Below are 72,089 nucleotides of genomic sequence, written 5' to 3' on the forward strand. Positions count from 1 at the left end.
AATTCAACTGTCTTTGAAAAGGGAAGGTGTAGAAACCAGTTATGATTAGAAGTGCTTAAAATTATGTCACATTGTGATACAGTAATAAGCACTGTGGAAGGTGTTAATTTAATCAAGCTTAACACCACATTTTCAGACAGCCCATCTTTGAGAGATGAACTTCCAGACCAAGCTTGCATCGATCCAATGAAAACAACTAATCCTGCCTTGAAGCAGCTCATTCTATTGCTGAATTCTCTTACTTTTGTAGGAAATTCTAATAATTTGGCTTCCCTGAAATTTTAGAGATTGGCCTAGTATATTGTGCAAACTTAAACAATTGTAATTTGTGTAATAAATCGTGCTTAAGGAAGCCATTATTTAACACTGTCACAGCTATTCATTCTTAATGATAAAGTAAGGCACTTTCTATAGAATCTTTTTTTTTATTTTAGGAACTCAAAGCAACTTTCCATAGATTCTTCAACAACTTTCAAAACGTTGTATGATCACTCCATCGAAAACAAGAGGAAAACAGATGGGGAATGTAAATTTTTTGTTGTTGTTTTCTTAAAAAAAACCCCTTCCTTTTCTCTCAGGTCTGACTATGGTAGTCATATCAAAAAGACCATTTAGCACACAGAATCCACAATTAATTTGCAACAAATGGAACAACTTATTCTTTCATAAGCAGCCACGCTAAAACTAACTGCTAATTTCATGAAGATACAATGTAATAAAGCTCTAATTTTGTGGTGCTGTGCTCAGAAAACCTGAAAAAAAAATGAATTGAGAAAGAAAAGACAGAATCCAAATATTTACTTTTATTTTTAATCAAACAATTCCTTAATGAAAAACCACTTTTATTTTTAAAATGCTATTTTCCTAATTTACTATCCCCTACACCAGGGCTTTTCAACTGGTGGTATGCATACCACTGGTGGTACATCGGCACCTGGCAGGTGGTATGCTTACGATGAGTTGAAAAGCACTGTAAAAAAAAAGTGTAAAAAAAAGTGTAAAAGTGTAGCGTGGGGATGAACTGAAGTGGTGGCAATGCAACACAGGCCTGTGGGAGAGTCAGCTGGAGCCACGGTGTTGCTGGGGCTCTGCTGAGCCCTAGGATCTGTGCCAGGCTCCAGTTGGTAGCTGGAGTGCAGTTTGGGGAAAGGAGTCAGTTGCAGCTACACTGAAGACAAAAGAAGGAAGAGGGGATTGACATGCCCACAGGGTGTGTACATTTGGCCTGGGGCTGCCCTGGAGACAGCAAGGGGCCGGCCCACCCCAGTTCACAAAGGAAAACCCCAAATCCAGCGGGCCACATGGCAGCCCAGCCACCATGTCTCTCCGTTTCCTTTTCCTCACCCCCTGAGCACAGATACAGTCGCTGCTCCTTGCCATAGCTGGAGCAGGACTTGCAAGTACCTCTGTCGGCTTCATCGTGCAAAGTGGCACTCACCTGGCACTCCAACCCGCCACCATGCTGGCAGCCCCAACTAAAGGCCGAGCACTCCAGCCTTGCCCAGCCAGGACCTGCTGACCCCCCCATCCTCCTGCACCCACCGCAGTCCCACCTGCTAGGTGACTGGTGGTACTCAAATATTGCCATATCCTAAAAGTGGTACAATCTCTGAAAAGGATGAAAAGCCCTGCCCTATACTTCTAAAAACTGATGTAGTTTCCTTAATTTCAACCAAACAAAACAAAAACATAGTACAAGCCATCACAAGAGTACTTGTCCTCCTAGAACTAATATCTCATTCTTCATTTATTCTTGCTCTGTTGTCTATCCTTTAGCCAGTTAACTATCCATGAAATGACTTGTCAAACAATTTTTAAGTCCAAATATTTGATGTCAGCTGTTATCATCTCTGTCTATTCTATTTTGATTCTCCTTCAAGCAAAAGGGATGGGAGAAAATCTCTGCCCAGTGTTAAGCATGTTAGTACTATCTCTGAGCTCTGGTTTTATATTACAGAGTCAGAAGCATTTGTGGAAGGCTTATCCAATCTAGCCATAAAGATAAATAAATATCCTTAGATCCACCAAATGTTGACAATTTTTTCCCCTTCAACACACTGTGGTTCTAATATGTGAAATTCCCATTCTCCATTACCATGAACTGTTTGCTTGATCCTTTTTTTTTTTTAAAAAAAATAGAATATAAAATAAATGTGTAAATTTATAAATTATAAAACCCAATGGATAGTGTGCGCAGGAATATATTCATCCACATCATTGTTCAGTAGTGCTAAATCAGGGTTCTCATTTTTTATGTATATATTAAAAAAAGGTAAAGGTTCCCCCGCACATGTGTGCTAGTCGTTTCCGACTCTAGGGGCCGGTGCTCATCTCCGTTTCAAAGCCGAAGAGCCAGCGCTTGTCCGAGGACGTCTCTGTGGTCATGTGGCCGGCATGACTAGACGCCAGAGGCGCACGGAGCGCTGTTACCTTCCCACCGTAGTGATCCCTATTTTTCTACTTACATTTTGACGTGCTTTAGAACTGCTAGGTTGGCAGAAGCTGGGACGAGTAACAGGCGCTCACTCTGTTACGCGGCACTCGGGATTCGACCCGCCAAACTGCCGACCTTCTGATCGACAAGCTCAGCGTCCTAACCCACTGAGCCACCGTGTCCCTATGTGTATATTAGGCACGGGTTTATATTTGAGGTTTGAGCAGCATACTTCTAGCTGTACTCCAAAGCATTAAGAGGACTACCCTTTATCTGTTTAATAATGTCACTCTTTGGTCACATTCAACATTACAATTTGGTAGCAGCATTTCTGGAGATTCTAGGAGGGGCACAGGAATTTTTCCAGTCCTGGGATCAAAAATATTCAAGCATCTTAGATACTGTCAAAGTAGGGAAATGATTTAAACTCTTTTGGTAGCTTAGGGGAAAAAAAAGCTCTTCAGAAAGGAGAAATAGCTTTAGGGTTCATAACAGTATTTTTATTGTTTTTGGCAGTTAAAGAAAGCTCTTCTGACACTGAAGAAGATTTTTCAGTCATGGTTTTCAGTCATGGAAACCAGTGCCTCAGGAACCAGCAATGAGAGTAAGTAAAGTCCTTTGCTATCAGTTGCATAGAGAGAGCATCTTCCTCCTCAAACTTGTGAAAACTATGAACTTGAGACTTTGGAACCAATAAAACACTGAGGAAAGAGACAGCAGTGGGTTCCATTGTAATATATGAGGAAAATAACTCTTTCCCCAGGTAGCTGCCGCTATTAAAGGACTCAGGGGAGGTTTCTCACAATAAAGAGCTTTTGTGCAAAAGATGTAATTACTCTAGTCAGCATAGTTTTGCTTTCCTGTTAAGTTTTCCCAGGTTTGGGCGTTTGACTATACTTTAAAATAGTTATTACCTTTTCATTCAAGAGAACTCTACAATGTGCATCTTTGCACATCATTGATTTGATAGAAACAAAATATCAGGCATAAAGGTGAAAAGCAAATGGAGCCTAGGAGACAAAACAGTCGTTCAAATACGGATTGGTGTAAGAATTCCCACCAGTGTCCCTCTTTGTATTAGGGCAACAACCTCTCCTGCGATTTGGAGACTGCGGCATTCGCACAGCCAATTCATCTGGAAGGCCAGTAACTTGTGGAAAAAGCATACTAGAAAAAACTTCTATTTCCGTTATCTTCTAATACAGGGCTTTTCAACCTTTTCACAGATTGTACCACTTTTAGGACATAACAATATTCGAGAACCACCAGTGCTCAGCAAGGTGTCAAAAACTTGATGACTGGAAAAAAAAGGGGGGGGGTCGGATTTTGGGTTTTACTGTTTAGATTCATTTGTTGTTATAGAAATGGCTAGCTTATACTATTATGCAGGGCTTTTTTTCTCATAGAACGCTCAGAACGGAGTTCCGGCACCTTTTTTGGATGGAACCTTGTAGGGTAGGCAAGGCGGGTTGTATGACATGTGTGAGTTCCGGCACCTTTTTCTTTTACAAAAAAAGCACTGCTATTATGGGAACGTAAAAAGTTGAGGTTCAATGTTAATGTTTCATTCTACTGCGATAAAGGAAGTCGGAAGCCAATACCTTTTCCTTTTCCTTCTCCCCCTCACTTTTTTCCCCTTCTTCCTTCCCACTGTCTCTTTCTATTTGCTTTTGTATTTTTGTATTTTATTCCATAATCTAATAAAATGTTACAAACCGTAAAAAAAAAAAGGAAAAACGTACCGGTTTTAATTTTTTTGGTGGTGGTTCCTTTGCTCTCAAGGCCACGCAGAGGACCCCCGGCAGTGCAGGCTGCCCAGAGCCCTGGGCAGTGGAGGGCAAGCGCCCAGCCCAGTCCAGCCTTTCCCAAGGGGACCCCCAGCTACGCTTACCTTCGCCTCAAGGCTGCTGCTTGGCTCACTCTCCTTGGCCAGGTTGCTCATGGTGTGTGTGTGGGATGGCAAAATGAGTGGGTCAGAGGGAGGCCCACTCCCTCTCCATGTGAGGAGACCTGGCTTTGTAACCAAAGTATCCTCAGCGATAGGATGGGAGACCACCAGGAGAGTTGGGAAGAGGGGACAAGGAGATTGCAAAAGGGCAGCAGGGCTGGTCTTGGCCAAGTGCTAAGGTAGGACTTCTCTCAGACCCTCCCTCCCTCATTATAATCTTCCTTCCTTTCCTTCCTTCCTTCCTTCCTTCCTTCCTTCCTTCCTTCCTTCCCTTTTTTTAAAAAAACAAACTGCCAGAGGCTCCAAGCAGAGGTGGCAGCAGGCAGGCAGTGGTGGGCAGAGGCTTCACAATTTGACCCCTTCACCCTGTCGTTGCCTCTGCATGGTTCTAAGCTCACTTCAGACCTGCGCATATGTTTGTGTGTGTGTGTTTGTGTGTGCACAGGCGGGGGGGGTCTCACCCCTTGCAGCTCCGCACCCTCAACAGAGACCTTCTGTGATGGCAGGTTACACAATAATGAAAGCTGGTTTCTTTTGGAGTATTTGCTTCTTTTTCTTAAGGTGCTGCCATCTTGTCCCTCAGCTGCACCTCTCAGCTCCTGCCCCCAACCCCGTGGAAGGCTGCAAGAAGCTCCCATCGCAGCCTCTCTTCTCTCTCCTGTTCTTTTCCTCCCCAATGCACAGCGTGGGGCTGCAAGAGGCGAGACTCCACCATGCCGCACGCACACCCACACACACTGGGAGAGGTGAACTGAGAGCCACGCAGAGGCCCTTCAGGCACAGAGACAACCACGGGGGCAGAGGAGTGAAAACGGGAAGCTTCCTCCCCGGAGCCTCAGGCGGCTTTAAAAAATAAACCTGCAAAGCACTCAAAATGTGGCCCCCAGGGATGCCAGGCCCCACGCACTCACCGCTACCTTCTATGCGTGTGCCCAAGGGGCAGGGCGGGGACGGGGCTGAGGCAATGAGGTGGCCCATCACTGGTTCCAGGGCTGCCCTGTGGATCTAAGGCTGAGCGCGTTCTGGCTACAAGGTTGTCAATCAGCACCCGGTCGGCCTGGGCCGGCTTCTTTTCTTTCTGAGTGGTCAGAAGTGAGTGGCACTCGCTACCTCCTGTGCATGCGCCCACCAAAACCTCTTTTTATATCCTTTCCTCTCCCCCCCCCTTTTCCGTGCACCTCCAGCTAAGCGCTGCTTTCGGAAGCGCCAATCAGCTTGCAGCTCCAGCTGTGTCTCCCTTGGGCTTCTGTGATGCTGCTGCCTCTTCAACTCATTCCTCTCTCCCCCCCCCCCCGCTACCACTTCTCTAGGACAGTCGCGTACCACCGGTTGAAAAGCCCTGTTCTAATACATCTTATGATCCTTCAGACTCGGGAACATCTACCTCATTAAAAAAAATGTGCAATTTGAAATAAGATTTTGCTGATGCCTGTTCCAATTCCTAGGTTTACTGTAGCACTGATTCAGGGTAATAATTTTATATCATAGGCAAGAAAGAATGAGAAAAACATGGGAGGGGGAAACCCTCAAACTTGGTGGAACTGTGCCACCTCAATAAGTCAGTTCCAGCTGAAAAACTCTTTTTGATGATGACTTATTAACTAGGAAATCTTGTTTCTTTTCCTCTGGCTTGCTCTTAGGCAAACAGTTTATCGACTTACTGAGAGTGCACAGCAACTCTTATTAACTCAAAAAAAAACAACAACTTAAAAGCACCAGTACTTCTTGGCCTATACCACTTTATGAAGGAATAAAATATTAACAGCATTACATGATAGTAGTTTCTGATTACGTTCAGGTACATTGTTAAGTAAAATGAGTTCGGGCAGAATAAACCTGGTGCTCCTTTTGTTTGCTAAGGCCAGATTTAACAGTGCAGAATGACAAAAATGAATAAAAATATAGCCATGATGTTGTTGTACACTGAAGGCTCAGATTTAACTTTCAGGCTTTAAGTAAAGTCTTTTATTGAACAAATGCTAATTAACTTTACATTCCATCGCTTTTGAAGCTGTGCAGGTCAGATTAAACATATAAAATGCCTTTTGCAGAATTTTTAAATAGGATTGAATGGAGAGAGAGAGGTTATGCTATTTAAGAGCAGAAAAAAGGAAGAATGACTTGGGTTTGTTTTTTCCCCACTCACCTGCACAGTCGTATATTTTGCCAGCATTCGAAGTTGGAAAATTATGAAAGGAAAAATAACATTTGAGTTAAGGGTGTGGCAGAGGCAAGAAAATGTTCATGTCAATATCTTTTCCCAAATCTTGTCTTAACGGCTACAAAGCAACAGCCACAACAAATAGAGCAAAATAGTCTCTGTAGAGTTCTAACAGGAGAGCGCTGCACTTTGTGAAGTCCAAAAGCAGTATTCAAAGACACATGTGGCCATTATATTATGGACTATGTCTCCCTCTTTCATTTTTCAGACATTCAAGACAACGCTTGACACAATTCCCGCGGTATCTCTGATAGGACAGAATAGCGCTCACTCAAAACATGGTTTCAACTATATGATGTATCTTCCTGCTACAACTGATCTGCATCTAAGGAGAGGCTGCAATGCTAAACAACAAGCTAATGAATAGGAGTGAAGATGTGTGACTTCTTCAAATACAAAGCAGGCCTCAAAATTTGTCTGACAAGGTACACTTACTTTTATGAGTTGCACTTCCAGTTCTGAAGCAAGTATTAATGTGTCTTTAGCTACTTTGGAAGGAAGGATCACCTTACAAATTAGAAGTGTTTTAGCATGAGAATGGAAGAAGTATCCCATTTCATTGTGAACAGGTTATCTTGCTGTTGATCAACCAAAATAGTGATAGGTTGAGCTGAAGAAAGGAGTCTCCTTGCTAAACTGAGAAGTTGGGAAATAATTTGGCATCTAATAAGAGTCAAATTCTCCAACTGTGATGGATGGCTTCTCCCAGGAATGTTCCTTTATATATGGCTTTTCCATCAACCAAAGTTAGCAAAGCAGAAAAAGAAAAGGAAAAGAAAAGAAAGAAAAAGAAAATGAGAAGGTCCTTTTGGAAGGTCAGGTAAGGTCTGGAAGGCTTCAGCACCTTTTCCCTAGGTGCTTTTTCATAATCAATATGAGAGAAGCCAACTTTTTTGCATTGGTAAATGGGAATTGGCAGTTCTACAGTATGTTTGTAAGGGACGTGGTGGCTCAGTGGGTTAGGACGCTGAGCTTGTCGATCAGAAGGTCGGCAGTTTGGCGGGTTGAATCCTGAGTGCCGCGTAACAATCCTGAGTGCCGCGCCTGTTACTCATCCCAGCTTCTGCCAACCTAGCAGTTCGAAAGCACATAAAAATGCAAGTAGAAAAATAGGGACCACTACGGTGGGAAGGTAACAGCGTTCCGTGCGCCTTTGGCGTCTAGTCATGCCAGCCACATGACCATGGAGACGTCCTCGGACAAGCGCTGGCTCTTCGGCTTTGAAACGGAGATGAGCACCGGCCCCTAGAGTTGAAAACGACTAGAACGCATGTGCGGGGGAACCTTTACCTTTTACCTTTACCTTTTTTACAGTATGTTTTAAGCATAAAGAAATGAATGAAAGCCACTTTTCTTTTCCAATCAAGCCCTAACTTTGCAAATATTCTGCATTTCCCTATACATAATGATATGAGCAAGTGAAAGGGGTTACCACTTGATAGGTTTATTCAGTATCTTCATACAGGACTGGAAATAACACTGAGTATTCTGTGGGTTGGATTCAGTTACTTAGGGAAAACACACTGCAATTCAAGGGTTATGAGGTTGGTTGGAGTCTCCTTGATTTCAGCATGTAAATCTGAATCCAATTTACAAAATACTTTTGCTACATTAAGTTCTTTATAGTGTTAGCATATGAACATATCAAAGGCTAGATTGCCTGCTGGCTCATATTTTGTGTGTGTAGAAAAGGCAGAATTTCAATTCCTACAAAAACTGGATTGAAGAATTAATTTATAGGGTATACCTATTTTTAAGGCTAATGCTCCCACATATCATTTTGGGTACTACTTTCCTATAAACCTATATTCCAGTTATGAAATTCAGCAGGACCCCACTATGGCATGAATAGAAGCAGAGTTTTGGAGCTTTTCAAAGACTTTTCATGGTTTACAAATATTGAAGCTTCAACATAAGAACCTACCGAAAAGTTTATATCAACGTTATTGATATCATTATGCATTTTTAAAAATCTGAACAAAAAGGAATAGCTTATTAGGTTGGATTGTTGCATAATTTATGGCTTTGTAAACCTCACTCCAAAATTGTCCAATATTAATTTTGAAAACTACAATACCTGGTTTCAAAATAGTCACAATAATAATTACCTATACATATTTGAGTTTCAATTCACACAAACCTTTGTTTCTTTTGTTAGCATATACAGTTTGTAAGACTTGTGTGAAAAAGATACAGTATGAACTATGGCAAGTAACAAATCTCATGAATATGGCAGCATTTGCTCCAAATACCACAATCAAAACAGGGCCACCTACTAGCCCTATGTGGGAGTCCCTGATTTTCATAACACCACCATCCATATTACACATCAAAGACCAAGTGAAAACTGTATCCATCTATGTGCTAATCGATAGGCAGGACTACTAGAATAGCATTGTACCTCGCACCTAAATGCTGACACTTACGAACAATGCATTTTTCTCTGTCAATCTAAAAATGCTCTACAACTTAGGGAAATTTGAACTAAAAGTACATTTATTGTAAATAGACATGAAAAGCCTGAGGTAAATGAGTAATTGTTAGGAACCACCCACATTTGATATAAAGATATGGGTACATACTGGTCACCTGACTTGAAGAAAATACAATCTCGAGGTATGCCACATATTTCTTTCAAGACAAATAAAGTGATTTGGTCAAATGGTCCTACATTTCTTGCTATTTGGTAATTCCATGCTGAAAATTGTAACCAAGCAACATAGGTTGTTTACATTAGTTGAAGTAAAAACTAGTACCTGAAACCAAGGAGTCTGCTGGTCAAGGAACATGAAACAAAAACAACAATATATTCTTCAGATTAAGCTGCCTATTGTTCCCAGCCTCTTAATCACTATGGGAGAAGGCTGACACTTTGGAGCTGCAGCTGAGGGAACCAGTTGTATCATCCTCCCACCAGCTGAGTCAAGGAAACCACCCTGGCTCCTGAGACCACTCAAACAGCTGTTCTAAACATCAGCGATGTAGTCACAAGCCCTTTTTCCCCTTCCTTTCAAAGGCTGCTAAAAAGAAAGGCCGCTGGGGGTGGGGGGGAATCGTTGATTCTCCACAGCAGCAGTTTAATTGGAGAGAAGTCAAGTTGTTTCTTTCAACTGCTCTGCTTGCATAGGGGCACCGTCACCCTCAGTGATGAATCAGGCTGCTGAATCGGAGAAGCTGGCCTGTGCTGCTCCTGGGAAGACAGGAAATCAAGTACAGCTGAGAGCTTCTGAGACCTGGCAACAAGACATGCACAGCTTGTTCGGGGCATTTCCTACAACTGGGGAGCCTTGCTTTGAGCAATCATTGAGATATCTGGCCTTTTTGACAAGCTCTGCAAGGCAGCTTTGGCGGTCAGAGGGTGGACCATGTTCAGCACTGCAAATCTCTCTGGCATATTTGTGTATGAATGAGTGGCAGGTATCTGATGGCTGATTGTCTTAGGTAGGCTTCTATCCACAGTGGCTCTAAAGAGAAGAGATTCAACAAATTAGTAATTTTATCGGACCAAATAAAGAGGAACAGATGGTCTTCTAGTCTTCTAAGTATCTCCAGTGCTTTAACTGGGTTGCTACCGAAGGCTATTTCTAAGCCCTCGTCTCCATTAAGTCATGGCAGAACATTGTCACATTGAATACTTTCCTGCCACACTATTAAAAAATTGCCGGTTGGTGGTGGGAGAGATGCATGGTTGCAATAACGTTATATCATAGATTATTTAAAATGTTATGGGGAAAGGAAAAAAGTGACACAGGTAGTTTGTTGCGGGGGGGGGAAATCATTGTGACGTGGGGGAAATAGCTGTTGAATATGAGGCATCACATTCATATCTTTCTCCCGTGCTTAGGCATAGCTTAAATTATATTTTAACTACCAGAAAGAATAGATAACTCCCTAAAATCCCAGGGATTAAAATGTCAGCAGGTTCATCTTCTATAGTGAAGACACTTGCCAGAATATCTACAATGGGAGCCTGTGAATAGGGACCAACTCAGTCTACTCAAAGACAGGCAGTGGCCATGGGAAGGTTGCACCCTGGAGCTAAATGGATAAGGATAGGAAAAAATGACCACTTCTCTGCTCCATCTCCGTCTCTCACAGCTGCAGAAGGAAGAACAGGTAACTTCTGTCTCCTTCCTGGGTGGGAGACTAAGGGACACCAGGTAGCAACAGCAACACTTCCAGCAAGAGAAAAACAACTTAGCTTGCAACTTAATATAAAAAATGTGTGTGTGTGTGTGTGTGTGTTAATGATTAAGGTTTTTGGACTGAGGCTGAGATGTCCCAGCTCCAAGTCAAACCTTAGCTAAGGATTCTTATTTGGCGACTTCAGGCTGGTTATCTTTTAGCCAAACTTTATAAAGGTAGTTCTTGGCTTGTGACCATAATTAAGGCTGTAATTTCAGTTGTAAATTGCGTCTGTTACTGAATGGGTCATGTAGCCACACCCAATTTTACAATCTTTTTTTCCGCAGTGGTCATAAATGAATGCCGCAGAATGCCATCGTTTTTCGCTGGAAATTGGGAGTAAACACTAGTTTTGCAAATTATAGTCACATGACTGCAGGGCATTGCAGATGGCCATAAATGCAGGCCAGTTGCAGAGATGGTGGTCATGTGATGGGGGGGACAGGCTAGACTTTTAAATGTAGGTTATAAATAGACTTTTTCAGGGCCCATCGTAACTTTGAAGGGTTGCTAAGTAACCTGCCATACATTGGATAATGGATAACATTGCCCCAAATTAAAACTGTGTCAATACATTTTTGGCCACTGTGATAGCATTTGGCTAGTGGTTTAAGCAAGGGATGCGGTGGCTCAGTGGGTTAGGACACTGAGCTTGTCGATCAGAAGGTCGGCAGTTTGGCGAGTTGAATCCCGAGTGCTGCATAACAGAGTGAGCGCCTGTTACTCGTCCCAGCTTCTGCCAACCTAGCAGTTTGAAAGCATGTAAAAATGCAAGTAGAAAAATAGGGACCACTACAGTGGGAAGGTAACAGCGTTCCGTGAGCCTTTGGCGTCTAGTCATGCCGGCCATATGACCACGGAGTTGTCCTCGGACAAGCGCTGGCTCTTCGGCTTTGAAACGGAGATGAGCACGGGCCCCTAGAGTCAGAAACGACTAGCACGCATGTGCGGGGGAACCTTTACCTTTACCTTTTAGTGGTTTAAGCAGGCTCAGGTATACCTAACCTGGCCCATATATAACTATGAATCAGCTTTGGGGATAAGATCCAAACCTATTTGTTGGTCCAAATGCTGCTGGTACTGAAAAGGGCCTCCTAATCTGTTTGCTGCCACAAACTGTTTCCCTCTGTGTGAAGAGTTTTGCATTAGGTGATGCATCTGGTTTTCTGTGAAGATTCAGAGCAGCAGTCCTCTCAGCCATATGCTGCACTTCCTCCCTGTTCACAACTAACGGAGGCTGCAGCTTTAACACAGCTTTTTTTGAGTGAGGTATCTTCAGGTGTCTGGTTCTCACAAGCCCAGCTGTCATGCCCATGGAGGCAGGTGAAGGACACTTTGGAGGAGAAGGTTGGAGAGAGCGCTTTGCAATGCTTGGTAATGCATTTGCAAGGCTAGGTGATGAATCTGAAATGTGAGGGGAAAGCACACCATCAATTTAGCAGCAAAAACATTTCACCCAAAAAGGCTTTCAAAAGATTGCTGGGTTCTGTAAGAGAAACTTACCAGGATGGAAAGAATGGCCTGAATTCCCAACTTTAATAATTCCAAAGCTCTAAAGGAATGATTAATTTTATACGCAGCTCTCAATTTCAGTGCAATACAGTATATGTCTTCTCTGAATATTTTAGATAGCTTAATAACAGGGAATATCTATACATTTGCAGGTCTGTAAATAGCATTTTTTTTAAGAATCTGTACTGAATAGCTGCTTCTGCCACATTTTTAGTGGGTACTAAGCAGAACTTGAGAACCAATTTGATGTAGTGGTTAAGGTATCAGGTCAGAAACTGGGAGACCAAGAGTTCTAGTCCCACCTTAAGCACAAAAGCCGCCTGGGTAACTCTGGGCTAATCACTTTCTCGTGACCGTAGGGAGAAAGCAATGGGAAGTCACTTCTGGAAAACTGCAGGGACTTGTCCAGGCAGTCTGAGAATCACACACAGTTGAAAGAAACACAATAGCACAGCTTAAAAATCTTTTGCTTAGGCTAGAATTTGAGTAATACATTTCTATGTAATTTCACTATGATTAAAGGAGTTATGTGCCAAGTCTGTTCAGATTCTCAACGTATCTCTCAGCAACTATCTTAAACACTTTGTGCACCGTGCTAAACCATTTAACAACTGCAGACCATGAACTACACTACTGTGGCTGGGTTTACACAGCAAAGAGTTGGGTCGTCTCTGTGGCTTGCCTGTTAAATCTTTTTGGTAACATCTGAAAAGGTCTAAATTATTTGCATCCCAAAATGCTGATCAATACCTGTAGTGAGACAGGAGAACTGCAGAAGTTGCTGCTGCTATTGTTTCTAACACACTATAAATTCCATACCTTTTTTTCTTCCTCACTCCCTCACAGTGAGCTAAGAATACCTTCTCCTTTTCCTCAGCATTTGCTTGCCTTAATGATACCACACTCTAATCTTTAAATATCACATATACAAATGGCATTCCAGTTTACCCTATTAGTTGTATAATACCTGATGACAACTGAGAAAGATGGGGACAAGAAGAAGCTTCTGACGAGATCATTTGTGTGATGTCCTGAAAGGCTCCTTTGAAATCTTCATCACAGCTGTCACTCAGGCTGCAGCCTTTTTCTTCCTCTTCCCCTTCTTCATCACTGTGTGTTATTTTCAGCAGCTGGGGAGATTTCGCCCCTTGGAGGGCTTGCAAGTGTCTGCCAGAGATTTACTTTTTAATTAGATGCCATCCTGCCCAAATTTTTTATAAAATACTGTACATAAAAATATATATATTAATATCCAACTTACATTATGTGTCATATACCTTTAAACTGAAATAATACCAAAAGGAAAAAAAATCCAGAGTAATGCTTTCATTATGAACTTTGCCCCATGCTATGCTCTAAAAAAATCACCCCAAATTAGATTTTACAGCATTTACAGGAAAATAATCACATTCAGTCTTTAGCAAATCTTTCTTGAAAAAAAAATGCCACAAAAAAACTTCAGGACTTATCTCTGACAGTGTTGTTTTTGTCTTTCTTCTAATCTGACACCAGTGCAGACCCCTCACCCACCCATCTTATTCTTCTCAAGAAAACTAGTCCTAAAATCCTAATTATGTTTTTTTTCTTAATTTTGTAACCACTGATGTTGGCACAGTAATTCCTCATAGTGAGCATGACTGAGGGCTGTAACATTAAACAAACCATGATATGCAGATTTGTTATTGCCATGAATTTGCTCTTCCAAATAATAAACTGTTGATTGTATTATACCACCAATACAGAAAAGACAATAGCTTAAAAGCGGAAAATCAGATACGATAGCAAAAGCATGAACTGAAGTGGGTGTCTTTATTTTTTAATAGACAACTATCTATGTAGAAATTCTTAACAATTTTTATTTGATTTCTCTTCCTTTGTAAACTATAAACGCTGAATGAAAATAAGAGGAAAAATGAATGACAGGTCCTGAGCATGGCCACAAAATGGCTGACATGCTTATGACAATGAAAACGAGAAAGCACAACTTTTTTCCCCCCAAACAGATAACCTAGAATAGCTATTAAAGGATAGACTTTTCATGGAGTTTCATAGTAATAATCCCCTATCAAAACATTCCTAATCTTTGTCTTTCCATAGGCTTCATGGTGTGACACAATGCAACTGTTCATCATCAAGGGGAGATTACATTCACTTGCTGATTTATCTTGGGAAACTCTAAAAATTTCTGCTTAATAATGGACTAAATTTTGGCTCTTACTGGTAATGATGTTCTTGCAAGACTTTCAGCTCGGCAAAGATGTCTTTCTCATTTACACTGCCAGTTTCTTCAAAATCATAATTATGTTCTGCCAGATGACACAGTGGCTGGAACAGATTTGTTACTGTAGACTACGATATTAGAGAAATTATATAAAATATATCTGCATCCACTGAAAATAATTAATTTTGCCAAGGATTATTTTTTAAAAATTTATCTCATAGTCTCCCCATCATGGCCAATGTTTATTGTACCAACACAGACCTGCTGTTGTGCCACAGTGACTGGAGGTAAGAGGGCGATCCTGACATACTATTGCAAAGCAAAAGTGCAGGATCAGGCAATATTTCAACCCAGCTCCGTTTGTTGTTTGTCTCCTGGTGAAGGCTTAGAAGCATTTTTCTCTATATATCAGATGTGTTCCTTCCCTTGAAATGTCCCTAACAGCTTTCCCACTTTGCTTTCACAAGTATGAGTCTCCATGGTGAGTGAGAAGGTTTGCCAGAAACCCATTCATGATCAAAAGGAAAAGGCTGATAATTTAATTAGCCAACACACCCTAAGAAGAAGCAGAAAACTTTATGAGGGCTTTTTAGCTCTAGAAGCAGACTGAGAAGCATGTACTAAACCTTTAAGTTTATTCTGAGCTCACTTAAATGTATACAATTCTGTAGCTCCAACAGCAGTGCTGGGATTCAGCCAGTTCATACCAGTTCGGCAGAACCGGCAGCTAATTTTTTGTTGCCCAGGCCCAGAATGGACTTCCGGAAGTGGCATCCACACAGAGAACCGGTTGTTGACATATTTGAATCCCACCACTGTCCAACAGGCTTACTCTTCTTACATGACAACCCGCTTCTAACCTTCCCTCCCTTCAAGAATGTACTTATAAAGAAACTTACACCTAATTTCTGTCTTCGTGCATGAAGAGCTTTGATGGGGTTCCCACATATAACTCTGCTGAAACCTGTCAAAAACAAATTTTAAAAAGTGTCCTAATTTATAATTTCATATGCTTAAAAAACTCTTTTTGTTACAAAAACTTCATATACAAGCTTATAGGCAATTATGTTTTCTCCGTATTTAGAAAGAGATATTCAGAAAAAAAATAAACCAGCTTTCTATTTTGGTCAGTTGTTACTCTAAACCACAGAAAAAACGCATTTGTGAGCTGAGGTAGGATTAGTAGGAATGGGCAAAATGCTCAAAAATATCTTCAGTCATTCAGCTTAAGATAGCACAATAGTCAAACTGACTTTGGAAAAAAAAAGTGTCAGAAATTTCATTATCTGTGCAGCAAAAGGTTTGAGAACAGCCAACCACAATGCAGAGATTACGTGACCGAACATAATCTCTAATGTTAACATAAAACTTAATCACTCTCTTTAACACGTGTTCACTTCCCAATTTCAGTTACAGAAAAATTTCTGCAAAAGCAAGCCTATCTAAATCTTTGTGTACATATATTTACCATAAGCACATAAATACACAGATCATCCCAGCATTTTTATCAATTCCATTCTTGCTTGCTTCCACGTGTTCTGTCAAGGAGAGGCTGAAGGATAGGAAATGGGCAAGAAAAGCATCCGGTGTTTCATTACCATGGGTCAGGTCACTTGAATCATCATCAGGCAATATCTCATCATAGATGGTGGATTCCAGGAGAGTGCTACAGCCAGAAAGCAAATGAGCACTGGGAGATCTCTGGAGAGGCTGAGGTCTGGAACCTAGCAAAAAATGAGTTGCAGCAGGCCGTAGAGCAGAGCCCAGCCTTCTCGTTAGGAGTCCTAACTGAGAATCTAAACCGAAGAAGGGCAAGGGTTGGGAGAAGAACGACAACATGATACTGTAACATGAATATGCTATAAGTGTCCACTTGAGAGAAGCACAGAAAACAAATGATATGTCCCTAAATTAAAGTAATATTCCCACTAGAAGGTTGTAGCAAAATATTTCTGTACTGTTGCCAAGAAAACTACCACATGGATTCATCCATAACTACACTAAACGTTAGGTTCAATGCAAAAGAAACTTTGTTAAGCTAACATCAGGAACACCGTTAATCACAATTCTTTGTGCAAACGTATTAACTCGTGTCAGCGATTATTCAGGTCAGCATGCAATAGAGTGCAATCGTTCATAAAGAGCACTGCAATATAAGGATTTTAAAAAAACAAAAAAAAAACATGCATACATATACATGTATGTGGTACCTGAAATACTAAATAAGGAACTCATCCCTGAATTGCATTACCCTGCTTTCATCCTGTGTCCTTGAGCTGAGAAATTATGGCAGCCTAAGTCACACTGCCCTGCCCCCTCCCCCCACTCCCCAGTTTCCCTTAATATGCAGGATGGGGACTGTGCTGTACTATCTGTATTGCTTCTGCACAGGGCAATAACTTGCCATTTTCTCTGCCTGAAATTTGAATGTCACTTACTACAGGAAAAGCTGCCACCAATCACCTGCGGGGATACATGCTGGGATGGTGGTGTAAAATCTGGCCTTTACATCCATTCAACTGTTTTCCTACTGTTCTCCCCAAAGAACTGTTAACTTATCAACCTAAAAACCAGCAGATGGCAGCAAAGAGTCCTCTCTTAACAGCAAGGTAGTGGTTGCGTCCATTTGTGCAGTATAGATGTGTTTTTGGAGCCAGAGTTCAAAGTGGGGGTTTTGTGAGTCTGTGGGAGAGGTGTTCAGCTTTCAGAATATTGTCATAATTTCTCCAGAATGACTGACCTCTCAACCAATTGATTAACTATTTGATGACAGCAAAGTCAAGAGCATTATGTCTATCTTGGCTGCAATCTAGTGGTAATTTTGAGTTGTGCAGCCAAGATGCAGTTGCTGCTAAATACTGCTCAAGAACCAGAGTTTGAGAAATCACTTTATTGATTCTGGTATCAAATTTAGGTATACATATTCAGAAGGATAAAAGGGGAAAAAAATGACTGCCTATGTTGAACCCTATCTGTACCAGGTTTCACTCTCTGGAGGACTGAACTTTTTAAAGGAACATTCCACAAACAAGAGGAGCCAGGCCTTCCCTAAGAAGAGCAATTGCTGTACTGGCAAAATAATTCAATTACATTTCCCATTTATTGCCTTAAGCAGGGTACAGGATAGTGAATTTCAGGTCTCCCGACACTCTAAAGATCCGGGGGTGATTAACCTGGCAATGGGGTCAGAAGCCAGGGTTCTGCTCTTCCTTACAGCCAAAACAGCACAGCAGAACAGGTGCCAAAGCCACAGACTGGATGAAAGAGGGCAGTCCTACACCTGTTGGGATAATGGTAGTCAAGCATATAGCTCCCCCCTACCCATGTCCCCTTACACCATCTCTTCCATGTTCCACGGGATGTTTCAGATTTTTTTCCAGGGAAAATGCTATTTTCATGCCAGAACATCTTGCACCAGCTTCAGCCTCCCTAAGCAGTAGGCAGATTGCCTACTACGGGATGGAAACTCCATTATGAGGACATATCTTCAACAAATTGTAAGGTATGGAATATCTTCATGCCATGATATGTAGGCTCTGTGGATAGCAGAAGGTGGATATATACATGGTATTGCATGAGGGAAATGCCTCTATTGCCATATCTGTATTGATTTTTTTAAAACCAAAATAAAGATACTTTCGTAGCCTTGCTGACTCCCTAGAGTTACTCAAGCCAGAAGGGCAAAAAAGAAAAAAGCATGTATTTTAAGAGCAGTGGGACACAAAACAACCTACACAACATAAGCACGGGCGTTTCAAGGGCTTCAAGTAATAAAATCGTTCAAGTGGCACTCTAAGCGTCGTGACTGGATTTTTGTCTTGTATCTTGCCTTACTGTTTTAATTCCCTTCTTTACCTATATAGCAATTACTATTTCCTCTGGCCAGATCGGGTAATATTTGGGGATGGAGTACTGGGAAACAGTAAAATAAAGCCGGAATGTAAGCAGAGCACAATGCTTACTAAAGGACTAGTCCAATCAGCTCTGCTGTAGCCGAGATGATCGGGAGTGCTGTCAGAGCTCTGCAACTGGGTTGCTACTGGTGCTGCTGCTGGCAAGTAAGCATTCAGAACCGATGCTCTACAAAGAGCATTGGCATGGGCCAAGCATCCTACATTAAAAGGTTGAAACAGCCTATTTCAAAGGGTCCCTTGCTCACCTGCCCCCTTATTTCTTTATGCATTCAGACAATACTTCCATTAAGTCTGCCATTAAAGCAGCTAGGCACATACAGACAGATGGAGGTCGTTGGTGAAAGTCATCAAAGCGGATGCCCAGACTCTTCTGGAACATGAGCTTGCTTAACTTTCCAACAAGTGTGCTTTGTGGTTGCTTGGTTGTCTGCAGAGCATTGGTTGTGTTTTGTTAGTGGGCTGTTAGTACATTTATTTAAATAGTTGCATTGCTGGCAAAAATGCAGTTGCAGGTGGCATGGTGTCTTTGGACTTACTGTTTTAATATTAATCAATGCCATTCATGCAGTCATATAGCACTAGGACCTTTTTGCACTCACCAGGAACCACAATCCACCAGTAATACTTGGAAGCATTTAAAGAAACCCTATAGATGAAAATTGGAAATGAAATTATGCTTGGTGCCAATGAGACTAGGGAGGTGGGAGATGCTAATTAACCACTAACGGACAAATGCTGAGGACAGATTCGCTTTTTGTCTTATACATTATGCATGATCTAACATGGTAAGAATAAAAAGTTATTTGTTCTATTAGAGTTGCCTCTCATTTATACGCTTATATGTTTGCCTGCAAATCAGGGTGGAGTCGGGGTAATGCAAAGGATTACAGGGTTAGTTGAAAGAAAATATGTTTGCCAACATATCTCCTAGTACCAAATATTCCACAAATTGGTTGGCCAGTAGCATTATGTGTGGATTGCTACCCCACCCACTTTTGTGGTTTTTTTCAGTGAAAACCAAAGCATCCCAGAACATTTTGAATTCCATCCCAAAGGAATACTCAAGCTGATCCAGTTTTGCTTTGCCAGAATGAAACTAATTCAAAACATTCTGTAAAGCTTGCCAGGTGGGATTATTTTTCTTAGTTCAAAAGAAAAGAATTTGTCTCTATCACAGTTAATCCTACTTAAGAGCTACAGAACTTCTTTTTAAAAAAGAACATTTTCCTCAAAAAGAATAGCACAAAATCAGGATTCATTGTAAGCAATTTAATTAAAAGAGTTACAACAGTCCTCATTAGAAGACTACTGCTCTAAGCTATTCCATCATAGGTCAAAAGCCACCTCAAGATGGTCTTAAGCAAAAAGAAAGGATGGTGGCAACAGACCCACGTCTTCTAAAACAAGCTTGAACTGAACAGTTAAGAAATGAAAAGCAGTTTGAGAAATGCTGAAATCTTGGCCTGTCTGTTGCTCCCAATCTTCAGCCTCAAATTAGCAAAATGTGTACAAATGCATTTGGGGATATTGAAGAAGAAGAAAAATAGCATGTTGAAAAAGAATCCAGTATCTTCCCATCAGTTCCACGCCTCCACTTGAAAGGACAGTAGAGATTTCAATCCTGGTGAACAATTATTTGGTTAATGATTATATATTAGGACAGATTTTTATTCTCTGTGTTTGTTATTAGGCAGTCACCAAGAATGTTATGGTTATTTCCAAGCATTAATCCATATGAGAGGCAGACAGTGGAATTAACTAACTATAACCCTTGAAATAATTTGCATTCTGTCCTAAATGCAACTATAAAATATAAAATGGTTTATCCAGTGAGATGCCCAAGAAAATGAAGAGTGGGTTATTAGACTTAATCAGCCTATGAAGAAGCCAATTAAAGATGCTAAGATCCAAGGAGTAGCCGAATTTAAAAGATATGCTACCCATCAGACTCCGGCTGATTTGCGGGAAAATCAAACATAAGCAGCCAGGATGGCAGAACCAGTAGGAAATCATCAGGAGATTTGAAAGGAAGAAGAATCTCATACTGAAGAATCTTCAATCTCAAAAGAGCAGATTGAAATCAGATTTGGGAATGTGTGAGATCTCATTACAGCACACCAGATCAGTTCCTGAGGAGACTGGTGGCTAAGACAACTCTCAAGCAAAAGAGGCATATGGGGCGTATGGTCATATAAGTCATTTTCATTTAGTGACTGCCTCGCTTAGTGACCATTCAGAGTTATGACAGTGATGAAAAAATAACTTTGTGACCAATCCTTGCATGTATGACCTTCACAGGTCAGTAAAGCAAAGGAAAGCTGAAGGAAGATCATAAGCATGGTCATGGTTTCACTCAGTGACCACTCCACTTAATGATCTACCTGTGGTCCCAACTCTGGCCACTAAATGAGGACTAACTTTACTAATCATTCTATGAAAAAACAGAACTGCTCCACTCCAGTCCTACAGGAATATTCCTACTATGAATTTGGGGGAAAATAGTTTGTAGAAATTATAGAAATGTCAATGATTTCTTTTTCTTTTTAAAGGGTTCTAGAACAATTTTGTAGGTGGAAGACTATTATATATATTCAGAGATAAGACAAGAAATTTGGTGGCAAAATTTTAAAAAATCAGGTTTGGCTTATCCATGCATAGGCTTATCCACCAGTATGTATAGTAAGACTTTTTAAAAGTTCCCATGTACGGAATCTTTATGGATAAGCCCCTCAGATAGACCAACCCTTCAATTTTTAGTCAAAATACTATGAAAAATCAGGGTCAGCCTATTTGCAGTGGCATATTTTTCATGGTATTTTGCTTTAAAATTGAAACGTTGGCTTATATGCAGATGGACCTATAAGTGAGAATATATGGTATATTTGAATGTTTACCTGTGTTTTATTTCACATATAATTAGAAAGCATTATTTTTAATTGTCTATGGTCATCCTTACTTCTGTGTCCAATATTATGCCACACAGGACTCAATTTATGCAAATTTACTGCATTTATAGCACATCTTTTCTCTGAGAGCTCAAAGTAGCTTATATGCACATATCTCCTAGCATAATATATACATTTATTTTATAAGATGTGATAGGCTGAGAAACAAAAACCTGCCGAAAAGGGCCCTATGGCAACATATACCTAGTCTGGTCCAAGTCCAATACTACTTTGGCATTTTTTCCGGAAAAATGTAAAATTAATGGGATTTTCCCACCTGTGATTCTTATAAAATAACAGAATGGCCTGGAGGTATCCATATTCCAGGATATCCATAGAGTCTACATGTTGGTGTTCTGATTTTTGTTTTTGCAGAGTTTATATTTTAGTACTTAAAAGCACAGTTTTATTGCTACCCAAAGTTTAGCTTTACCCAAGATAATTTCTTTACACAATCAAATGATACTTAATTTTATTGTATGCTACGCAGAGTCCCTTTATGTGAGGGACAGCCTAATAAGTGTGACAAATAAATACATATATCCTATTCTTGCTAATTATAATCAGTTTGTGTATGTATGCACAGATATTCCTTCCTCTTATTGGTCATCAAAAAAAGTCTTACAAAATAATTTAGCAGACCTGAACCTGAAGCCTCCTCAATTAAACTTCCTTCTTTGATTGATTCCTTGACAATAAACCAGTCTTTATTCATTTTGCATGGAAAAGGAATAGCAGTTTGATTTGCTGGTATTTCATCCAAAAATTTTAAATGAGGGATAAGTTTTTTCACTTCAACTCTGTAATTGTAATTTGGGTCCTAGAAAAAAAGTCCCAGAGAAAAGAATGCCTTCAGTTATTTTGATCACATTTATAGGAAACTATCTGAGAAACAGGTAAAATTGGAAAATAAATATAAATGTAACAATAGCTAAACTTCTTATAAGATTAGCACTTTTTGCAATCATAATAAATAAAACCTAAGCACTATTTAGTTTCAGATACACTAAACATGCATCCCATGTAAATATATTAAATTTCAACTGACTTATTTAATCAACAGTATTTGTTGTTGTTGTGAGCTGCGAAGTTGTGTCCGACCCATCGCGACCCCATGGACAACGTTCCTCCAGGCCTTCCTGTCCTCTACCATCTTCTGGAGTCCATTTAAGCTCACGCCTACTGCTTCAGGGACTCCATCCAGCCACCTCATTCTTTGTCGTCCCCTTCTTCTCTTGCCCTCAATCTTTCCCAGAATTAGGCTCTTCTCCAGTGAGTCCTTCCTTCTCATTACATGGCCAAGGTATTTGAGCTTCAACTTCACGATCTGGCCTTCTAAAGTGCAGTCGGGGTTGATCTCCTCTAGGACTGACCGGTTTGATCACCTTGCAGTCCAAGGGACTCACAGGAGTCTTCTCCAGCATCATAGTTCAAAGGCCTCAATTCTTTGGCATTCAGCCTTTCTTATGGTCCAACTTTCACTGCCATACATTGCAGCTGGGAAGACCATAGCCTTGACTATACGCACTTTTGTTGACAGGGTGATGTCTCTGCTTTTTAGTGTGCTGTCTAGATTTGCCATGGCTTTCCTTCCCAGGAGCAAGCGTCTTTTAATTTCTTGGCTACAGTCCCCATCTGCAGTGATCTTGGCGCCCAGGAAAATAAAATCTGTCACTACTTCCATTTCTTCCCCATCTATTTGCCAGGAATTGAGAGGGCCGGATGCCACGATCTTGGTTTTCTTAATGTTAAGTTTCAAGCCAACTTTTGCACTCTCCTTCTTCACCCGCAACAAGAGGCTCTTTAGTTCCTCTTCACTTTCTGCCATTAGAGTGGCAGAACAGTATTTAGATAACCATTAAACAAATTGCTTTTGGGATCTACTGTCAACTTTTTAATATCTACTTTTCTTCTCTCCCAGATTTTTCTACCGCCTCTTTTTTACCATCTCCATCACATGATATATTACTGTTAAATTTGTTTTATGTTCCAATTAGCACATTTAGATAAGATAGTGTCTGCTACCAGAGGTTTATGTCATTTATCATTCAGACTGGTCTGGGTTTCTGCCTCCCAATTGTCTGGTAATGACCACAAGAAAAACCTGTATCTTTTAAAAAGCCAAATTAGCTGCTACAGGGGCCTGATTAATGTTGAGACTCTGCAGATCACCTTTACTCACAACCACAGTTTACTGACAAACAAACAAAATAGCCATGCAATTGCCCCTTCAGTGACTATTATCATTATCCAGTATTTGGCCCTAATGTTAGATAAAACAAATCTAATGACCTGTAGTGGATTGTCTATACTAATTACTCTAATACTAAACCATTCCAAGGATGACCATGAATTCAAAGATGATTAAGCTTTAATTAAAGGAAATTGCAGTCATCTTTTTTGTCTGTCTTCCTTTTGCTAGCCCTCACAATCCTTGTCCCTGATCTAAAAAAGTACACCAATCCTTGATCTAAAGCAGGGGTCTCCAAACATGGCCGCTTTAAGACTTGTGGATTTGAGTTCCCAGAATTCCCCAGCCAGCATGGGGACTAACTGTACAAAAATATGAAATGTGTGAAGGTGACAATGGGGAAAGAGTAACAGATGTCCTGAAGGGGCTGAAGCTATAGAAACAAGCTCTCTTTGTGATAATCACATTTAGCTACTTGAGCAAACTATACTGTATTTCTGTTTCAGGTAGAAGGACATAAAATAAAATATTTCAAATTAAAAGAGAGATCTTGATTAAAACACTGGAATATAGATGACAGACTCCCTTTCTTTGGAAGTGTCCAAATAGAAGCTGGGTAGACACCTATCATAAAAGTGGTGGAGCAGATTTCCTCAATTAGCAAGCTACTTTGACTAGAGACCTTTGAGGTTCCTTCAATTTCACAATTCCTACAAAAGCCTTCTGTAATCAAATATTTTCAGATGGTTTCAACTAAAACTTTTTCTGATTTCAAGCCAGTGATCAGAAATGTTTTAGTGAGTCATGCATTGAGTGGAGGTTAGATTAGATGACATCTAAGGTACCTTTTAACTCTATGATCTTATGTGGAAATTGTAATTCCAAACACTTGGAGAATGCCAGGTCAGGAAAAAGTTTTTTAAGATAAGAAAAACAGTACTAACAATAAAAATGGATAAAAGCCCAACTCAAAATCCAGTAAATAATTACAATTACTAATTTTTCTAAAATACAAAGCTCATAAAGCTAGATACTAAATTGGCTGAAAAGAGCCACAATGCTTTCATAAAGGAAGATATTTCATTATAATTGTCGAGACACAATTTTTATCTATTAGCAATTTCTTCAAAAGTCATAAACACACAAACATACACATATATGAACACAACACACACACACGAAAATACTGAGCCTTGTATTATTGATTTGAATAGACAGTAGACTCACATGGAAGATCCTAATATAGCTTAGACTCAGGCAATTTAGAGGTGTTCAGGTAATAACATGCAATTAACTGGGGCCATTATTCAAGTGAAATAACATTACAATTACATGCTTTATACAAATATGCTGAAGTTTACCGTGTTTATTATTGTTTTTACTACTGTTCTGTTTTTTACAGGGAGTTTAATGTAATGAGTAAAAAAAATCACCCTAATTCTGAGTTTCTAAATAGTCATCAAAAACCACTCCAAAAGAGCATCTATTTTAATAAATCTAACTGGATATTAAAGAAAAAGTAATCTTATCTACCTCACATTTGTAATGTGCCACTTGCTTATTCATCTGCAATGAATAGCAGTTCTCCCTGGGAAAGAATGAGAAGAGCCAGGCACATCTAGCAAACACACTGAAATTGATGAAAAAGAATTCTGGCGGCAACTGCCATTTGATTGATACAGAAAAAAATGAGTTGCCAAGTGATTTAGGAAGAGTGCATTGAATGCAAGATATAACCTTAACCCGGTTTCAAATTAGAACCCTCGATCAAAACTCTATATCATCTTTTTATTATACTTCAGTTTGTTCTGCTTGATTGCATGACGTATTGTGCATACAAAAATACATTCTGCTTTGCTTCAGACATGGCAGTCTCCCCATGGCATTGCAAACTCTTGAGAATTACAGAACTCATTTGCAAGGCCACAAAGGAACTTCAATAGTAGAAATGAAGAAAATTGTTTTTAAAAAGGGTGATTTTTAGTACACATCTCTCTTTGCTGTTTCAAAATATAATCATATCAAACGACCACAAGCTGTACTGATTTCACTACAGTTTCTCCTAGCAGCTATGCTGTTACTACACAGTGTTCTGAGTTCAGAATGCTGAGTAAAGTGCTAGATATCTCCCAAGATTAATGATTTGAAGTATAAGTCTTCTTTTCTATATTAGAGTTATAGTATGCCACTTACCTACTCATCTGGGTTGAGAAACAGTTCCTCTAAGGCAAAATTCACAAAGATAACTCTGCTACATTAAACCACAGCCTTAATTCATGATAGCATTGAGATAAATCAGCAAGATACACACCTCTGAAGATTGTGGGCTTGGCTTCAAGCAAATAAGATTTCCCTCTATTGTAAGATTGGTCAGCTTAGTACACAGCCTCAAGTATTGAATCTGACTAAGATCTTCAATGTTGTTTCCTTCTAAATCTAGAATTTCGAGGTTCTCCAGCAGGCTAACCTGACTTAAGTCACCAATATTGTTGTAGGCTATGTAGAGCTCCTAAAGAAAATTGAAGGACTCTTTCAATATTAAGGTGAAATGTAATATATTAAATAAAAAAAATAAGGAACAATTAAGACATAATAGTAAAAGGAAGTCTCACAGACTTTCTTATAGATAAGCAGCATGCACTTCATTTGTTTGTTGTCATAGGCTTTTACTCTTAGCATACAGTATATGGCTAATAAACATAAAATCTGCAATATGCCATGGTTTCTTAATATTGTGCAATAGGAAGTAGGAAAAATAGGAACTATGGCCTGTGCCTACTATTGCAAAATTTAGAAGATTTAAAAAAATAAAGCATGGTTTAAGATTTTTGGCTTATTAAGAAAATGAGACTATTTCTGGTTTGCTAATAATAAACCTGAAACCATGAGTAAAGCTGCCTGTTTTAAAAATACATCTTCTATAAAGAGAGATCGAGTTGAAGCCATTTTTGATACACAGAATAAGCCACAGGGCTTTTTTTTTACACTTTCAGTTTACTATGACTTGGCTACTGAATTAACAAATTCTAGGTTCTGGTATGGCTCACAGAATTGCCAAGAGTTGGACACAACTGAATGGATCTTCCTCCTCCTCCTCCTCCTCCTCCTCCTCCTCCTCCTCTTAGATTTATAGACCGCCCCACAGTGCTTTACGGCATTCTCTGGGTGGTTTATAATGTCAGCATATTGCCCCCAACAATCTGAGTCCTCCTTTTACCGACTTCAGAAGGATGGAAGGCTGAGTCATACTGCAGGCATTCTTACCACTGTGCCACCAGGGCTCCTTAATGATAATTATGGTAAATCTTCAGGCCAAGTTCTTTTCCTTGTGATTTCACAAATACATCTATGTAGTTTTCTTAGCAGCAATAAGGAAGTGTTTGCCATTGTCTTCATTGGAGACAGTACTTCAACTTTCCAGCTGACAGTTATGACACTTCTTTTTAAATGAAATGCCATTGGGCAAGGCAGTATTTTATGAATCCGATTTGACATACATGTATACGTTTTTAAAAATGCAATAACTTTTTTAACTTTTTTTAAAAAAAATACATTAAATCCCTGGATTAAAAACACCCTGGTATAAGGATGACCCATAGTAAAGAACGGAGGCTATTGTAGCAAAATTCAAGTGAAACACACAAAGGGTTGAGTTCATTACACAATACTACTTGTGCAGCATTATCCAATAATTGTGTTCCTGCTTAGCACACAAATTCAATTTAAGGATGGACCTTGGGAATGGAACTCGGGACTACTGTATATTAACATGGATTTGATATCTCATTTCCTTCAAAGCAGTAAGGGCTGTGCGCTATGTAAACAAGTCAAGCAAAACAATGTATTAAGTCTTTGACTTTCCGACCTTCAAAGAGCAGCAGGAAGAGATCCCATCTAAATCTGGGAGCCCACAACGAGCCATCCATAGGACTTGAAGACGAGGTAAGGCTGTTCCAAGGTCCCTTAAGAGAACAAATACCAGGATTCACCATTATCTATCAAAGGAATAGCTTCATCTTTAGAAGTTAATGAAAACATACTGTTTAACATCAGAGAAAGAAATGGAAAATTCATTTCGATTTTTATCAGCCAGGACAAAACTTGGAATACTTTTTTTAAAAAAAATCTGAACTGGAGCTGTGTATTGACAGAGACAGTTAAGGAGTATGCTTTCCTGTGTGGTTATTTTTGTAGCTTGAAAATATTTGTAAACTAGTTTACAGAGTAGTAGTCTACCCAGGGAAGCAAAAGACATTTCAGAAGAAGGCACAATAAAACCATTTCTATATTGTTGCCAAGAAAATAACACAGACATACTGTACACCTTTAGCCATCAGCCCAACTTGAGGCAGACTTTACTTTTATGTCTATTCACAGAGTACTAAATCTGGAAGATAAAATTTGATTACTTCAGGAAATTGGTTGCAATGACAATATATCATTTTGCTACATATGCATGTAGTAAATATTACATGGATTTTGTTTACTATAGTATCAAAAATGGTCTCTTTTAGTGAATTCATAACTAAAACAGTTGTGTTTTATGAAACATAAAACTTTTTCTAACATTTATTTGGAATTCCAACATTTAGCAATTGCTGAACTCTGGAAAAACAGAACAGGTTCAGACCTCTCTCTGTATAACGTATTTTATTTGAAGGGGAACACTATCATATCCATCCTTATACTCAGAGTTATATATTCCTAATTTCCCCAGTCCCTCTTTGTAGTACGGTATGTAATATCCCCAGTCATCTTCATTATCATTCTCAAAACCTATGCTAGTTTTCCTGAATCTTTCTTAAAATGTGATATCCAGAACTGGACCCAGTATCCAATTCAGGACCTAACTTCCTTTGGTTTAGAAGGTAAACTTCTGTTAATATAGTCTAAATATATATACTGCACTTTTGCAGCACATAATATTGCTGATTCACACTCATTTTGAAATCAACTACTATTCCAAGATATTTTTCACAAGTACTATTACAAAGCTGATGTTCTTAAATTCTATTTCTATGCATTTGCCATCTGATTTCTAAATGAAGAACTCTTTGCCTCTGCTAAATTTCATTCTATTTGGAATCCATTTCTCTAACCTATCAAAAGCATTTTGAATTTTATTTCTATTGTTCTAGAAAATGAGCAATTCTTACGAGAAGGAAAGATTGTTCAAATTTGGTTTCAGTATGGGCAATTACAGGCCAGGTGGAAAGAAGATCAGAAAATTGGTTTTTCAATGACTGATGAAAATTTGGTAAAGCAAATTAGAAATCAAGGTCAAGCACATATTAAACGGATATATCTTGCATTGATAGAAATTGATTCAGAGACAGAACTTGTTAAAGATTGTATGATAAAGTGGGCTCAGAATTTTCAAGAAGTCATTACAATGGATACTTGGGAAAAGATTTGGGTGAGAAATGTAAAATTTACGCAAGCTCAAAATTTAAGAGAGAACTTTTATAAAATGTTTTATAGGTGGCATTTAGATCCTAAAAAATTAGCAAGTATGTATCCGAATTGCCAGCCTAAATGTTGGGGGTGTGGTGGTGAAGATGCAACGTATTTTCATATATGGTGGACCTGTACGAAGGTTAAAGCATTTTGGATTAAAATTTGGTGGAATATGCAGAAGATATTTAAGAGAAGGATAAAGTTTTGTCCGCAATTGTTTCTACTGGGCATTATTACTGATACCACTGTTGTGGACACTAAGTTGATGTTGAATTTAATTACGGCAGCAAGACTTTTAGTAGGGCAATATTGGAAGAAGGAAGAACTGCCGACTATAGAAGAATGGACTTTAAAAGTTTCCAAACTGGCGGAAATGGCAAAGATCTCAGCGTATTTGAAAGACCATTCGCAACAGAGATATATTATGGAGTGGAAAAAATGGATTGATTACATCCAGAATAAATATGGGACTAAAAAGTTTCATTTAGCATTTGAATAAGTACTGATGTAATATTTATATTGCTTGTAGTCATTTTATAAGAGTTAAAGTGCGATAGACTTAATAGTTTATTGTTGTTTGCATATGTAGATTATGATTGTTTTTACTTTTATACCTTGTATTTAGCTCTGGGAAGTCGGGGAGGGGGGAGGGGGAGGGAGGGAGCTGTTGGGGAGGGTTGGGAAGGGGGGAGGGGGTTGGGAGGGGTTTTGTTTTGTTTTGTTATAAATAAAATGTATTGTAAAACTTTTCAATAAAAAAAATAGAAAATGAGCAACTCCAATTTATAAGCAACCCTGATATCTCTTCATCCAAATTTCAGGGTCATCTATGGTTATCCCATCACTAATGTCTTAAAGCAGAGAGTGCCACCCACACGAGGCAAGGAGAGTGCATCCTTTAGATGACCAACAGGAGGGTGGATAAAAAAACCTTCAACCAATATTTTGCTCCTAAATCCATGTTCTGTATGTTTGGAGTTTAAAACACCTGAGCATTCACAATGGGATAGAGTTCTGCAAAGTCAGCAAGGAGCCTGCTCAGTTTATTAAAACAAAGAGAAAATGTTACCTAAAGCTTAACCCCTGTAGGGAAAGAAATCCCAAAGACAGTCTGAGGAATGAATGGAAATAATGTCCTTGCAAGTTTCACAAAGCCGGAGCACTTCTAATTAGAAACATGTGATGCATTTCTTATTAAATCTCAGCTACACCAGAAATAAATTGGGTCAACTCCTAAACAGAGAAAATGTCAGATCAAAGTGTTGAGCCTATTTGGGCATGGGTCAAATGTGGATGAGCCCTTAATCTCTTCCCCCTCAATCTCAATCTCATCCCATTATTCCATTTCTTCAGATTACGCTGCTTTCTGCCTATGCAATATTGGATAAAAATTACAAATTCTGAAGGAAAACAAATTTTGCAAATGAAAGAAAAATTAAGAATATTATTTTACAAATTGTACAGTTTATTCTGACTATACTGGATTCTTCTTCCAGCTGGGTATAGAAATATAATCTTCCTCATGGTAGGAATAATGAACTGGCTGGATTCTACCTCACCAGAGTTATACGTAAGTTTTAAGACACTGCAAGATTATTTGCAGGAAAAAAATAAAACAAAGGACTCTTAATATCTTTTAAATCTATAGAAGGAATAAATTGATTACTAATGTCCAATAATTATGTATAATAATGTATACTTTTCTAGGCTGCATATAACCAGGTCACTGGTGGGATTCAAATACCTGAACAACCAGTTCTATTATGTGATGCAGGCCTGGGCCTCCGATGTCTAGAACGGTGCTAAATCTGGGCTATAGGGGGGGTGATCAAAAACGTCCCAACGGAACTGCCTCAAAAGTTCTTGGGTGCGTCTAATGGAGTGCAGGCGAGTATTATTGTGAACTAACACCCACATCAGAAGTGGCGCCATAAAAAATCCCGCCAAATGTGAAGAACCCAAAGTGCCTCAATTTGAACGGCGATTATGTCTAAAAGCAACATATCGTTGTAGTTTTCTAATGTGTATAATAAAAGTTCTGTATCTGCGAGTGTCTGTCATTGATAACTAAAGAGAGGTTTATTTCTGAATTTCCCTCGTAATACATTTGCATAGTTTAAGATTTAAGATTTAAATCACTAGAGTTAAAAACAGACAATCAAGTTTTTCTCATGTACAAAAGATAAAGTGTGTAGTCAATCTCTCTCTGAAGTAGAAAGAAAATAAGTAGTAAGAGACTTGAATATTACTTCTGACTTAACTTTCTGAGTTATTATTTCTTACCTCACAGATGTAAGTACACTTCCATTCAGTTTTAGTTGTTTCAGATTAGGGAGGTAAGAACCTGTAAGATCAGGAAAAAAAACCCCAAATATAAGAAAATACAGTATATACGTCGTAATCCTCTCAAACATCTAATTTCCATTATTTAAATTTTACAGTTTGTACATTTGTTCACCATGACATTTGACTGATTTCTGATGTCTAATATTTTCACAACAACATTTTTTTTACCAAAGTTGCCTAGAAATGATGCATTCTATGTCTGACTATATTTTAGGCCACTAGTAACTGACATAAAATATAACATTTTGCCGTTACTGAACTTGTTTTTCAATTCTTTTTAGGATGGTTGTAAAGCAAGTCACCATGGTTGTTAAACAATTCTCATGGTGATTAAGTGAACCATGTGGTTTTTACACAAATCCAACATATCAACTGGGTGTCCTTTTGCTGTTTTCTGCTGGAAAATGGCACAAAAATCACAAATTGTATTTATATGACTGAGGACACTGCAACTGGTCACAAATGTGAGTCAGTTGCCAACTGCCCCAAATGGATCATGTGACCATGGGAGGTGTTGGTGGCAGTCATAACTCTGAAGACAGGTCATAAGTACTTTTTTTTAACTCTGTTGGAACTTTGAATGGTTGTGAAGTGACCAGTCATTAAGTGAAGATTACCTGTAGATATAACTGCTGTTGTGGTATTTTGTATAAAGAGAAGGTAGGTGGACATAATAGTTCTTAAAGCATGCAACTTGGCTAACCGCCATGCTGGCTTGGAATCATCTCAGCACATCCATTTAGTCCCATGTTGAGAACAGATATTTGAGGGAGGATCTTCTCAGGGGAGGGCGCGGGGGACGCACAAAAGGGGCCGTTTCACCTGAGGGCTCCTAGGCCTTGTGGGGGGTGGCGAGGGGGCAACTTTTGCCAATTGCACCTGCGCATACAAGACCCGCAAAGGCGAGAGCGGAGGGCCGCCCTGCCCTCCCTGTCCGTCGCAGAGGAGGCAAAGGCCCGACTGGCCCCGCCGGCCCTCCCGCTGCTCCCGCGCTTCTGCCGGTCCCCGAGGCGCAGCGCTTCCCGGGCGGCAGGCAGCGCCGGAGGGCAGCCGCCACCCTGCCATGGCCGGCGCCCCTCCTGCTTCCCCCCAGGCCTTGAACTTCTCCCATTGGGCACAGGGCGGGGCAGCTCCACCCGCCGCCTCTTTTTTACAACTCATGTGCCGCTTCCCTCTCACTGTCGGCCGAGGCGCGCTTGGCCCGGGCTCCCGGTCCCTCTTCCCGGCCGGCTTCCCGCCCTGCCCCTCATGGAGCTGGACTGGGCGTGCAGCCTCTCGGTGTGGCTGCTTTTCCTGGGCAGCCTGGCGGTGCGGCTCCTGCACTCGGACCTGTTGCTAAGCCGGCGGCTGCTGCTGTGCGTGGGGCTGCTGGCCGTCCTGCAGGCGCTGGGCCAGGCCATCCTGCTGCTGCCCCTCAGCGCCGCGCTCACAGCGGCTGCCTGCTAGCTCGTCTCGGCCAGCACCGCCCGCGGAAGCGCATCCCCGTGGGGGGGAGAGCGGTGCTGGTGACAGGTGAGTCCGGCAGGCGCGAGGCCCTCCCCTTAGGCCAAGAGCCGACGGGCAGCGCCGCCTTCGCCTGGGGAGAGCCGCCCGACGCTCCTGCCCAGCCGTGTCCAGGAGCCGTGCCGGAGATAGCTCCGTTGCACGGGGTGGCCCGGCTTTGCAAGAACGGGGACGCTCAACTGATTTATGGTTTTTTTTCCGGCATATAAGACGACCCGGCGTATAAGACGACCCCCCAATTTTTGAGAAGATTTTCATGGGTTAAAAAGTCGTCTTATACGCCGGAAAATACGCTAGTACTTTATTCTCTAAACATTGAAATTGTTTAATAACCCTCCTTTTAATAGTAATTCCATGCTAAATCCACTAAAAGTGGCAAGTGGGAATTATATTATATTAATGCTGCATTGTAATTGTTGAAAAACGTTTAGTTAACTTTTTTTAAAAAAGTAAATCCTTTCTCTGGGATTTGAGATGCCCTCCCCCATGATCAAAGTAACCTTCTCCAATCTAAAATTACTTTTTGCTAGCAAGTGTGACGTACACAACAAAATTAATTCATTGGCTTAAAGTATCTGAATCTTTAAACATTTTAGAATGTTCCAGAATTTTCAGAAAAGGAGTAGTAACTGACCATAAACATTTAATTAAAAATATAGATTTTTCAGAAATTTCATCACCCTTCTAATTTAGCTCTCCTAACCCACACAGTCAGCTTCCCCCTTTCTCAGGGTCATGTCTGTGGTGTTCTTATTGCCTTACTTTATATTCTCTCAAAAACATTGCATCCTCCTATATGCCACTTGCTACTCATATCTTTCTGTTTTTTTCCTCTAAAAGCATACCTCGATAAAGGAAACATGATGCATAATTTGTAGATCCCTACCAGAATAAACTTGTTCATTAGCTATTTTTTATACTGCCAGTATAATGGCCCTTATAGAATAGAATACTTTATTTGGCCAAGGAATTTGTCTCTGGTGCAGAAGCTCTCAGTACACATGCAAAACAACAGAATAATAATCATAACGATGATACCAATAAGAGAAGGTAGAAGAAAAGATGAGAAGGATAATACAGCCATACTACATGGGTAAATATATTTATACATAAGACAGCACTGTGGGAATTAAGTGTTCAGTAGAGTGATGGCATGGGAGAAAAAAACCTGTCTCTGTGTCTAGTTGTTTTGGCATGCAATGCCCTGTAGTGGTGTCCTGAGGGGAGAAGTTGAAACAGTTTATGTCCAGGAAGTGAGTGAGGGATCTGTAGATATTTTCTCTGCCTTCCTTCTGACCCGTGCAATATACAGTTCCTCAATGGAAGGCAGACTAGTTGCAATTGTTTTTTTTCTGCAGTCCTAATGATCTGTACCTGTCCTGTTTGGTTGCTGTACCAAACCAGACAGTTACAGAAGTACAAACAACATACTCAATACAGTTCTTCCTCTGTAGAACTGTATTAACAGCTCCTGGGAAAGTCTTAAGCTTTGAGTTGAGTTGAGTTGATGCAGGAAGAACATTCTTTGTTGTGCCTTTTTAATGATGGTTCTAATGTTAGGTGTCCATTTCAAATTCTGAGAGATTATAGAATCCAAAAACTTGAAGGACTCTACTGTTGATAGTGTGCTGTTGCATAATAAGAGGTGGTAAAATAGAAGAGCTTCTCTCTCATCTCTACAGTTTTAAGCATGTTCAGCTTCAGAATGTTCCGGCTGCCCCACAAGGCATCTATATGCACATTCATCACCATCTTGAATGAAATCAATGACTGTTGTATCATCTGCAAACTTTAATACTTTAACAGGTGGATCCTTATAGATGCAGTCATTGGTATAGAGAGAAAAGAGTGATGGAGAATGCATACACAATCCTGAGTGGCACCTGTGCTAATTGTTCGGGTATTTGATGTGATTTTCTCTAGCTTCACCCGTTGCTTTCTATCTGTCAAAAATCTTATAATCTGCATACAAGTATGGACAGGAACAACTAGCTAAATCAATAATCTGACAGATGATGTACCGTATATCTAGTGTTAATGCTCACTTCTGGCTTATTTTATAGAGAATTTTGTAGAGGACTTTCTTTGCCAAGAAGTTCCAGTATATTTTCAATATCTGCTTGCTTTCTTGATACCAGCTAGTTTATATAAACGATAGGATTGCTGATAAAGTCTTTGTTTCCTCTGTAAGAAGCAATCATTCAAGTATACACAATCAACAAATCAGCAAGCTTTTCAGGATACACCCCTAGCAATTCAGTATGTAAAAGGACAGACCGACTTCAGTCCACTCACTGACAAACCTATATGGACAGAGAGCATTTCAAATTCCCCCTCAGACATGAAGAAATTTACCTGTGGAACTCGCCTGATAAGTCCTATTTGCCCTACACTTGTGGCTCAGTGGACTTTTAATATCAAATAAGCAACCGTTTTGCAGATTAAGGCATCCTTAGCAACTCCTCAAATTACCTTTGCAACTGAAAAGAACTAGGTAAAGATGTTTAATGTGCTTTTGATCCATTTTTAAATATTTTACTTTTACTTTCAATATATAGTAAACTATGGATCACATATAACAAATCAAACAATTTACAATTAAAATAAAAACATCTTTACAATCAGTTTATCTTAAAACAGGAACTCTCAATCTGTAGTGCACAGAACACAGATGATCTGCAGAGGTACACCAGGTGGTTGACCAGATTGATTGTGAATCAGCTAGTTTGCAAAAATATATGAATCGCTCAAAAACTGGTTCATTAAAATATATGCTGCTACTTGTATTTCATTTGTGAATATTAACATTCAGAAAGATTAGAATAGGTACAGATCTTGAGGGCAACTATGAGTTCACATATGCTGGGCTAAGTAAAATGATCTCTCACAAGAAATCCAAAAAGTGGAAATAGCAAATGCAACAATGAATATCCAAGAAAATTCTGGACTAGCAAGTTTGTGTAGAGAGTGATTGTTACGATATTGCATAAAATAAAAGACATAAAATAAATTTTAAAAAAATAACAAAAAATAAACCAAGTGGTAACTAAAAGTTCTATATTGTATCATTTTTGTTATACAATTTAATTTAAAAAGGTCTTTAAAATACAACTCTGAAACATTCTTACAAAAATGTAACAACTCAGAAAATCTGAAGGGAGAATGGTTTTTCACAGAACTGCCGTAGATCATGCTTTTCTACAAGTATTTTTTTATTATTGTCATTGTAATTACACTTATGAAAGGATTATATGAGCCTTTTCTAGGACATAATCAATAGTAGGGGAAAATGTTCCATTGGGTCAGTAAAAAAAATTATGACAAATTTCAAATATTTTCCTCTATTGTTTTTTTTTTATTTCTAGAAATGATCACTTTCTATCATTATGGGTTTTTCACCCAGATAAGACAGCAACTTCAGACATAAAATCAATTTAGTGAATTTTCCAAAGGCAATATTAAATACAACTATTCGTTCATTTATGGTTCTCACATGTTAGTTTTATTTCTTTATAAGCCACCTTTATTATTTTTATTTTATTATTTTTATATTAACTCAAGGTGACAAGCACACCTAATATGCTTCCTACTCCTATTTTCCCCACAATAACCAACCTGTGAGGTAAGTTGGGCTGAGAGAAAATGATGGATGAGTTTCCCAATGTTATTTTTAAGGGAATGCTTTTTAAAAAAACTTGCTTTGAATGCAGTACAATTTGAACAACATTAAAATAAATTGCTCCATTTGGGGAGCTCTAATGCTTTTAATATTGAGATATATGTTTTAGGCTCATTGAATGAAAGGGTTGAATAATCTGAGACAGAATAAAATTTTCTCTCACCAAAATTTCCCAGACTATTCTCTCTGGTGTTTACACGCATCTCAAGGGCCTTCACTTGCCGCAGATCATCTAGTCCTGTCAATGCTTTCTGCAATAATAAAAAGACAAACATATACTATGGGTCCACTATCACATTACTTCACGAAACAACTCTGATCCTAAAATTTAGGAAGTCAAATATTAGTTTTGAATTCTAATTCTGGCATTACTTTTTTAACACAAGAAGGCAGATATGACTATGTAATATTATTAAAGAAATTCATGCTGCTTGGATAAAGGCTAGATTTCCTAGCAATATGAAAATTTAAAAATGCAGAATAAAATTAGAAACAAAACATGTACAAATTTAAAAACTTGGCAAAGAAAATGCTACTATTTCACCTGTAAACACGTTCTTCCATGGTTACTCCAATAATGAGAAAGCTTAACTTGATTTGATCAATCTTGAGAAAATGTTCATAAAAACAGGCAATAACATTTATTTACTGAATGACTCTGCTAAAGAAATAAGAGCTACTTCTTTAATTATAATCACTGCTAATAGGAGTATTCTAGCACAAAAAATAATATTGAAGCAAGTTGGGTGAAGAAAGAAACTTTCAGCTCTTTCTTTCCCCCATTAATTATGTACATAACTAAAAGGAATATTTATCCACATATACATACATTATGCTAAAATTCCAAAAGCAAAACTACCGGTATATACAAAACAAATAAATAATAAAATATATGAAACATACAAATCACACTGCTGACTCCTTACAATGTAATAACCTCACAACTATTTAGCAACAACTTTTTAAAAATATGTTAATATTTTATCTCCAAGTAGATGTTAGAACAGTGGTCCCCAACCCTTGGGCCAAGGGCCACTACTGGGCTGTGGCCTATTTGGAACTGGGCCATGCAAGCAGCGGGCGAGTGCATGTGCAACTCCATTTGCACGAGTGGCAGGCACTTGCGTTCGCATGCAAACCTCTATTTGCATGAGGGGTGAGCGTATGTGCCTGCCACTCATGTAAATGGAACTGTGTGCATGAGCACATGTGCCTCTGCTTGCACATGTGCCTGCCGCTGACACACATGCCTGCCGCTTGCACAGAACCATCCCCTCCCCCCCACACTGGTCCTCCAAGCCAGAAAAGTTGGGGACCACTGTACTAGAACTTACAGCACAGTTTTTGAGTTATATGCATTTTTGAATTGCTAATTCTTTTTCTAACCAGATATGTAGGCCATGAAATTTTCTACTTCAGTAAAGTTTGGCATTCAAAGTTGTATGATACTTATCTTTCAGGTGATTGCTCTAAAAAGAAGTGTACATTGCAAATGCACTGCAATTATATTGCCTGTTGCTCAACATTTCCAACATCCCAATAAAAATATTTTTTCTCCAGACATCAATGATTTTATTTTCTTTAATTGTAACATTCAGAGCTCATAATATATGTTAAGATTTATTTTTTCTTAATATTAAATAATAGAGCCTAAACAGTTGTGTAGAGCCTTGGTGGAGCAGTGGGCTAATGCCTCCTTAAGTAACACCAGCTGCCTGCAATTAGTGCAGGTTCGCATCCCACCAGGTTGACTCAGCCTTCCATCCTTCCGAGGTAGGTAAAATGAGGACCCAGATTGTTGGGGGCAATTAAGCTGACTTTGTAATAATGCCGCTTGGGGGTGTGTGTGAAAGCCCTAATAAGCAGGCATATACAAAGAATGAAGGCTACTGCTAAGCTTGTAAGCCGCCCTGAGTCTTCGGAGAAGGGCGGGATATAAATGGAATTAAAAAATATATATATTAAGAATACTGGTGTGAATATGCTAATTTGTATCATACTTATTTGCATAGGGTTGTTTTTCCTGGAAAACACATCTGTTTCTTGCAATTGTTTGAAACATTCTTACACACTCTATCCAAATATTTACATAACTAAATAAGTAATTAATCTATCCCAAATCATTCATATGCTATATACAACAGCCAATAAACTATTTTTATACATCTGTGCTGAAAGCATAATAAGGATATTTCCTGAAAAGTAAGTCCTACTGTCAGATAACTCTATGTTGCATTGTCATGTAAGCCAGTTTTTATAATGTCAAGCCATGATATAAAAACAACCTTCCAGAATGGATGGGTAATCATTGGAAATTGGAAGATTTTTTTTTTTACTGTTACATGGATAAGGCAATAATAAGACAATCTGCAAAGTTAAGATGTCTAGTTTTGCTATTCCTCAGGCAAATTTAAACTTTGTTTTGTGTTATACGCTAAGAAATGTGCTATCTCAGCATTAGATATCGTAGACACTTACGTAAGACATGTTCAGTGTTTTAGCAGTAGCCACACAAAAAAACATTCAATGCAAATCGGCAAGGGACTACAGGAAGAAGGGCAGAAAACATCTTGCAGCCAAGAAGGCTCCACACACATTTGCACTCCTCAGGTGACCTCTAAATGGCCTGAGTGACTCTGTAAAAAGAAGGCAAATGACCAGCTGTTCTGCAAGGAATATAAATCCTTCCATTCCAGTCAGAGCTGAAGAAGCTTCTTGGATGAGAAGCGAAACATCTTTAAAGGAAAAAAAAGAAGAAGAAGAAAGTCCAGTTGCCTCCTGAAAAAAAAGCACCTTTGAGACTCTAGGTGGGATGGGTGGCATATACATTTAATAAATAAATAAATACAGTATATTATCACCTCTAAAATCCTTCGTAGCTTAGGATCCAAATATTTATGAGACTACCCCTTTCTTATTCTTTCTATCGGGGGCGTTGTTGGCTTTCTCCAAATCTCATCTATAAAGCAATGCCCTCTTGCAAGTCCAAGGAAACAGATCTTTTCTCTGTGGCTGTATCTGCCCTATGGAACAGCATGCCTCTAAAACTCGCTAATTTTTCAAATCTTTAAAAACTTGCGTTTTCCAGCAGACTTTGTGGAACAGGATTGATTTTGATCTATTTCTTACTATTAAATTGAATTTGTGTCTTTTGTTCAGTTTGTTTTGTTCTTGCCCAATTTGCTATTAATTTCCAGTGTTTTTATTCTTATGTTTTAATTCTAGTACATAAGATGTACCTAGAGTTCCCTTTGTGTCTAAGATAGCATACAAATTAATTAAAAACACAAATCAATACGTACAATCTCCCTTCATCCCTCGAACTGGCCCCTGGGTATGGGAATGTCCAGATAATGTTGTCGTCAAACTCTTTCAGAATGAAGCAGGAAAAGTGTATAATGCTTTTGAGATCATTAGCAGGACAAATATATTTTACCTAGAGGGCATCCTATCAAGGACTTATGTTGTCAGCACAGAGTATGCCACAACTCCTAAAATGAAATCTAGTTCCAGAGGCCAGCAATCTCCCCGCATTGGCCTTAATGATTTGAGTTCAAATCAACCAAAATGACCCAGCTCTTTGTTACATGCCAGTTAACATCCAACATTCCCACTTCTGTTTTCAGCAGCAACAATCAATCAGTTTGAGAACAATGAGCTTTATTTCTAAATTGCTTTTGTGTTACTGGCCCCCAACTATTGATCTTATAGCACATGGTGGCATTCATCTGTTACTGGATAATCTTTCCTTGATTTCTTGCAACTTCCCATCATTGTGTAATTAAAATCGCAGTTGCACTGCTGCCATGCTGCCTAGTTGTGACTTTTGGCTTGCATATGCCAAGCTAAATAGCGCTCTTCTTTTTTTCCAGAAAGTTTTACCAATTATCTATTTTTGCACTTATTCAGTCTGCCTGTGGCCTCCCTGTCAAATTCATTTACTTTTATTACCCCAAAATAAGTCTCTGCCAAGAGGGAAAAGGAAGTGATTTTAAATAATGGATATGGCTTGCCAATAAAAATGTTGTTTTTCCTTACTGATGATTGCAGAGCACGGTTAACTGTACATACCCAAGCTTCCAACAACAAACTAGGCGAATGATACTGATAGAAAAACAATACTTTTCATTGAGGAAGGGAAAAAAGGGACAGAAAAGAGGTACAAAATATATTGAAATCACTAATTCGATTATTCCCCTTCATGGGGCTTGCGTAATTCAATGAAGCTATGAGCTATGCCGTGCAGGGCCACCCAAGACAGAAAGGTCATAGCAGAGAGTTCTAACAAAATGTGATCCACTGGAGAAGGAAATGGCAACCCACTCCAGTATCTTTGCCATGAAAACCCCATGGACAGTACCAAAAGGCAAAACGATATGACGCTGGAAGATGAGCCCCTCAGGTCGGAAGGCGTCTAATATGCTACTGGGAAAGAGCAGAGGGCTAGTACTAGTAGCGCCAGAAAGAATGAAGCGACTGGGCCAAAGCTGAAAGGATGCTCAGCTGTGGATGTGTCTGGTGGTGAAAGGAAACTCCGATGCTGTAAAGATTTTTTTCTCCATGGGAACCTGGAATGTAAGATCCATGAATCAAGGAAAGCTGGACGTGGTCAAACAAGAGATAGAAAGACTGAACATCGACATCTTAGGAATCAGCGAACTAAAATGGACAGGAATGGGTGAATTTAATTCAGATGACCATCAGGTATACTACTGTGGGCAACAATCCCTCAGAAGAAATAGAGTAGCCTTCATAGTCAATAAAAGAGTAGGAAAAGCAATACTGGGATACAATCCCCAAAATGACAGAATGATCTCAGTTTGAATCCAAGGCAAACCATTCAATATCACAGTAGTCCAAGTCTATGCCCCAACCACCGGTGCTGAAGAGGATGAAATTGATCGGTTCTATGAAGCCCTACAGCACCTTATAGAACTAACACCAAAAAATGATGTCCTTATCATCATGGGGGATTGGAATGCTAAAGTAGGAAGCCAAAAGATAACCGGAATAACAGGCAAGTTTGGCCTTGGAGTACAAAATGAAGCAGGGCACAGGCTGATAGAATTTTGTCAAGAAAATACGATGGTCATAGCAAACACTCTTTTCCAACAACCCAAGAGACGGCTCTACACATGGACATCACCAGATGGTCAACACAGAAATCAGATTGACTATTTGCTCTGCAGCCAAAGATGGAGAAGCTCTATACCAGGGGTGTCAAACTCAATTTCATTGAGGGCCGCATCAGCATTGCGGTTGCCCTCAAGGGGCCGGGTGGGTATGGCCAGGGTGGGCGTGGCCTACTGGGTGGGCGTGGCTAGAGTGCGTATGGCCTACTGGGTGGGCGTGGCCAGCTCTACATCGTTTTCATCAAGGGTGCCTATGGGGGCCTGGGGAGGAGTGGGACAGATCTGAGGGTCTCTGGCAGAAGGAGGGTCTCTGGGCCAGGGCCAAGGCAGAGGGGGCCGTTTCCTCACTGTTTCCAGGATGGCTTCGCGGGCCACATGAAACCACTTCACGGGCCGGATCTGGCCCCCGGGCCTTGTGTTTGACATGTCTGCTCTATACGGTCAGTAAAAACAAGACCAGGAGCTGACTGTGGCTCAGACCATGAGCTTCTCATCTCAAAATTTAGGCTTAAACTGAAGAAAGTAGCCAAAAGCACCAGGACACTCAGGAATGAACTAAATCATATCCCTGACGACTATACAGTAGAGGTGACAAATAGATTTAAGGAATTAGATCTGATAAACAGAGTGCCTGAAGAACTATGAACAGAGGTTCACAACATTGTACAAGAAGTAGCAACTAAAACCATCCCAAAGAAAAAGAAATGCAAGAAAGCAAAATGGCTGTCTGAGGAAGCTTTGCAAATAGCTGAGGACAGGACGGAAGCAAAAGGCAAGGGAGAAAAAGAAAGATACGCCCAACTGAATGCAGAATTCCAGAGAATAGCTAGAAGAGATAAGAATGCCTTCTTAAATGAACAGTGCAAAGAAATAGAAGAAAACAATAGAATAGGGAGGACTAGAGATGTCTTCAAAAAAATTGGAGAGATGAAGGGAACGTTTCATGAAAAAATGGGCATGATAAAGGACCAAAATGGCAGGGACCTAACAGAGGCAGAAGAGATTAAGAAGAGATGGCAAAATTACACAGAAGAACTATACAGGAACGAGCTTAACATCCCAGATAACCATGATGAGGTGGTCACTGACCTCGAGCCAGTCATCCTAGAATGTGAAGTGAAGTGAAGTGGGCCTTAGGAAAGCTGAGCAACCAACAACAAAGCTAATGAAGGTGACTGTATTCCAGCTGAGCTATTCAAAATCTTAAAAGACGATGCAGTAAGAGTGCTACACTCAATTTGCAGCAAATTTGGAAAACTCAACAGTGGCCACAGGATTGGAAAAAATCAGTTTACATTCCAATTCCAAAGCAAGGCAGTGCCAAAGAATGTTCAAACTATCGCACCATTGCACTCATTTCACATGCTAGTAAAGTTATGCTTAAAATCCTACAAGCTAGACTCCAGCAGTATGTGGATCGAGAACTACCAGAAGTACAGGCAGGATTTCGAAGAGGCAGAGGAACTAGAGATCAAATTGCCAACATACGCTGGATCATGGAGAAAGCTAGAGAGTTCCAGAAAAACATCTACTTCTGCTTCATTGACTATGCTAAAGCCTTTGATTGTGTGGATCACGACAAACTGTGGCAAGTTCTTAAAAAGATGGGAGTACCAGACCACCTTATTTGTCTCTTGAGAAACCTATATGTGGGTCAAAAAGCAACATTGAGAACTGGACACGGAACCTCTGATTGGTTCAAAATTGGAAAACGAGTCCGGAAAGGCTGTATACTGTCGCCCTGCCTGTTTAACCTATATGCAGAGCACAACATGAGAAAGGCAGGGCTAGATGAATCAAAAGTTGGAATTAAAATTACTGGGAGAAATATCAACAACCTAAGATATGCAGATGATACCACTCTAATGGCAGAAAGTGAAGAGGAACTAAAGAACCTCTTGTTGCGGGTGAAGAAGGAGAGTGCAAAAGTTGGGTTGAAACTAAACACTAAGAAAATCAAGATCATAGCATCCGGCCCTCTCAATTTCTGGCAAATAGACGAGGAAGAAATGGAGGTAGTGACAGATTTTATTTTCCTGGGCTCCAAGATCACCGCAGACGGGGACTGCAGCCAAGAAATTAAAAGACGCTTGCTCCTCGGGAGGAAAGCCATGGCAAATCTAGATAGCACACTAAAAAGCAGACATCACCCTGACAACAAAAGTGTGTATAGTCAAGGCTATGGTCTTCCCAGTTGCAATGTATGGCAGTGAAAGTTGGACCATAAGAAAGGCTGAGCGCTAAAGAATTGAAGTCTTTGAACTCTGGTGCTGGAGAAGACTCCTGCGAGTCCCTTGGACTGCAAGGCGATCAAACTGGTCAGTCCTAGAGGAGATCAACCCTGACTGCTCTTTAGAAGGCCAGATCATGAAGTTGAAGCTCAAATACTTTGGCCACCTAATGAGAAGGAAGGACTCACTGGAGAAGAGCCTAATGCTGGGAAAGGTTGAGGGCAAGAGAAGAAGGGACGACAGAGAATGAGGTGGCTGGATGGAGTCACTGAAGCAGTAGGCGTGAGCCTAAATGGACTCTAGAAGATGGTAGAGGACAGAAAGGCCTGGAGGAACGTTGTCCATAGGGTCGCGATGGGTCGGACACGACTTCGCAACTAACAACAACAACATATTTTGTACTAATAAATTAAATGCCATCAGCAATGGAAACTCACTTAGGCAGTTTGTGCCAGTGACTTTCAGCACAACCCTTTATAGGGTTACTGTTGTAGGAAAAAAAATTGGAGGGGAATATGCTAACTTGAGCTCTGAAAGGCAGGATATGCTCTACATTTAACAAATAAAATAACATATCATTAGATGATCGAAAAAGTGCCATGACTGAGTTCCATGGAAGACAAGAAGCTATAAGAGTGAACAGATTCTGATAACTGGAAATCCTAACAATGTCATACTTCGCAACCCATATTGTTCCTGATCATTTGCTATGTTGACATGATAGGCACTGGACTCTATCAATATATGATTGCCACTGCCTTACTACCCCATTTAAATAAGAGTATGGGTAAAGAATCTTTTTTATAGACAGGGGCTACATTTTTTTAAAAGGGCCAAGGCCTGCATGGGACACATATTACTAATTTTCAAAAATGTTTTGAAAACAGTATTTTCACAGAATTTTTAGAACTGCTCATCAAATCACTGCTGTCCAAATTTAGCTACTGTTATGTGGACTGTCTGAATACTGAGCATTTTGTTCATAATGGCATTGTTTTCATTCCAGAAGATACAAGAAAAAATATGGAAGCAGAAGGAAAAAGTGGCAGAATAACTCAACTAGATGAGTGGTGAATTAGAAGGTTACACACATGACATCTGACCTCTCAGTAAGTATTTGTAGTAGTAGGCAGAATATCATGGAAATTCTGAAAAACATTCCCCAAACTCTGGATCCCTTAAATTTCAATTTTTAAAATCAGAAACTTATGTTAAACATATTTGCTTTAGAAATTGGAATAATATAAAAAGATTGCCAGTTTAATAAAGATGTTGGCTATATCATTACATTTATTTTAGCATTTTTTTCACTTGCATTTCTTTTGGCTTCCTAAGCAACAAGTTTGTTTATTTTTCATCAACATACACAAGGGAAAAAGCCTTTTCATCTACATCAAACTTCATTTTTTTCAAAATAAAGAGAATTTTTCAATTAAATGCCTTAAAAAAGAAAGTAAAGGATTTCTCAAACTTCTTTCCCACAGAGAAAACAACATACTGTGCTTGTTGGTGCCTGATTCCCAATGAAGTACAGGCTGTCATCTAAATACCTTACTGCAAGGATATGAACTGCACCTTAGGCTTTTTTTTCAGTCTTTAATTAGTTAACCAAATAAAAAATGCATGATGCAACAGAATAAAAAAAATCATGATGAACTTTAGCCTCATTCTCTTCAAAGAGAATGCAGCACTTTTGTTTTACCAACATAAACCATTTAAATATTAAAAGAATGTGAATGTTTATAAATTTGCTGAACACAGAAGCAATCACCCACAAGTGAAGTTCTGCAAGAACACTAAATGAGCTCAAACACATAGCAACCCTGAACATCACAAAAAAACCCCAGAATCTTTATATAACACCTTCCAATAAAATGGATACACACGCAACTTTATCAAAAAGTGCATGACCACTTAATTCACTACAACACAAACAACATACATTATGAAAAGGATATTACCACACATCAAAATCATCTCAGAAACAACCACCAGTTTGTTACAACCACATGCCATCACTGCAGCACATAAACCAACTAAAGCGTTCCAAAACACCTTAAGTAACCCAAAGACCCAGGCTCCCCAGAAAAAAAACAGGAGTCAACTACAATATATAGTGTAAGGACTATAACAGCCATTACGTAGGACAAACTGGCAGAACTCTAGCAGAATGCATCCATGAATACCAACTAGCAGTTTAGAAGACATGATGAAAACTCCTTAATCACAATACACATAAACTTAGTTAACCCTAATTTCAACTAGGAAACTGTGAGCATCCTAGACCAAGCTAAGTCCAAAAATACTAAAAAAATTCCTGAAAGCTTGCCATTCAGACAAATCAGCCATCAACTGGCACATAGAGATAAACAACATCTACATACCATTCAAAAGAGCCAATCAAAAAGCTAAAAAAGAAAACAGAAAGACCAAAACACCTCCTCTTCAGCAATTAATACCCTGATAAGCAGAGATTGACACCAGGATTAACTACCAGGCCAACAATGAAGCAATAAACAATACTCCAATCAAGGAACTACCAAGTCATCAAACAGTAAACAAAGCCCAATCAAGGAACTACCAAGAGCACTCCCACCAACATTATAACTCTCACTTGTATATAAACAGAAAGCAAACTCCACCCCTTCTAATACTGATGATGTTACCTAATTGGGTAATGAAACATCTGCAAAAAGCAACCAAGCTCCAAGAGCACAAAAGTCCAACTGAGAAAATAGTTGCTTGGATCCAGGAAGAGCTTGTTGCTAGCGAAAAAGTTGTGACCAAAAAAGAGTTTGTTCACTGAAATGGGAGGAGGAAACATTAATTATCCATTTCTGGTCATGCTGGGATCCTCAACATCATCCTAAAATGTGTTCTGAAGACTGAGGATACTCCAGAACTTTGTAGCACTGGAGCCTGACAAAGAAAAAGATCATCTCGTCTTCTAAATTGCTAGCAAAATTGAGCTGCATAGAACTACACAGGGAATGCATCTGTGGGCAGAGATAAAGTTAGATCTTGCCCAGTATTCTGGAGTGTCCTTCTTTATAGATATGTGGATGAGGAAAATACTTCAAATTAGCAATAGGATGCAAGGCCAACATGAAACTACTTCTTAAAAGCGATTAAGGAGTACAAAGCATTTTTAAAAAGAGTATCTAACTAGTATAACTACTCAGACATTCCAGATCAGTTATTTTAAGATAGATTAAAGCATGGTAAAAAAATCATAAACATAAACCAATGTTATGTCATATTTACAAACTTAATTATATTAAAATATTCCCTATTTTGAGTTTTTAATAACTAAATAGAAATTAATGTAATATAAAAGGCCTCATGTGATTTCAAATCACTCAGTCTGAACAAATGTATGAAGTTATGAAAAACACCAGAATTATTCAAAACAATATTCAGTAGCTCTAACTGCAGTTCTTTCTGATACGCCAAAGTAGTGCAATGGTCATTAGCAAGGCTAACATGGATACAGTAATATAGTATCTACTCACCAACTTGTGGGGAGAAAGATATTCATCCACAAGTAGCTCTTCATCTTCTTTAACGGATGGATTGGGATTCAGGAGACCTTGCCAGCCGAGATCTGTAACCCTAACTGCAGCTGAACCTGGTCTTGAGGATCTATCTAGTTTCCAGTTTAGCTTCATTTCAGAATGCCCTAAATGTTAAAACACAAGAATACAAGCTAGTTATTTGAATCCTGTATTTATTTCATGCATCGCAAGCTAAAACCATGTAGGATTATGCTAAAATTTTGTGAAGATTGAAAAAATGTAAAACATTTACTAATCAGAACGATATGCTTATTTTTATAAGTTCAAATCGCTATTCACAGTGGAACTTCCTGGGTAGAAAACAGTAACTGGCAAAACCTATCTCACAAAACAGTTGAGCGTAAAAATAAGAGGTAAAAAATTAAGGGGAAATTTTCATGTTCATTGCCTGGATTCTTAGACAAAAAAAATGGGATACAACTAACAAATCAATGCCTTTTGGTTATATTGGAATTCAAATAAATCAGCTCAGCAATGACGTTCAAAAAATTAATAATCAGTACTGGGTACTGAATCAGTCTAATTCTTACTGTCCAGTGATTTGAATGTCAGGAAATTCCAGAGAATCTTTTATATCTCTTCATGCTGGCTAAGATGTTAAATATCCAAAGCTCTTAAGGGCAAAATATCCAAAACCTTTTAAAATAAATACCTAAAATATCTTCTTAAAAAGCCATATTTAGATCCACCACACTGACAATTTTCATCCTATCTCCAACGTTTTCTTTTTCAGGGTTCACGTCTTTTCCTCTTTTCCTAACATGAATATAAAGCTGCTAGATGAGGTCATTCATTGGTACAGGATAAGGAATGTAAGTATGCTAATGATATCTAGTTATGCCCCTTTCCCCCCCCCTCAGGCTATTCAAATGATACCCTTCAAGTCCTTTCCCAACTTAAAGGGCATCATTTGAACAGCCTGGTGGGAAAAAGATATAACTGGATGTCATCAGCATACTTACATTGCCTGAAGACTCAGAAGGTCTGGTTAAGGAAGAGCAGACTTCAACTTAACCCTATTAAATCTGAGTGCCTGCAGTTTTAGGGCCCTCTAGATCTACAAATTCTGCATTCTTTTTAATATTATTAATTCTGGACAGGGTTGTACTCCCCTACGCAGAGTTGGTGTGCAACTTGGGGATCCTTTTAATCGCATAGCCCCTGCTTGAGCAGGTGGGCAGTGTGGCAAAAAGTGTTTTTTTTTTGGTAAAAATTCATCTTGTGCAGCAGCTGGGCTTCTTATTGGATTAGGAGGCACTGCTGATAATCACTCATGTCTTAAATTATTCTCTGATTGCATTAATCCAGTGTACATGGGATTGCCCCTAAAGCATTTGAAAGCTTCAATAGTCCAGAAAGTAGCAATGAATGAATGCAGTTTAGGGCGGAAACGCTGCTACTGAAAGAAACAAACAGCACAAGTGACTGTAAATGGAGATTATACAGAGAACTTTAATAATAATAATAATAATAATAATAATAATAATAATAATAATAATAATAATAATAATAATAATAATAATAATAATAATAATAATTTTATTTATATACCGCCCTTCTCCCGAGGGACTCAGGGCGGTGAACAGGGCAGACATATAAAAAATACAAAAATACAAAAGTTAAAAAGGAATTAAACATATGCCCAAGCTAAAAACAGTAAATACATATATTAAAAATGACAATAAAAACCCAACCCATCCCCCATCAGGCCAAGCCGGCTTGTTCAAATAAATGTGTCTTCAGATCGCGGCGGAAGGAGCGAAGGTCGGGCGCCATCCGGAGCTCAACCGGCAACTTTGAAATAAGAAAAGGCACAAGACAAGGATGTCCACTATCTCCATTGTTATTTATTTTAAGTTTGGAAGTTTTAAATAGAAATATTAGATAAGACCCAGAAATTAAAGGACTAGAAATAAAAGGTGAAACTTACAAATTGCAAGCATTTGCAGATGACCTGGTATTCATCCTAGAGGAAAGATGATTCCTAAATTATTGGAAAAGATAGAACAGTTTGGAGAGATAGCATGACTGAACTTAAACAGAGAAAAAACTAAAGTGATAGTTAAAAATCTTACAGGTAAAAAAAACCCCAAACACAAATGTCAGAGAAAACAGAATTACAAATAGTCGAAGAGTTAAATACTTGGGAATATACCTGACAGCAAGGTGCTCAACAATAAAAAAAATAACTATATAAAATTACTGAATCAAATAAAACTTGACTTTAAAAATGGAAAAACTTACAAACTTACAAGAAGCTAAGGAAAATGGAGGTTTGGGCCTGCCAGAGTGGGTTTTATATTATCAAGCATCAGTATTAACTTGGGTAAAAGAATTGATAAGTCTTAGAAATAAAAGGTTGTTGTATTTGGAGGAACATGACTTACAATTTGGTTGGCAGGCTTTCTTATGGTATAGGAAAAATAACATTCATAAATATTTCCAAAACCACTATATTAGAAATGCACTATTACTAACATGGGAAAAAATAAAATGTAAAATATACTTGCAAATTCCCGGATGGCTTTCAACAAGGGAAGCATTTGTACATCCAAATTTAGTTATGTTTTGAAAAAATATGGACATATAAAGATATTCTAAATTCTGAAAGAAATTTAAAATCTAAACAAGAGATGGAAAATCAGGGTATTGATTTATCATGGTGGGCATATTTACAAATGCAAGTGAGATATGATAAAGATGTTGTACGGATTTTACAAAGAGCAGACCTTGTTTGACTAGATAATATTAACCTCTGAGAAATTAATTAAGAAAATGTGTAACTTTTTACTGAATTTGAAAATGGAAAATGAACAAGTAAAAGATACTATGATAAGATGGGCAAAATTTTTTGGATACAATGTAGATTTAGAAAAATGACAAAACTTGTGGGAAAGAAATTATAAATTGACAATGTCAACCTCTTACAAAGAAAACTTATATAAAATGTTTTATAGATGGCACTTGCCACAAGCAAGATTAGCAAAAATGTTTAAAAATATGTCCGATAGATGTTGGAAATGTAAACACAAGTCAGGTACTTATTATCACGTATGGTAGACATGTGTTAAAAGCAAAGAGATATTGGACAAAAATATATACTTTGCTAGAAAAGATGTTGGGAGAACATGTAGATTTTAAACCTGAACTTTTTTCATTAGGTATGCCAGAAAAGTTTGACAAACAAAGTATATATTTGATTTTACATGTAATAATAGCAAGAATAATATATACACAATATTGGAAAAAATGAAGAAATACCACCAGAGGAAGAAATAATTAAAAAAAACACTAGACTGTGCGGAAATGGACTGATTTACTCTGAGGTTGAAAGAAAAAGAAGAAACAGAATACTTTCAAATTTGGGACTTGTTTTATCAATGGCTGGAGAAAAGAATAAGGGACTAAGAATCCAATTTGCAAGTGAATGATAAACTCATACAACATACTTTTGAATTGTATGAAAACATCCATAAAAACTTTAAGAATAGGATATTCACATATTCATGCTATGGGAATAGCACTGGTTTATGGGAGAAATTCAAACAATTGTCACATTTAAAGATCTACAGTCTACAAGGTATAGGACCAGGTTATTTGCAGGACCACCTGTATCCACTAATTTTTGTTTTCATCCCTAGATTTGGCAATACTTCAACTTTTGCAATACTTTTTGCAAAACATAACATCTAATGTGACCAAGGAGGTGTGCTGCCTCTGTCATGCGTGCCCTATGGAACAGTCTCTATCCTGAGATTTCGATGGCTCTAATTCTGTTGATTTTTCTGGAAGACTGCAAAGACCTGGCTTTTCCTTCAGAAGCTCAGTCTGGAACATTAATGCAGCCTTGTATGGGTGTCTTGCTTTAGGTGATCAAGTGGCTGTAAGATGCCTTGATGTTTTTTGAATTATTTTTTTAACAAAAATATTAAAGTATGTTTCTGTCTGCGTTGTTAGTTGTTACGATGGGTGACCATTTAAGTCTCGTTAATAAATGGCTCCCCTTGCACTTTTAAATATTCCATATATGGATGTTTAAATAAGCAATGATATGCACAATACATTTTATGATAAAGATCTGAAAATAATGCTAAAAATAAAATTAGAAACATTTTTCAGAAATATCTAGTTTAAAACAAAACAAACAAACAAACAAGTTTTTCTTCTAAGATTCAACTTTAGAAATTTTATATCCCTAAGTCACGGGTGTCAAACTCGTGACGTCTTTTTTCCCCATTGCTGGCAATGGGGTGGGTGCGGTTTTGGCGTGACACATCTGGCCCACTCCTGCCCTAAGTTATCTGACTCCAAATGACTCTTCCAACCATACTTAATTTTAATAACACTACAGAAGTTTGGAAATAATCAGAACACCATTAATTGTATTTGTTTTGGCTCAAAATCCAGTAGGTTTTGATAGTGATAAGGATTAATGGTAATAAGATAGGATTAAATGGAAATACACACTGTATGAATTATTATAAAGCAAACTATGTGCTGGATACTATAGCTATTATATATTGATATTCATGTATAGCTCACAGCAGGTGGCAGCATCTAGTTGGTCTTAGAAGAACTTGAAAAATGCTAAGCAAGTCAGACCTGGTTAATACAGTTTAGTTGGCAATCTCACTTTTTGAACTATGCTAAGAGTAGCCAAAGAGTTAATTTAAACAAATGTCATCCATACTGATACTACCAAACTTCAAATTAGGAAAAATGTATCTGATATTTAAACATGGAAACAAAATTAATCTGATTCTAATTATATTTGAACTCTAAATTGACAGAGTAAAATTAATTAATTATTAGTAATTAAAGTTATGTGCTGCCCAAGTTTCAATGATACTGGGCAGATCATACTCTTAACAAATAATGTTATTCATAAAATCAATGTCCATGACATTAAATACCATAACAATCATAAAAACAAACCAAATTTGTAAGGAAATAATATACCATTCAAGCTTTCATCTACTTCAAAGAATAATTATACTGTTCTGATTCTCTAACACTGCTTTTACATCAGAATTCTGTGGGTGATGTGGAAAAATATTCTGGTGGAGGAGAGGAAGAATTCTAATGAACAAAATTCTGTTAAGCTAAAAAAAATGCTTCGTCTTTCTATCTTGGTCAACAGGAACTGCAGAAATGGTAGATGATCCAGCATGTTATTCTTCTATTAAACCCCCTACTAGGTTGTATCTCAGATGAGGTTTATGACATTTTATATCATAAACACAGAAATGATCTATTGTGCAATAGGTCATTCTCATTTAGGATAGGTAGAACAACCATGAGATAGATACGTAGATCGAAAAAACATTCTTAGTGTAATACAATGAGAAGGAAAAAAATGCAATAATATATATTCCAGCATGTGGAATCCATGCTGTTCTCTGAACTTGGTTGTTTGCTTGCAAGTATTTCATTATCCAAGTAGGTAATATCATCAGTGCACCAAGAACTCTGCAGTTCAACCCTAAGCTGCATATATTCTTTTCTATTAGAATATGTAATTCTCATGAAGATGCAGAAAACAATGCCCAATCACCTTATGTAAAATAAACTGCTTTATCTAACATTTCAGTATAATAGAGCTGGTTGAATATGGGGAATATAAATCCAATAAAAAAACCTGTTCCCCTACAAAATCCTCATCTAAAATACGTTTGGGAATTTATTTATACATTTTGAGGATTGATGATTTAATATTTGAAGTTATAGCCTGATTTTTGCTTCCCAACATTGTTCAATTATCTGATTTTCCTTTAGATTAGCCAGTATACAACTGAAATAAAATGTGCTGTACTACAAAGCTACCAGTGAACTGAAAGACAATCCAAGCTAGTATTTGCTAATACATAACAGCTGTATAAAGTACCACACCCACTAACTCTTTTCCAACATTAGGGAATTACAAAACTTGGAAACAAATTGGTGATCCGATCTTCTGGATAACAAGAAGTATAACAAGAAGAAAAAGAAGTATAACAAGAAGAAAAATAACAGCTCTCAAAAGAAACCAGCATGGTTGCATAAAGAACTCTTTGATAAATTGAAAGATAAAAAGGACAAGTATAAAAAGTGAAAGAGGGGCACATAACTAAGGCAGAATATCAGCAAACAGCCCTAGCCTGCAAAGATGAAGTGAGGAAAGCTAAGGCTCAAAATGAACTAAGACTTGCGACAAAAGTCAACAATAATAAAAAAGCTACCTTCAACATGTAAAAAACAAGAAAAAAGTTAACGAAATGATTGGTCCACTAGTGGGGGGAAAGAGGCAAGAAGGTGACAAGCAACAGGGAGAAAGCAGAACTATTTAACTCGTTTTTTGCATTTTTTTTAATCCCATTTCTATCCCGCCCTTCTCCGAAGACTCAGGGCGGCTTACAATCTAAGCACAAATCAATGTGCTTAGCAATAGCCTTCATTCTATGTATATGCCTGCTTATTAGGGCTTTCAGGGGGCCCCCAAGCGGCATTATTACAAAGTCAGCTTATTGCCCCCAACAATCTGGGTCCTCATTTTACCTACCTCGGAAGGATGGAAGGCTGAGTCAACCTTGAGCCTGGTGGGACTCGAACCTGCACTAATTGCAGGCAGCTGGTGTTACTTAAGGAGGCATTAGCCCATTGCTCCACCAAGACATTTGTCTTTACACAAAGGGAAAAAACAGTCCAACCTATCAAAAAAGTACCATAAAAACAGAATAGAAACACAAGTTAAGATAGGCAAGAAAAGTTCAAAGACAAGACAAGTTCAAATCACCAGGACCAGATGGGTTACACCCCAAGGTTCTCCAGGAACTGGCAGATGTGATCTCAGAACCAGAAAACTATACTTTTCAAAGATCCTGGAGCACTGGGGAACTACCAGAGGACTGGAAAAGAGCTGATGTAGTTCCCATCTTCAAAAAGGGAAAAAATAGATCCAGGAAACTACAGACCTATCAGCCTGACCTCAATACCTGGGAAGATTCTGGAAAAGATAATCAAACACTGAATCAGCGAACACCTAGATGCAAACAAAGTCATTACTAAAAGCCAACATGGGTTTGTCAAAAACAGATAATGCCAGACAAATCTTATTGCATTGTTTGACCAAGTGACAGAATTAGTGGACCACAGGAATGCTGTGGATATACTTTACTTGGACTTCAGTAAGGCATTTGATAAAGTACATCAAAACCTACTACTTAAGATAGAAAAATGTGGGTTAGACAGCTTTACCACCAGATGGATTTGTAGCTGGCTGACCAGCCGTACTTAGCATGTGGTCCTCAATGGAACCGCATCTACATGGAGGGAAGTGTGTAGGCCAATGATTTGGATGAGGGAATAGATGAGGAACTCATCAAATTTGCAGACCAAGCTGGCAGGAATATCCAACACTCCAGAAGATAGGCTTAAGATACAGGAGGATCTGGACAGACTTGAACACAGCGCTATCTAACAAAATGAAATTCAATGGTGAAAAAAGATTCTACATTTAGGCAAGAAAAATCAAATGTACAGGTATAGTATAGGGCAGGGGTGTCAAACTCAATGTCATTGAGGGCCGCATCAGCATTGCGGTTGCCCTCAGGGGGCCGGGTGGGTGTGGCCTGGGTGGGCGTGGCCTAACTGGGTGGGCATGGCTAGACTGCGTATGGCCTACTGGGTGGGCGTGGCCAGCTCTACATCGTTGGCATCAAGGGTGCCTATGGGGGCCTGGGCAGGAGTGGGACAGATCTGAGGCTCTCTGGCAGAAGGAGGGTCTCTGGGCCAGGGCCAAGGCAGTGGGGGCCGTTGCCTCACTGTTTACAGGATGGCTTCACGGGCCGCATGAAACCACTTCGCGGGCCGGATCCGGCCCCCGGGCCTTGTGTTTGACATGTCTGGTATAGGGGGTACCTTGCTCAATAGTAGTAACTGTGAGAGGGACCTCGGAGTCCTAGTGGACTTCAATATGAGCCAGCAGTGTGCTGCAGCTGCCAAAAAAGCCAACACAGTGCTAGGTTGCATTAACAGAGGGATAGAATCAAGATCACTTGAACTATTAATACCATTTTAGAATGCCTTAGTAAGGCTACACTTGTAATACTGCATCTAGTTTTGGTCACTACGATGTAAAAAAGATGAGACTCTGGAAAGAGTACAGAGAAGAGCAACAAAGATGATTAGGGGACTGGAGGCTAAAACATATAAAGAATGGTTGCTGGAATTGGGTATGTCTAGTTTAATGAAGAGAAGGACTAGGGGTGACATGATAGCAGTGTTCCAATATCTCAGGGGCTGCCATAAAGAAGAGGGAGTCAAGCTATTCTCCAAAGCGCCCGAAGGCAGGACAAGAAGCAACGGGTGGAAACTAATCAAGGAGAGAAGCAACCTAGAACTAAGGAGAAACTTCCTGACAGTTAGAACAATTAACCAGTGGAACAACCTACCTCCAGAAGCGGTGAATGCGCCAACACTGGAAGTTTTTAAGAACAGACTGGACAGCCATTTGTCTGAAATGGTATAGGGTTTCCTGCTCGAGCAGGGGGCTGGACTAGATGACCTCTAAGGTCCCTTCCAACTTTATTATTATTATTTATAAGTATATTTTTATTACAGAACATAACATGGCAGCAGAATCCTACAGGGTAGCAATGTAGTGGCAATAATGCACAACTCTTTTTAATAGAATTACTTGAACTGTAAACTAACACAATACAATATTGGTGCAAAGTGTCAATTACTGAATATACATGAATAATCAATATTTTTTTCTGTAATATGGTGAAAATGTTTTGAGATATTCCAATTTTAAATTTTGCTTCTAGACTCTTATTTCTGACCCAGAAACAGCTGTTTCATTTGTTCTATAATTATTATTTTTATTTATTTTTTATTTTTATTTTTTTATTTCCATTTATATCCCGCCCTTCTCCGAAGACTCAGGGCGGCTTACAAGCTTAGCAGCTTACAAGCTTTAGACTATTATGTCCCACTTTTCAAAGACAAAGCTGCAAAAGCAGGCCACTGATACAAATATTTCACGGTAAAAGTTGACAACAAAAATAATTAATATTGCACTCACTTAAAAGTAGGCAAACAGAGCTTTGCTCTCCTGTCTTGGGAGGCAATTCCATTATTGGTGCCATACAATGTGCCAGTTTTTTTCCTCATCAGTCACAATCCAGCCAGCCAAAGGTGACAAAGCCCAAGATATGAGCTTTCTGCTGACCCAACCATTACTCTATGACAGCATTTCAAACCAATGGGACTTTTCAGGCTGTCCTGAAAAATAACTTAGAAGAAGTGTTATGATTAACTTGCAAGTGCTGAATGCTTGATCAAGACAGACCTTTAAAAGGGATATACTTATCAAACAATTCTACCAATTGAAAATGTGAAACAAATATAAGTATGGAATGCAGACATAATATCTTAGATTAGAGAAGTTTATTTGAATCCGAATGTATAGTGCACTCTTCTGAATGTCCTTAAGAACCATGAATACCATTTTTAGTTTTAGTTTGAAAAACTGCCCTATCTCTCAGAAAACAAGATTTGTTATTATGTCATCAAGAAACTACTGCTATGTCAATTAGTTCCTAATGGAAAAAACATTCTTGCCTACAGTTATGTATTAGCTTACATCACATAAGACCTGATCTTGTTATATAAGACTTGGTTGAAGACAAACTAAAAGCTAAGAGCACAGAGATATAGCTTTCATTGTAAACTTCAGTAAACAATTCATTTTACTTCCTGGACAATAGCATATTTGTTTATTAATAATAATAATAATAATGAAAAGGTCAGTTTAAAATTTTTAATTATAGCGTTTTCATTAAACGTACTTATATATAAAAAGCTATTTTTAAAACAGTACTTATTTGTCAATTAAATATACCAATTGACTTCAGATAATCAATAATCTTTGATTATGGTCTTTTTCTTTCAGAAAAAGGGAAGAACTATACCTTCAGCTAGATCCCTAATTTTGAGAAAAATGGAAAAGAGCAATTATCACTCTAGAAAGATTGCATGATAAAGAGTATATGTTCGTCCCTGAGTCTTTCTCCATCTCTTAGTGGAAAACAGGACAAAGCTGTATTCTACGAAGATCAGAGAGATAAAAACAACATATGATAAACAATGCAAACCCAAAATAGTATACAAAAAAAGGTAATAATGTACGTGGCTGTTTGCATCAATCCAATTTGTCATGGCTTTCAGCAGCTGCGGCCCTAGACCAATCTTGGTATCCATAAGGAGATTCTATTATTAAAGGCAAGCACAAAATAAATTTTCTAGGATGCAGATCAATCCTCTTTCTTCTTCTAGGATTGGAGCTAAATATTTTACACACGTTGCTGAAAAGAAAATAGCAAAAAAAAAAAATCCTCACAACTCCCTTGGAACAAGGGTGCATGCAAAGGTCATACAAAACCTTCCATACCAACCATCATGAATAGCTGGAGCTATGTGATGTATTCTTAATTGTGTCAAAGAATTCTTGCCAAATAAACTAGGGAATACATTTGAAATAATTTTCACATTTGTTTTTCATTATTGAAGACTACAGACAGGTTACACTATGTTCCCTGGATTTTACATTTTTGTTTTTATGCAGAATTATCAAGTAAAGGGGGGAAAAAATAAAGGAAGACCATACGATGGAATCAGATGGATCAAACTTTCAAGCCACTGCATATTTATTGATCTATTGAGATAAAGTAGTAATCATCACTTCTTTCTTGTTGCACTTTGCATCTGGGATGATATGTCCGTGTCCCTGGAAATAAGCCCTACTGAAAATATTAAATTCCACATTAAATTATGCATAAAACTGCTTAATAAATAATAATAGAGTTGGAGGGAGAGTGCCACCAAGTAATTTAGAAAATGAAATAAATTTAAAATGTTTAAATAGTATTTATAAAAATAATGTTCAAATAATTAATAAAGGTACCTTGTTGTGGTTGTTGGGCTTGTGTTCTCTGAGGTAGATGAGAACAATGCCAGAGGTTCAGCTATACAGGACAGGTCTCCTCAGAGGAGTCAGACTAAGAATGCCTCTCCCCAAAACAATACAGTGATACATAATCTATCAAAGCCCATACCAGATTGATCATTGCCCAGGTCAACAAGGAATTCCTGAACATTTGGTAGTAAATGGGCTACAGGACTCAGGTTTGTTGGCTAAGCAACTAAGAACAATAGCTGCAAAACTATTGGAATTAAAATTGTTTACCTATCAAAGTGTACAAAGACCGAAAAAAGATAATTATCTGTTATTATCAAATAAGGCCAATAAGAAGAAGGTATCTGAAAAGAAAGCACCAGTTCTGGAAAGAACATCATCCAGAATCAGAAATAACAGATCAGAGGCTACAAGATCAATGTTGATTTTATAATATGAAATAAAGTATTTACAGAGGAATTGGAAGTACTGCAACAAACCAACAAAACAAAAATTAGCTCCTAATTGACAAGATAATTTTGGAAAACTGCAAAAGAAAGAAGACCAACTTGAATGTAGCTTAGATTGATTCCCAAAAGGCATCCAACCCCTTCCCACGTTATAACCAAGTTTCTAGAAATAACAGGCATCAGTAGAAACATCAGAAGTTTTGTGCAAAGATCATTGGCACAATAGAAGATGCAGTTGCTGGTCAATGGTGATAGACTGAGAAAGGTTGATATCAAGAGAGGAGTCTTTCAAGGAGGCTCACTATCACCACTACTGTTTGTCATTGCACTGATTCCTTTGTCAAAATATTAAACAAGTGAGACCATAGCTATCAAACATGAAAAATTCCATATAGACCACCTAGGCATTTAGCCTTCTTTAGAGGTCTTCCTCCAGGTACTCTCACCAAAGGGTTTTATGCATTTAATGCTACATTTTTGTATCTTTAAAATTATTATTGTATCACTATTTACTTGTCATGCCATCCACCATGTCTGTTTCCAACAGCAACTCCACTTGCAGTATACAAATTTGAGCTTCTTCTATCTTCTATTTATTTTCTTGAAATGGCACTGAAGATCTCCTGTAGTAAATAAAAGGAAAAATGAAAATTACTTAATGTAGAAAAATATAAAGTAAATCGGCAAATATTATAGTCAAACATATTCAAAATGCTATTGTAGTATATTTTACATAGACCTAGATACCTTATAGATTTACTGTAGATAGTGTAGAATTCTATTTATAATTCCTAGTGGAAAATGAATGTTTAAAATAACAAGTTAAGCTCATCTGTATCTATTATTATTCAGTTCTAAATCTCAGTGTAAGATATTGGTATTTCAATAAAAGGACATACATCCCACATATCTTATGGAGCATTTTCTCTTCTGCTCTCAGATCCACTTGAAAATCTTTGTTCTACATTGCCTTCAACTCAGATGGAATTAATGTGAATCAAGTATAGAACCCTTTCTTAAAGGAATTTATTCCAAGCAAAAGCTACTTCCTTGACTTTTAACAGCAAATGGAAACCGATCTAGGTATGAGTCATCTTTTTTAGCATTGCTGATGGCAGAAAGATTTTTAACAGCTTCTTTGTTTGCTTCATTTATATTTTGCTTTTGATGTTTGTTTCTTTCTTAATTAAATGGCTATGTTTTATTGGTAAATAATAATTTTTTAAACTGACTTGTGTATGATTTTAGTTTTTGAATCAGAGACAGTTTCTCCATAGAAGAAAATTCCAAGATGTGGAGAAGAGGGGAGGTGCTATTTTGTGACCAATAGCTGCAACTTCTATTCACAATGAGTGTTATTACCTAGGTTCTCAAATACCTTAGGGGTAGAGTGTAGAACTTATATTTAGCATATTTCAGAGTTCAATTTTCTTATTTTTGTCTCATAAAAGTAGGAAAGGTAAAAAAACAAATGGATTTGGGCAGGTGAAGAATTGAGCACTTGACTGAAAAATACTTAACAATTTGCTGATTTCCAATTGTACCATCTCTCACCACCCAAAACCGTACAATTTAAATAGGAGGTTACAGTGGCGTAGCGTGGGTTGTCAGCACCCGGGGCAAGGCAAGTAATTTGCGCCCCCTCGCTCTCGCACCGCACGCCTGGCACCCCCCTGGCGTAAGAAGAATCGAGCCTCCCGCGATCTCCCGTCCCCCCCCCACCCCCCTGAAATTCTCGCCCGCTTTCACAGACTTGTTCTTTTACACCGGCTGCAAGTACCAGGAGCCAAAGGCAGCCTCTCCGAAAGCCTCACACCCTCCCCACACCGAGGAATGCCGCCGCTGGCGAGGCTCGCAGACGCCGCCGCTGCCGTTCTTTCTTTCTCGTTCGCGGGAACGCGCGGCGGCGTGCGCATACAGAGGCTTATATAGACCCAGGGAGCCGCCGAGCCTTCCCCCACCCGGAGAGAGAAGCGTTTCTGTGTCGGCGCAGGCACAGATACCCCTCGCTCGCGAGCAGCCTTGCCCTAGCCCGCCGGTCGCGCCCCCCCAGATGTTGCGCCCGGTGCGGCCGGCCCCCCCTGCACCCCCCACGCTACGCCACTGGGAGGTTATACCTAAATTTAAATATTCACTTCAGCCATGAATTTTATTGATGACCTTGTGCTAAATATTTACCACTACCTATTTTAATCCATACGATTCTTGCAAGAATTTTATGCAAAATGCTGGGATAGAAAAACAATGTACATAATCTGTAATTCCTTAGAAGAAACCTAATGTAACAGTGGGGAAAAACAGTACTCCAAATGTGTCTATCGCAAAATCTAATCTGTACTGCATTTCATTTACAATTTTTAAAAAATATTTTTAATGAACAATTATCATTATACTAGTTATATACATGTATTCATCAATTTACAATCATTTGTTTAGTAACTGTTCAAAGTTACAGTGGCACACAAAAAAGTGACTTATGACTGTTTCTCACACTGGAATCATTGCAGCATCTCTGAGGACATGTGAACCTTCAGATGCTTAGCAACTGGCATGTATTTATGATGGTTGCAGTGTCCCGGGATCATGTGATGACTTTCTGATAAGTAAAATTAATGGCTAAGTATTCACTTAAAAATTTGTTAAGGAAATTTGGCTTCACAATTGACTTATCAGAAGTTGGTAACTTAACATCTAACTTAACAGCTGCAGTGACTTTGCTTGTCAGAAGTCATTAACTGCAGCGATTAACTGTGGCAAGAAAGGTCATAAAATGGGGCAAAACTCACTTAACAATTGTCTTGCTTAGCAATGGAAATTTTGGGCTCAGTTGTGGTTGTAAGTTGAGGATTATCTGCACTTAACAGGTCTTACCTTACATCACCATAAAAATTACTATTTGGAAACAACATTTGGAAATCTTTGAATTAAAAGCTTCTGAGGGCGGGCTCAGAGCCTCAAGTTTATATAACTCTGATAGAAGAGTATAAATGAAAATACTGTTTTGTCTATTTCTTGAATAGTATCAGAAGCCACAGTCAAAAATAAAATATTAGATAACACAGTAAATGCATTCAATCAAGGTATAGTTGGTCAGCTTACAAATTTGATGAATAAATCTTTTCTCAAATTAAATCCAAGGGTGCTTACCCAGACAGACAAATAGCCAATTTTGATGCCATAAAAGATTTTCTCATCAGAGTAGTCAATGACACAGAGTAAGAAGTGTAAGTGTATGTCTTTATCTTATATTCTGGGGTGATTAAGTATTCTTAGCAGCTATTTCATTTGTTAATATCACAGTAGCTTTAGAAGGCTGATGTTGCTTATTTATCCCTGATTTCATATGTTGGTCCAAAGTTACAATAACTTGTTTTCCAATGGGACTGCTTATTTATTTTAAGACTTTTTAAATGTGCACAATGGGAAGCATTGTGGTTAATAATGTGACTTGTACAAACAATTGTTTCAGACAAGATCAGTTTTCATTGTGCACAGGACATATATGGACATATATGGGCATATGATTTGAAGTTGCCCAAAGCTAATTTTGAAGTGCAAGATTTCAGATTTTACCATGCTTTACTATTCTTGTTCAAAGACAATAGCCTTTATGATACTCAATTATTGTACTGTATTGTACTGTATTTTGAAGGAATCTGATTATATACAGGACAGCTCAGAGTTTAACTATAGGTATGCAAACCTTAGATTTATATGCATTGTGCTGACTTAATTACTGGGGAGGGGCAAGTAATGAATATGTAGTAAGTAACCAACTACAGTTTACTACAGTTTTAATCTGGCAAACTAATAAAAAATTACTGGCCAAATATGGTATCCCCGGTTTCCAACAATTTTACTGACAAGGAATTTTATTTAGAACTTCCTATTTAGTCTTTAAAGGGACGCGGTGGCTCAGTGGGTTAGGACGCTGAGCTTGTCGATCAGAAGGTCGGCAGTTTGACGGGTCAAATCCCGAGTGCCGCGTAACAGAGTGAGCGCCTGTTACTCGTCCCAGCTTCTGCCAACCTAGCAGTTCGAAAGCACGTAAAAATGCAAGTAGAAAAATAGGGACCACTCCGGTGGGAAGGTAACAGCGTTCCGTGCGCCTTTGGCGTCTAGTCATGCCGGCCACATGACCACGGAGACGTCCTCGGACAAGCGCTGGCTCTTTGGCTTTGAAACGGAGATGAGCACCGGCCCCTAGAGTCGGAAACGACTAGCACACATGTGCGGGGGAACCTTTACCTTTACCTATTTAGTCTTTAAGGGACACGGTGGCTCAGTGAGTTAGGACAGTGAGTTTGTCGATCAGATGGTCGGCAGTTTGGCGGGTCGAATCCCGAGTGCCCCGTAACAGAGTGAGCGCCTTTTACTCGTCCCACCTTCTGCCAACCTAGCAGTTCGAAAGCACGTAAAAATGCAAGTAGAAAAATAGGGACCACTACGGTGGGAAGGTAACAGCGTTCCGTGCGCCTTTGGCATCTAGTCATGCCGGCCACATGACCACAGAGACGTCCTCGGACAAGCGCTGGCTCTTCAGCTTTGAAACGGAGATGAGCACTGGCCCCTAGAGTTGGAAACAACTAGCACGCATGTGCAGGGAAACCTTTACCTATTTAGTCTTTAACTCACAACTCCACACAGTTTGAATTAAAAGTGTATTGAAAGTGCAACACTGTATTGAAATAATCAAATATTTATTAAAATGTGGTAACAAGTTCCAGAACATGACTCAAAACCAATAATCATAAGCCATTTCCTATAGAAGCTTGAAGTCCGCTCCTTTTCAGTATTATATTTCAGGGTTCCTAGGAAATAAACTATAATACCAGTGGGGCAATTTCAAGTAAATAAGCAGAGCAACCTATGATCATAATCATAATCACAATAGTAAAGTTGGAAGGGACCTTGGAGGTCTTCAACCAAGTCTTATATAACAAGATCAGGTCTTATGTGATGTAAGCTAATACATAACTGTAGGCAAGAATGTTTTTTCCATTAGGAACTAATTGACATAGCAGTAGTTTCTTGATGACATAATAACAAATCTTGTTTTCTGAGAGATAGGGCAGTTTTTCAAACTAAAACTAAAAATGGTATTCATGGTTCTTAAGGACATTCAGAAGAGTGCACTATACATTCGGATTCAAATAAACTTCTCTAATCTAAGATATTATGTCTGCATTCCATACTTACATTTGTTTCACATTTTCAATTGGTAGAATCTCAGTATGTTTGATAAGTATATCCCTTTTAAAGGTCTGTCTTGATCAAGCATTCAGCACTTGCAAGTTAATCATAACAGTACTTCTATACGAAGTTATTTTTCAGGACAGCCTGAAAAGTCCCATTGGTTTGAAATGCTGTCATAGAGTAATGGTTGGGTCAGCAGAATGCTCATATCTTGGGCTTTGTCACCTTTGGCTGGCTGGATTGTGACTGATGAGGAAAAAAACTGGCACATTGTATGGCACCCAAATAATGGAATTGCCTCCCAAGACAGGAGAGCAAAGCTCTGTTTGCCTACTTTTAAGTGAGTGCAATATTATTTTTGTTGTCAACTTTTACTGTGAAATATTTGTATCAGTGGCCTGCTTTTGCAGCTTTGTCTTTGAAAAGTGGGACATAATAGTCTAAATAAAAATAATAATTATAGAACAAATGAAACAGCTGTTTCTGGGTCACAAATAAGAGTCTAGAAGCAAAATTTAAAACTGGAATATCTCAAAACATTTTCACAATATTACAGAAAAAAATATTGATTATTCATGCATATTCAGTAATTGACACTTTGCACCAGTATTGTATTGTGTTAGTTTACAGTTCAAGTAATTCTGTTAAATAGAGTTGTGCATTATTGCCACTACATTGCTACCCTGTAGGATTCTGCTGCCATGTTATGTTCTGTAATAAAAGTATACTTATAAATAATAATAATAGACAATAATAATAAAGTTGGAAGGGACCTTGGAGGTCATCTAGTCCAGCCCCCTGCTCAGGCAGGAAACCCTATACCATTTCAGGCAAATGGCTGTCCAGTCTCTTCTTAAAAGTTTCCAGTGTTGGAGCATTCTGGAGGCAGGTTGTTCCACTGGTTAATTGTTCTAACTGTTAATGCAGCCTAGCACTGTGTTGGCTTTTTTGGCAGCTGCAGCACACTGCTGGCTCATATTGAAGTGATTGTCCACTAGGACTCCAAGATCCCTCTCAGTTACTACTATTGAGCAAGGTACCCCCTATACTATACCTGTACATTTGTTTTTTCTTGCCTAAATGTAGAACCTTACTTTTTTCACCATTGAATTTCATTTTGTTAGATAGCACCCAGTGTTCAAGTCTGTCCAGATCCTCCTGTATTTTAAGCCTGTCTTCTGGAGTGTTGGCTATTCCTGCCAGCTTGGTGTCATCTGCAAATTTGATGAGTTCCCCATCTATCCCCTTGTCCAAATCGTTGATGAAGATGTTGAAGAGCACTGGGCCCAGAACAGAGCCCTGGGGCACCCCACTACACGCTTCCCTCCATGTAGATGCAGTTCCATTGAGGACCACACGCTGAGTACAGCCGGTCAGCCAGCTACGAATCCATCTGGTGGTAATGCTGTCCAACCCACATTTTTCTATCTTAATCAAGTAGTAGGTTGTGATCTACTTTATCAAATGCCTTACTGAAGTCCAAGTAAAGTATATCCACAGCATTCCTCTGGTCCACTAATTTTGTCACGGTCAAAGAATGCAATAAGATTTGTTTGGCATGATCTGTTTTTGACAAACCCGTGCTGGCTTTTAGTAATGATTTTGTTTGCCTCTAAATCTGCAAAGACTGTAAGCACTCAATTTGGTTTTTCATCCAAAATTCGAAGAATCAAAAGAAAACACATGCCTTTCTATTGAAGAAAACTAGTCTCTTCTACATATCTGTGTACTTGTTAAACACTTAATAGCTAATAGAACGATCAATAAGTGCTAACTAATATGCTATGATACCAATTTTATCTCTTATTTGTGCACCTCATCTTAGGTAAGTATTTAGTAACATTGCACGTTTTACGTTCAGAGTACAGATTCCAGAAAAAATGTAATTTCCATGCTTTGAAGATCATATATATCCATCCTATATCCATGTTGATTTAAAAGGCAGTCCATCCCATTGCAATGGTGGTGACTTTTCAGTGAGGACTAAAGTCGCAGTAGAAGCCTGCTCATGCTTTTTAGTTTTAGTCAAGGGAACTAACGTTGGCTACTTGACCGTGTCGTTGTTTCCCAAGTCAAAAACACACTATAACGCCCAAGTAATAACGAGAAATTTATTTATTAAATTTGCTTGTCGCTCATCTCGCTGCAAGGCGACTTAAAAAGAAGCGGAAGACTATGGAATGTGCTTCTCCATCAATTGAAAAAGCAGCAAAGACAGCAAATATAATACTTGGGCTTGATTTAAAAAAAACACACACAAAAAAACACTCAGTTAATAAAAAAAATGATGAAGGAGAATCCCTTTCCTACCTGCTTCTAATTTCTTCTGACTGCAGGCAGAAGAAAAAAGACACCACGGCACGTCAAAAGAAAAAAAACGGAAAATGAACCCCTCATCGAGTCACGCCTGGCAGGATACAAGCCTCTCAAGCCTTCTACCGGCGTCCCGGGGACTCACTAGCGCCCTTGGTCCTTTCGGGCCTCCCGGGCCTCTTCCAAGGATTAGCGTGTATGGCAAGGCCTCAAATTACCTTAGCAACCGTCTGATTTGAATACACTTGCTACATAGTCATGAGCCCGGAACACTCGAAGCCAATCGCCAGCCTGCGGGTAGATGGGCGTGGCGTGCCTGCGACAAGTGCCGGCCTCTGTACTTAGGGGCCGTCCCTCAAGTTTCCGGGAGGCACCAATCGGCGGGAAGAGTGTTATCCGCCGTAAGGCGAGAATCTGAAGAGCGAGGGAGTGGAATCGTGTGCCAGTCGGCCAGTCAGTTTCCTGCCTCTTTGTGGAGTCTTCCTGGTTGCGCGTGAAGGCCACCTAGCGCAGGTGTCTGACGTATAAGTAAGGAACTTAAAATAAGGAACGGGTTGGCGGCAGTTTGCAATGATCCCCAAATAACTTCTTGGTTCAGGTATTTGCTCCGAAAGTCAGTCTGACGGGAGAGGTGTCCTCTCCTTTTCCCCAGTTGGAAGCATATTTTATAAAAGGGAGTTCGTGCGGCCATAGCACACAACCCGCCTACTCTGCATCTCTGGCTCATGGTACTGCTAAGCTTGATAAGCCGCCCTGAGTCTTTGGAGAAGGGCGGGATATAAATGGAATTAAAATAAAAATAAAAAATAAATATTGTACTGCTTTATTACAACAAAGGAGCAGCGCGTCAGCCTTGCAGAGTCAAAAGTAAGCAAACGTGCCAAGGTACTGTGATACATGAAGAAGGGCATTCCAATAAGGAAATGCACATTAAGGCAGCGGCTCCCAACCTTTTCTATACCCCGCATCCCTGGAACGCTTCTGATATCTTCTCGCACCCCTTACAAAATGCATGTATATTATAATTTTGAAAACCCAAGTTTTCGCACCCCCTGGAATATCGTCTCGCACCTTCTGCATTAAGGTAGTCCCAAAGGTGCTTTTTCAAAGGGCAACTGGATTTTTTTTTTAAAAAAGTTGCATTTTGAAAAAGCACTTTTGGGACAACCATGACCGGGATAACTGAGAATCTCCATAGACATCCATTAAGGCAGTCAAAATATAATATACTAATAACAATTTTCATCTCATAAGTATCTGTTCACTCTGATTCTGAAAAGATGGTCTTGAGGACATTATATGTGTATATAATAATGTAAATTGTTTTAAAACTTTCATATTAAACACTGGTAATTCTCATTATTTTTGCATACACTGCAGGAGTGAGGGAAAGCAAGAGTTTTTTTGTTCAAATTTTTCTTTTCCACTTCATGAAATATTGGAAGAGAAAGCATCTGAGGGAGATTTTAAGAGAAACACTGGAGGCAAAGACCATTTTCAGCTCTGATCACAATTTTCTGAAATTTAATTTTTTTAAAGGAATTGAGAGAAAATTACATGAATGTGTGGACCTTATACCTATACTTTCTTACATTCTCTCTCTCTCTCTCTCTCTCTCTCTCTCTCTCTCTCTCTCTCTCTCTCTCTCTCTCTCTCTCTCTCTCTTATTCGTCAGAATTGTTTCCACTATAGTGGATTCCTCTGGGATGTATGTTGTATAACTCTTTTCAGAATGTTTATAAACAACGTTGAATTTTTCTTTCTTTTCTCACTCATACTCTTTCTTGCAGCTATCAAAGACACAGCTGTAACTTGGCGCGGTTTCCCAAAGGAGTCATTTATGCTCAGAACTATTGTCATTGGGTAGTACAAAAGGGAGATGCCAAAGCTTGTAGATCTGCAGGTGGTGCAGTTGTATGATGAGGAACATATTCCCTTCTGAGATACAACAAAGGACAAAAAAAATTATGCTCAGCAGCTGGAGTGCTAGATCAGTTTTGCAAGATATTAAATACCTACTTGATTACTTGAAAATAGTAAGTTAATGAGATAGCCTCCCACTTTCAATGCTTCATGTTCTGTAGCTATTGAGTTTTTGGATTTATTTTCACTTTTTGCCAAACCTGGGTTGGTCATAGCAAAATCTGTACTTGTTACCTTTTGTGTGTACATGCTGCTGTTTTGGCTACCTAAGTATCTACTCATAGAATTAGCTTGCTACTAGTATATGTAGGACATCCATTTAAACCTCAAAGATTGACGGTGGAGTCTTATTCCTTATAGTATAAAGAAAATCAGAAACATCACATTTAGAAACACTCCCAATTCTTGATCAGGATTCTTGAGATCTAGCAGTATTTTAAATAGCATTTTTAAATTTACGATCATTGACCAATCAGTACTTCCTATACCCATTTTAGGTGTCTACTAAATTATGTAAACAAAAATAATTCAGTATTTTTCAGAGATTTTATCAGAAAGCAAAATGAGAGGGCTAGTTTTGTCCATCCTTAGGAAGGAAAGAAAAAGAATTGACAAACAGAGCATCCTCATGGAAAAGGCTTCCAGCATCATCTTTATGGAAAGGAGTAGGAATGTTTTAATGGATCAGCTTTTCTAAACTTGGCATATGTTGATTTGCCACCCTCTGTTAAAAATGTAATTTTGCTATCTACCTTAAGTTTTACAGAAAAATACAAAATGCAAAAAGGAAAATACATAAAAACTGCAAAAAATATAAGTACTAAATATAACAAGAATAAAACAAATGAAACAAAAATGGGGGAAAACTAAATATGTCATAGATTTTTAAATGTACCTTAGGGGGAAATTTTTAAATGATTTTCTCACATTACAAAATATAAAGTCTTATGATATAAATATATTGAGCCACTTTTGATTAGCAGATAAAATTGTTTTTTCAAAAACAAATCTCTTGAATCTAAGAATAGCACTATTTTTCCAAACTAAAAATAATTATTTTAGCAATGCCCCAGGAAAATGCCAAATTGGGAAGGCTGCAGTAGATTGTGCCCCCTATCAGTACATGCAAATAAGTTTCTTTCATTTGAATTTTCTACCAAAATGTATTTGATGCCTTACAATAAATGCTGTAAATAAATATACACCCTAAACACACTTCTTTGGATAAAACCAAAGAACGCCCAGAACGGAGTTCCGGCACCTTTTTTGGATGGAACCTTGTAGGGTAGGCAAGGCGGGTTGTATGACGTGTGTGAGGATTTTACAGCAGGATAAAGTAGGCAACAAAAAACTTCAAAAGAAGCTAAACCTGAATATCAGAAATGGTACATACAGAACCAAATGCATCCCAGCAGATATACAATGTGATTCCTCTTTCTTGGTCACTAAAAGACAAAATAGATTTATCAAGCCTAATGCGTATTTTATAGGTGCAATGTTTTATCAGTTGAGGGAAGAATATAAAATTCCCAGTTCAGTTTCAGTTCTTTATAGGAGACAGGTTATGAACCACTTGTCTGTATCTGATTACTTTTGTATAATAAATAACTTTATTTTTATTAGTTGTGGGACTTTTAGTTGACTCTTATCTCAGGTATATCCTGGTAAAGGCTCTTATTGACAAGAACCTGTTTTCTAAATGATGCAAAGCCACCAATCTCAGCTTTACTCACCATAGCAACCAGTATCTTATGATCAACATTATTCTATTTCATGGGCAGGGTTGCTATAGCAAAGTGCTTGTGTCATATTCTTAGGTGATAAAAGGAAGCACTTTACTTTTCACTAAAACACACATCCCAAAATGATCAAGTTTGATCCCAGAAATAGCTCATTATTAAACTACTTAAAACAACTTGTAAAGTATTGCCAGAAAAGTTTTACTGACAAACTATCTCCAAGAAGAGCTAGAGGGAAGTATGGATTTTCCTCCAAATCTTTGTTCCTCGTTAATAGCACATATTCAGGCCAATTGATAGGGAGGATGGTGAAATCATTCTCAGTGTTGCAGATTTGACCACAGAAGAGACTGGAGAAATTTATTAAAGAAGCAGAATTTGGGGCTGAAGGAGCACTTGGTTGTAGGCTACCAGCAAAGATCTTCGCATGAAGAAATAGAGGAACAGATCCTCCAATATGTGATAGCAAGCTCCTTCAGCTACTAGCTTGCTATCATATACATTGATTGGAGGATCTGCTCCTTCCCAATTTCTTCATGCGAAGATCTTTGCTGTTAGCCTATAACCAAGTGCTCCTTCAACTACAAATTCCTTTAATGGGTACTATAGTCCAAACAGTATTAATTCATCATGATTTGTTTGCTTGTGGTTTGGCATCTTACGGAAACACACACACTGACTTAGGCATGGTTTACAGCAGGATGATGAAAGCAGTAGCTATTGTTCACAGATCTGACTTTTTAAAGAAACAAAAACCTTAAGATTTCTACATGTGCACTTATGGAACATTAAGAGTGATTGGCCTGAGATTGCTGCTCTGAAATATGCATGCTGCTTAGGCCCTAGCAATATGAGATCAGCTGGAATATTTTCTTTAATCTATTCCTCCTTCTCAGGGCTGCTGCAATGCCTGCAAATCAGCCAAAGGCCAGCTTTGGGGAAGCTTGTATTTTGTTTCTGTCCTGATCATTTTCCTTTCTATAACCAGCTCAGTTAATACAATGCTATAGCTGTTAGAATGTGCTTACTTCATTCTCAGACTGCACTGGTGAGTTCCTATATGACAGTCTGATTGCTCAACAAATGCAGTTGGGACACGGTTAGACTAGAGAGCAACAGCGTGGTGTATGTGAAAGAACATCCTTTGAACGTTGCTCACCAAATATAATGTAGCATCTCTTGCCACTAAACTCTGAATGGCTTTGCTTACGTGCTATTTTAAACCATAACTTATTGAGTAAGCTGTAAATGGCTAGGTGTGCAGAACAGACTAAGCTGTAGTGCCCAAATCAAACAAACTATATTATGGTTTAAGACCCCACCCAGTAAAGATTTGGTTGAAATTTGGCCTTGGTTCCTAAGGATTGGGAGTCAGGGCACTGTTTGCAGTGGTTTTTGCTTCCTGAATGGGCAAATTCAGTCCCTAAGTATGAAGGAGGAGGAGGAAAAATTAACTCATTGATTGCTTCAATGTGGGATGGCATGAGGTTCTTTTCTGTTGCTTAATGAATACACAAGCTGATGGGAGAAGTCATCTATTAGTGACGGTATAATCAGAAACCCAGAGCTGCATCTCTATCCCAGTCCAGACATGCACTGGAAATTCTAACCCAGTGCCTGGAGACTGTAAATATCTTTATGGAGAGAAAGAAACTATGGTTGAATCTCAGCAAGACTTAAGTGTTGTTCGCTCACTATTCCTAGCCAATTGGATCCGAGTTTAAGCCAATGGTGACTTTGGATGGAGTAGCACTCTCCACAAAGAAGCCAATCTGTGACTTGGGGATCCTTCTAGACTCATGGCTAGATAAGTCAGTTGGAGCTGTTGTTAGGGGAGCCTGGCCCAGAATTGCTTGATGTGGACTTTCCAGGAGTCCTGGAAATCTTGACTGAGATTTGTCATCTCCCAATTAGATTACTTCAATACACTCTACATCAGACATGTCAAACTCGTGACACTGCGCAATGTATCAGGACGGTTTTGCCATTGCCGGCAATGGGGTGAGTGTGGCTTCCAC

General features: G+C 38.8%; 1 protein-coding gene across 1 annotated transcript; it reads right to left on the reverse strand.

Moving 5' to 3' along the window:
- Positions 1-8,887: 8,887 nt before the first annotated feature.
- LRRC56 (leucine rich repeat containing 56) lies at positions 8,888-47,593 on the reverse strand. The gene is made up of 12 exons (XM_081314027.1): positions 47,432-47,593; positions 36,720-36,807; positions 31,312-31,372; positions 27,437-27,533; positions 25,883-26,080; positions 22,023-22,200; positions 16,120-16,317; positions 15,421-15,485; positions 14,519-14,649; positions 13,268-13,467; positions 11,841-12,192; positions 8,888-10,067 (listed from the first exon to the last, which is right to left on the reverse strand). Exons 1-12 carry the CDS (start codon positions 47,585-47,587, stop codon positions 9,875-9,877), a joined length of 1,917 nt encoding a protein of 638 aa, XP_081170153.1. The 5' UTR covers positions 47,588-47,593; the 3' UTR covers positions 8,888-9,874.
- Between the last annotated feature and the right edge of the window lie 24,496 nt (positions 47,594-72,089).

This window comes from Vipera berus, assembly GCF_964194415.1.
Source record: "Vipera berus genome assembly, chromosome: 1".
Classification (NCBI taxonomy): domain Eukaryota; kingdom Metazoa; phylum Chordata; class Lepidosauria; order Squamata; family Viperidae; genus Vipera; species Vipera berus.

Excerpts from the sequence above, each read along its gene's own strand:
- LRRC56 (XM_081314027.1), bottom strand. The coding sequence starts at position 47,587 with ATGAAGCTAAACTGGAAACTAGATAGATCCTCAAGACCAGGTTCAGCT. Across the intron at positions 26,081-27,436 it reads CTTCCTGCTGCTCTTTGAAG|GAGCTCTACATAGCCTACAA; the intron begins GTCGGAAAGTCA and ends AATTTTCTTTAG. Across the intron at positions 14,650-15,420 it reads CACGAAGACAGAAATTAGGT|TCTACAGTAACAAATCTGTT; the intron begins GTAAGTTTCTTT and ends CTAATATCGTAG.